Source organism: Amborella trichopoda, chromosome 6 (genome assembly GCF_054954075.1).
Source record: "Amborella trichopoda isolate Santa Cruz 75 chromosome 6, AtrichopodaSantaCruz75HAP2 v2.0, whole genome shotgun sequence".
Taxonomy (NCBI): Eukaryota; Viridiplantae; Streptophyta; class Magnoliopsida; order Amborellales; family Amborellaceae; genus Amborella; species Amborella trichopoda.
In genome coordinates, this window is record NC_142341.1 from 37,642,966 (window position 1) to 37,715,054 (window position 72,089).

Here is a 72,089-nt window from a genome sequence, read left to right on the forward strand (position 1 = left end):
TGAAAGCTAGATCCACATGAGGCGTGTGATGCATAGCTAAAAAAATGCCAGTCATTATGTAAATGACTAAACAAATACCAGCTAACGGACCGAAGCCCCACCAATAACTTAGATTGCTCGACCTTGGATAATCTATCAAATGCTGGTTAAGTGTGGAGGATATGGGTTGTTTCATAAGAGAGAATCGTTGTGTAATAAAAAACAAGCTAAACTAGTTATCATTTTTGTCCATTAAAAAATGACCACCTCCAAGATGATAGGGGTGGCAAGGGGTCGGGTCGAACCCGACCCGAATCAAGCCCAAAATTTAAAATATCTACGTATTTAAATATATTTAAAACTGTTTCATATATTAGGACCCAAAAAATATTACCAAACCGGACCTAGACCTAATCGAACCCGAACCCAAACCCAAATAGTATTTGGGTCTAAGATTTGGACCCGGACCCAACCCGTCGGGTCTAATTTTTGGACGCCACCCCTACAAGATGATCATGCTAATTAAACCAAAAAAAGATGTATATTGGTTTCTTTAGACTCTCTCTCTCTCCTAGTTTCAAAACCTTAACAACAATTTACCTTAAAAGGAAAGGAGGGCAGGCAAGAAGGAGAATTTGGTTGAGTTCTGGTGGCATGGAAGATTGAGGCATGCAGTGTCCCATGGAGAAGTACAGGCGTGTCTTCCATTAATATGGCTCCCTATCAATACTATAGCGCTTCATGAATTTAGTTTTGGACATTTATAGGTCCCTAGTACTTGCCTTTACTTTATTCTACGTATGGGATTGGATGAGAGGTCAACATCCAAAGAGGAAGAAAGTAATGAAAATGGAGGTGAGTGAAACTTGTAGAATTGTGGACTTCTAACTTAGAGGCAATGTCCTTGTTACCTTTCTTATGGACCAAGAACACAAATAGTAGTAAAAGTGAAGCCATGGAAGTAGCTCCTATTAAATTTCTTTTGGAAAGTAGCGCAATTCCTTGTCAACCAATGAATCATTTAGTTTTCAATAAATAGAATCATTCATTGTAATTAAATGACAACTTTGGGCCAAAGAACCCAAAATAACATTACTTAGCCCAACATTAGACTACCAACGTAAATGATACCTACATAACTGGTCAACTGTAATTTTGAGCAAATCTCTACCAAAGTACAGCAAAAAGTTGCCTTCCAATGTAGGACCGTGGTCGATACATGGCAGGACTATTTTGGTTGAAGGGGTTTTTAAGTGTGGAGCGGGTAAAATTTTGGAAATTAACTTTTAGTTCATAAGTTTTTATATTTTACTATGAGGTTCTACTCTTTTTTCTTTTTTTTTATGAGTAATGATCCTATGAGACCCTCCCACACCTACGATTGTAGGACCCTAAAAGATCACCATTAAATTTGACATAGATATCTAGAAAAGTCAAGTCTCACACCTAATTATTTCTAAAGATTTGTACCAAATTTAATAGTGATCCTTTGGAGTCATACACACATGGGTGTGGGAGGGTCTCATAGGATCATTACTCTTTTTTTATATATGTTTTTAAATTTTGCTTGCAGTTTGATGTTCATTACATTGAATTTTTTTTTCAGCTTAGTTTTCTTTTTTCTTTTTTTACATTTATAAGGCAGTAAAATATTCAATATATCGAACCAATCCATTTCTAGGGCAGTCGGAACATCGGATTGAGCTACATTTTTGGCCCACTATTATCTAGGGGGCGGTCTGATATTATAAACATTAGACACCTTTTTCATTGTTTTTTGTGTTTTAGTGATCTGAGCTTTTGAACATTGGTCTGCTATTGAATTACCTTTTTTTTGCCCTAAGCATCATGTTAAAAAGCTTGGACGTCTAACAACCCCATATAAAGTGGTGAGACGAAAACATAGGATGGTCCGACGTCCTTGTTATTGGATGGCCCTAAAATGGGCTTGCTCGATATATTAATCATCAGAACGCCCTACGAATGTTAAAGAAAATAAATGTTGAAAAAAAATTACTCGAAAATCAAATTGGAGGGCAATTGGAACCCTTGGTTTAAAAAACGACTCAACTATAAATATATAGGGAGTGGGACCTTATGATAAAACATGAGAACTTATGGACCAAAGGTAACATCGGTAATTTTACTGTACTCTATACATTAAAAGAAAAAAATTAAAAGCTTGAAAATGCCAGATGTTTGAGGACATGTGGCCTTTTGGGGTAAGTTTTAAGCTGTTTGGATAAGTCCCACCATGGCCATGGGTGTTTTTTCTTTATGAAATTTCTAGAAGGCCTAGGATTTATGAAAACAAAATAAAGCTTGTCATCAAATCTTCATCCAGAAAGCATTTTTGACAACGAAAATCTTCATTATGGTTCTAAAATCAATTTCCAACACCGAAAATAAATTTAAAACTCAAAAAATGGTACAGATCTTGTGAATCTATGAAAGCGAAAATGGACGGTCTAGATAATTTGTTACAATCTACATTATTTAGAGAGTTTGAAATTTTATTTTTTTTCCCAACCGTAATGTTCAAGCTAAGATGATTATTTTAGAAGTTTTTCAATGCTTGATTTATAATTTTTGATGAGTTATGAGATAAGGCTTTACTTGTTTTCATAGGGCCGCAGCCCTGTCAAACTATTTTCCTTTTTTGTTTTTTTGGTTCCATTGGAATTCTGATATTCCTTACATGTGTATCTTCTTTGATTTACGCCGAAAATGGGTTATTGCATTTTTTTTCATATATATATATATATATATATATAGGAAAAGATTGGATTAGCCTACTAGCTTATATGAACATATGAACCCAACAGCCCAGATTTATTGAATCTAGGCCGATCTGATGATCACGGATGTCAGGTAGTGTTTGAATTTTATTTATTTTCTACAAATCCAAATTAATTAAAATTTTAGGTGTGTGTTTTTCTCATCAACGTGCACCTAATTAGAATAGAAAAAATTTATTCGTGAAAAAAACAATAACCAAAATACCCCTCGAATTATTTTGGGGTATTTTAGTGAATTTATTTTCTGTAAAATATGTTTTTGATATTTTTCAAAGATTTACCTATTTGTGATGAACACACGCCTAAGATTTCAAGTTATTTAGATTTGCAAAAAAAAAACTAAAATTCAAACACTATCAGACAACCGTGATCGTTAGATCGGCCCAGATTCAATCTGGAACGTTGGGCTCATATATTCATATGAGCTAGTGAGCTAATCCCATTTTTTATAGATATATATATATATATATATATATATATATATATATATATATATATATATATAACCGGTTATTCTATGGTGAATGAAAACTCATTTTTGACATTTAGAATAGGGTGTGATAGTCAAAATGCTATATATAACCGGTTATTATGTGGTTAATGAAAACTCATTTTTGACATTTAGAATAGGGTGTGATAGTCAAAATGCCGTAAAATGCCTTCATCAGAATTAGTGCGTATAACCATTAAAACGCAAAGTGATTATTTCAAAAGTTTCACTTTTTGAAGCTAAAAACAAAGGATGAAGTTTCTATAATGCCTAGGCTTTATGAAAATAAAATAAACCCTCACCTCAAATCCTAGTCCAGAAAACACTTTCGGCAACGGGAATTTTCACGATAGCTCTAAAATCAATTTCCAACACCGACAATAAAATTTGAAACTCAAAAAATAGTATAGATCTTGTGAATATGTGAACACTTATTTTTAGGGTGAAATGGACGGTCTAGATAATTTGTTACAATATATAGCTTGAAATCCTTTTTTATTTCACAACCATAATGTTCAAGTCGAGACGATCGATGTAAAGGTTTTCCAATGCTTGAATTGCAACTTTCGATGAATTATAAGATGAGGATTTGGTTACTTTGATAGAGTTGCAACCCTATCAAACTATTTTCCAAAAAAAAAAAAGTGTGGTTTGCATAAGGTTCCAACGTTAGACGATCAAATTAAGGTGCAGCTCCAAACTTTGTCACGAGATACAATTTTGCTATTGAAATCTTAGGATGTTGCAAGAATCTAATTTGTTCTCTAATTATAAAATCTTAAACTCCTAAACTGGTTCAAATCAAGCAAAACCAATGAACGAAAATTCGAATGCCTTGCCGCCTAGGAGGTCTAGCCAACAAACTGCCTAGGCATAGCCTAGGCGGTGGGGTCTCAGCGGGCATGCCTAAGGCATGCTAAAGGTGGGTGCCTAAGCGGTCTGAGCACCTACCTTGTGCCATCCCTTTAAAAAATATATTCAAATCCACCCAAATAAAAATAAGGCATGGTATTGCCCTTTTCTCTCTCTCTCTCTCTCTCTCTCTCTCTCTCTCTCTCTCACACACAGGTCCATGTGCTCTCCTCACACATGAGAAGAAGAAGAAGATGGCCTCCAAGTGTTCAATGCGCGGTCTCTCTCTCTCTCTCTCACACACACACACACACACATACATATACACACAAAAATACACATGGACCCTTATGCTCCCTCTTTATATGTAAGAAGAAGACAAAGAAAAAGATTACCTCCAAGTGTTCGATTCAAGGTCCCTCTCTCACACAGACTCTCTCTCTCTCTCTCTCTCTCTCTCTCTCTCTCTCTCTCTCTCTCTCTCTCTCTCGACATATCCTCCAAGTATTCAAGACCTCTCTCTCACAAATACAGATCCAAAAGAAAAAAAAATGATAATCTTTAAGAATTTCATGCGAGACATCACGTACACACATACGTGCCCATGCACATACATACATTAAACACATGCACACACATTTCACAAAACACACATATGCAGAACAACATATGGCCTCCACCCCAACCCCCTTCCTTTTGTGCTGCCCAGGTATCTGGGCACCTGCCTAAGTGGCCCAGATCCCTAGCCGCCTAGGCGGCCGCATCCGCCTTCTTGAACATTGAGTGGATCTATGAACACATGAAAATCTTGAAAATAAATAGTCCAGATTATGTATTACCAAATGTACTATTTTTAGGATTTGAAATCTATTTTTTCCCCTTATCTATACATCTCAATATTGAAATGATCAATTAGATGTTTTTTCAACTTTTTTTAGAAGATTTTAGAGGTGTATCTTAATTTTACATTATAAGGTATCAACCTTATAATTATCGTAGTTGTCCTTTGAATTATTCAATGTTTTTAAAATTAATAAGGGCAATTTTTTCATTATAGTGGGTATTAGTGATAGTTTCAACAAGGGTAATTATCAAGTGAAGTTCTAGTACTTTATTATACAAATGCCCTTGTCTTTTAGTAAATATTTCAAATATATGCTCTTCTCAAAATGACAAATATAACATTTTGTTTAAAAAGAGCAGATTTGTTCTTAGATCAGTCGTAAAGACGGCTTTGATTTAGGAAGTAGGAAATACTAGAATGAAACAGATAAATGAGTCCAAAATCTAATAAAATGGCTGAAAATAAGCGGAAAAGAAGGTGTGAAGACTACCTAGTGGGGCCAGTCGGCTCGGCAAACCCAAGGCTTCGAAGCCTCGTCCGTATCATGACCGCGATTGTACTTTCCAATGTGGATCCCCCGTGTCTCTCTTCAAAGTTGACCAAGCCTTGGCTTGGTTGAATGGGGTTTTCGTGGATCTAAGCATGAAGGTCAAATGGCTAAGGTTTTGCAATAGAATGCTTTTCCTAAGTCTAAGGTTGGTTCACAGGTTTTTCTCTCAGAGTCTCAGGGTCTGTCATATTTCCTAGCATGCATGCTAATAATCTCTAACCCTAAAATGTGGTCCCAGGATTTTTCCGGGACCTCTGAATCTGGGTAACACTAAGAGTGTATCCTGGGAGACATGGGTAGTGTCTCCTGGGTGATACAAGTAGTGTCGCCTCAGACAAATAGGATTTCGGGTCACAAAAACCTTGGACATTAATAACAGTAGTTTTTGTAGTCTTTTTGGACTCATAAAAAGTAAAGTACAATGAAATAAAGGGATGAAATAAAATAAAATAAAAGCCTGCACAGGTTGAAAGTATCCCAGTTTTCTAACAAAATATTTTTTCAATATTTTTAAACATTTTATTTTGATCTGAATTTTCTTGTTCTAGCAGGGACTAGACTGTAGGGTCCCGGGCCTTTTCTGGGACCTCTGAGTCTGGGCAACCAGGTAATGCCTCCTAAGCGACACAGGTGGTGTCTCCCTAGACAAATAAGATTTTAGAGTCACAAAAACCTTGGGCCTTGGTTACAATAAACCTTGGGACATTTTGGGACTAAAAATCAATAAAAAATTAGTGGTAAAAGAGACATATTTCGTGCCCGGTGCAAGCTTGAAATGCCCCACAGTGGGTGCCAAACTATTCACGATGCAGATCGGGACAATCTCAAGATGAAGATCGCTCAGATCTGAACCACAAACTTGTTTTTCTTAAAAGTGATGGGGGTCAATCAAATTCTAATATAAGGCCAGATCTGTTCAATATGAGCATATCTGTTGTTAGATCAGTGGCAGAGCTAGCTTTGATCCTAGAAGCACGAAATACTAGAATAAAACAGATAAATGAGTCCAAAATCTAATAAAATAACTGAAATAAGATGAAGAGGGGGTGAAAAGAATACCTGGCCTGGCCAATCGGCCTGGAAAACCCAAAGCTTCGAGGCCTTGCTCATATCAAGACCGTTGTTGTAATTTCTGTTGTGGATCCCCCGATCTCTCTTCAAAGTTGACCAAACCTTGGCTTAGTTGAATAGGGTTTTCTTTGATCTAAGATTGAAGGTATAATGTTTAAGGTTTTGCAAGAGGTTGTTTTTCCTAGGTCTAGAGTTGGTTAACAGGTTTTGCTCTTAGAGTCTCAGTGTCTCTCAGATTTCCTAGCATACAGGCTAATAATCTCTAATCCTAAAATAGGTCACGAAAATGAGTTTTTAAGTGTTAAAAAGTGATTGGAATGGATAACCACTAATTTCAAAAAGATCTAGCTAGCCAAAATTCCCGTTTTGGGGGTCAAAGGTGTCGCCCGGACCAAAGGTCTCCAAAATCATTGAATCTATTTGGGAATGGGCTGGAAGTTCACCTGGAATCAAAATCCAGGATTTGGGCCAGTCTGAGCTGGGCGACACACGACAGATTCCAGATTGGGGGTATTTCAAATACTTTTAAGATGTCACCTGTCAAAAATCACGTAATTTGAGCATGTCTGGATTGGGCGATACTAGATGTGTTTCCCGTACCAAATCTACCTAGAATCGACATATCCCATATTCGAATGTTCCAAATGCTTTTGAGATATCACTTAACAAAAATCACGTAATTTGGGCCAATCTGGGCTAGGTGATACTAGGTGTGTCTCCCAGACCAAATCTACTCAGAATTGGCAGATTCCAATTTCGAAATATTCCAAATGCTTTTGAGATGTTATCTACCAAAAATCACGTAATTTGGGCCAGCCTGGGCTGGGCGATACTAGGTGTGTCTCCCAGACCTAATCTACCCAAAATCAACAGAATCTAGTTTCTGGATGTTCCAAATGCTTTTAAGATATTACCTGCCAAAAATCATGTAAAAATACACGGTTTTACTATTTTTACTTGATTTATTCCAAAAACAAATGAGTTTGGAGAATTCTGAATCACAGAGCAGGAAGTATGAATAATGGTGGTCTATAGTATAGGGGTTTATTGGGATAGTGTGGTCTTAAGGTTGTCTAGGGTTTAGAAAACCATTGAATATGTCAGTTTTCAAAATGGGGTCTCTCTCTCTGTCTCTAAGATAGATATATATATATATATATATATATATATATATATGTGTGTGTGTGTGTGTGTGTGTGTGTGTGTGTGTGTGTGTGTGTGTGTGTGTGTGTGTGCGTGTGTGTGTGTGTGTGTGTGTGTGTGTGCGGTTTGTATAGAGCCTAGGCTCTAAACAATCAAATTAGAACCTACCTTCAAATAGTATTGAGAAATGTAGTTTCAGTACTAAAAATATATGTGATAGCCTTAAAATATATTTTCATCTTTAATTATAAAGTTTAAAGCTTAAAAAAAAGTGTAGATCGGTAGATATATGAAAACTTGAAAATCTTGAAAATTGACGGTCCAAAAATACACTATTTTCAAAACTTGAAATCCACTTTTTTCTCATGTCCATGCATCTTGATGTTGAGATGATCAATTTGAGTATATTTGGGCATCAAAACAACCTCTTCTAATGAAATTTTTGATGTAGGCACAAATTTGATTGTTTAGAGCCCGGCTATATAGAAACTTTTCCTATATATATATATATATATATATATATAGGAAAATGTTAGGATTAGCCCACTAGCTCATATGAACATATGAGTCCAACGGCTCAGATTGAATTTGGGCCGATCTGACGATCACGAATGTCCGATAGTGTTTGAAAATTTTTTTTATACAAATCCAAATCACTTGAAATTATATAGGAAAAAGTTTATATATAGTCGAAGCTCTAAACAATCTGATTTGAGCCTACTTAAAAAACTTCACTAGAAGAGGTGGTTTTGATGCCCAAATATACTCAAATTGATCATCTCAACATCAAGATGTATGTACATTAAAAAAAATGGATTTCAACTTTTGGAAATAGTGTATTTTGTAACACATTTTTTGGACTGTCAATTTTCAAGGTTTTCAAGTTTTCATAGATTAGTTGATCTACACTATTTTTTAAACTTTAAACTTTATAAATAAAGATAAAATATATTTTAAGGCTATCACAAAAATTTCTAGTATTGAAACCACATTTCTCGGCACTATTTGAAGGTAGGCTCTAATTTGATCGTTTAGAGTCTCGGCTCTATACAAACCTCACCTTATATATATATATATATATATATATATATATATATATATATATATATATATATATATATATATATATATATATATATATATATATATATATATATATATATATATATATATATATATATATATATATATATATATATAATTTAACATCTCATGAAATATTGTATAAGTTACATTTAGAATGGGGTGTGAATCATAAAATATCTTTATTTATTTTATAAAAATAGGATTAAGAGATGGGCAAATAAAGTAATTTTATATGTAACATTGTTTTTTTTTTATAAGAATTCGTATCTTTATTAATCAAAGACTAAAAGGAAATTACAAAATCCAAGACCAAAGTCTCAGTCAAGGTAGAACCACCTTTAGCAAGATAATCGGCCATAACATTGGCCTCACGAAACAAATACATAAAGGAAAAAATAAAAGGCCTGGATAAATCTCAAATCTGCATCAAAGAATACCTCAATTCCCAAGGTGGATTCTGAATCCCATTGCACCAATTGATGATATTCATCGAGTCTCCTTCTACCATACAAAATTGACGCATCCTTCTTTCCATGAAGAGTTTTAAACCATGAAGGGTGCGGTTTGTATAGAGCCTAAGCTCTAAAGAATCAAATTAGAGCCTACCTTCGAATACTGCCGAGAAATGTGGTTTCAATTCTGGAATTCTTTGTGATAGCCTTAAAATATATTTTCATCTTTCTTTGTAAAGTTTAAAGCTTCAAAAATAGTATAGATCAATAGATCTATGAAAACTTGAAAATCTTGAAAATTGACAGTCCAAAAATACGTTACAAAATACACTATTTTAAAAACTTGAAATCTATTTTTTTCTCATGTCCATGTATCTTGATGTCGAGATGATCAATTTGAGGATATTTGGGCATCAAAATAACCTCTTCTAGTGAAATTTTTTAGGTAGGCTCTTATTTGATTGTTTAGAGCCTCGGCTCTATATAAATTTTTCCCTTAGAAAAATCCAAAAAATCCATATATATAGTTATATTATTAACATCACACCCATAAAATTCTATAAGTTACATTTAAAATGGGATGTAAATCGCAAAAATTATCTAAGTTGCTCATTTCTTTATTCTATAACAATAAAATCATAAGGGTATTTTTATCTTTGAAAATGATATTCTTTACATTCTTACTAAAGGATAATAGTAATTATGGAGTGAAACTCAAGGTGCTTTATTACTATAAGTGTCTATCTTTTATTGACTATTTCAAAAATGTCTTCGAGAAGATAAAAATAGCACTCGTCTTTTAGTGAAAATATCAACAACACTCTTTTTAATAACAAAAATACTCTTACTCATTTTATTTCCATAGTATAAATAAGTGAACAACTATAGTAATTTTTACAATTCACAACCATTTCTAAATATAACCTATAAAATTTCACAGAGGGTTAACTACACACAAAAACCACGTATTTGTCCCACTTACACTTACTTTTAAAATTAGAACTTCATTTTCGCATTAGGATTGGGGAGTCACCTAAAAATTATAATTTTATCTTTATTGGTGGAACTATGGTTTGGTGCTTCAGTCGACTGCCTGATGCACAATGTATTTGTTGTTATTGTTGTTGTTTTGGTGGGGAAGTTGCATATATGTTGTACTGTATTTTTGTACCAGTGGCTCCTATGCAATATCTGATGTGTGCTACTTAAACAATGCACGCATTGTTGAAAACCAAACAAGAGTCTTCCTCTCATAACTAAAAAGATTAAAAAATATTTGGTAAGTCAGCTGACTCACCTGTTATGTGATCCCCATCTAAAATTTATCTCATTTTCGATCTAAAATTTTAGAGTTGTTAATATCAATTATAATGATGATCATGAATCCAAATTTTCTTTACTTGGAAAATATAAGTAATGTTTTTCAAATTTCTTTTTCCAGCATCCATTTTAACTTTTACTGCCACATTTTGATGTCCATATTAGAGATGGACGTTTGACGCATAAGGGACCGCACATAATATGTGAGTCGGCTGACTCACCAAATCCACGTCCATAATATTTGACTTTAATTGAAATGAGAGGAATACTTTCTGGTAATACTTGTGTTATGTCTATTAATTGTGAAGTGTGACCTTTTGCATCTCCTCAAAACCCCTTGCAATCTTGCAAATCCATGTGATAATTTGACTCTTAAGGCCATCTAGTCTACCCCCTATTTCCTGGTATTCCTTGCCTTGATGCATCTCAACTGTTGGCCATTTTATGGAAAACTTGGTACTGATGCTGCTGATTTTTGTCCCCTTTAGTGCAGGTTATGCCTTTACGATGTCTCCCACTCCTTATTTTCCTCAATCCAGTGGCAGTTCCCTTCTTTCTGTTTCTAATATCTCCTAAATGGTCTTAGTCTTAACACTTTCATATTGGTGAAGGATTTATGGGGCATTGGCAGTAGTACCCACAAGCCATATGATGAAGTCTCTAACTTCATTATCACCCAAAGGCCGGGGCTCAAATCCCACTTACTTACCATTTTTTTAGAATGGCCTGGGGCTTTGGCGGTAGTATTGCCAAGCCTCATGATGGGATCTCTGGCTCCATTCTCGTCAATGGGTAGAGACCCAAATCCCCACTGACTTGCCCATTTTTTGACTTACCCAAAATTTAAAAAAAAGACTTCGGGGTACACTTTCAATTGCTCCTTAGTGTACTGGAGCTTTCTTCCTATCCTATCAGCTTTACTTGACCCGCACCAGTCCTTAAGCCTCACATTTTCAGACCTATATTGAGATGAGAACTTCCCTTCTTACTTTCTTATTCTCAATTAATATGATCACCACCAATTGGTTAAAAAAGGCCTTTCACCACTCCTTCCATATATCTCCTAACTTGAATTCCTAAATCATCAACATCCCTCAATTCTGTGTCACATAACAAAGTTGTGGACTTCTGATCTTCAGGTCTTCATAGGGTTCACTTATGATGTACTAGTACTTAGTCTCCTACAGTTGTTGAGCGCATGAGAGGGGGAATGATAAACGCTAACCATCCTTTGTTGGGTGGCTGTTGAGGGCCTAGATACATAAAAGAAACCCAAAATGCAAGCATGGATTCCCTATTCATGGAGATAGATTTATCGAAATTCCTCTTATGCTCCCGCCGCTGCTTTTATCTCTTCATCTGTGTTCCTTAGACTTCTTATGGTTGTCAGGGGAAATGTTTAACCTCTTGTTTTTCGTGCTCAACAGTGCATTTGTAATGAGCTTATCGCAGGCCGAAACACAGCTAGACTGAGGAAGACGAAGAAATCTCAGGCTCTTCAAAGCGATGCCGCATCTTGAGTGTCGATAGCATGCTGGTCTTTGTAAATACACCAGTTTGTGGAACTTTTCAAGAGGTCCTCCACTACGATACACTTTTTTTTTTTCCATACCTAAATTGTTGGAGTCTATTAACAGGTTTTCTTCAACGTGCATTCGGAAACTTATTATTTAACATATTTTCTTGGAATAACAGTCAAGAAAGGAAATGAGTTTTCCTTTGGATTTCGGGGAAATGATAGTTTCTTCTGTGTGATCTCGAGTAGTAAAATTAAGAATTCAAAATAATTTAACTGGGGTTGCTTATGCTTCAACTGAAAGTTTAAAAAACTGGCAAATAATGTGATTAACAAAATTTAAGCAAAAAGAATCAAATTTAACGCTATGTTGTACAAGAGTAAAGAGCACTTAAGGGAAAGTATCTTTTAAGAAAAAGAAAAGACAATGGTTGTGTGTAGTATATTAGAATTCAACCTGATTTCCACCCTCCAACCCATTTATTGGTCGGATCCTAGGATATGTAAAACTTGTATTTGATTCATATCTTGAGTACACAAATCCTAGGAGGATGTTGGGAAAATGCTGTTTGGTAAGCATCTATTTGGATATTAAAACTTGGATTTGCTGGTTTCATGTCGAAATAGGTTTATCATTCACTACAAATTGTTTTCATTAGATAATGATATTTGCCCAATAAGGACTTCTTTTTTTCAAATATAGTCCATCCATAATTGATGTACCCCTCCTTCCCTCTTACATTATCGGCCGATTTGATAACTGGAGGTAAGAACCTGAATTGAAAATTGGAAGTTACTGATGAATTATAAATCAGTAGTTCCTGAAGAAGTTTTTGGTTATAACATCCTTGAAAAGTTAAGAAGTTCCTACTTTCCAACTGAGAAGTTAAGAAGTTTCTGGTTTCTGTGTTTGATAACCTCTTGGGAAGTTAAAAAATAACTGCCTATTAGCTTAAGTAATAGGCAAGATGTAAATGTTAAAATTGAGACATAGATATTATTTATTTTTTATTAATTTGTAAAATATTATTTTTTAGAATACAATATCAATTGAAAGTAAAGTACAATATTATTTTTCTGTAATAACTTGAGCACTACTTATATTCACCACTTATGCCCATATCCCAACCTAAAAAATATAGGTTATACACAATTCAAAAATATATGTCATTCAACAATGTAAAAAGTTCATATAAGGATGCAACTTTATAATGTAGAACAGCGGATGCACGTCAAAAATCCATCGAAAAAGGTCGTTTTAATGTTGAAAAACCCTTTGATTGATCATCTCGACTTCGACATGTATGATCATGAAAAATAAAAATATTTTAATTCTCAAAAATAGTGCATTTTACAACATATTATCCACCCCGTCCATTTTCAAGATTTTCATATGTTTATAGATCTACTTGATTTTAACCATTTTGAAATTTAAAATTTTATAATTAGAAATAAAAATAGTTTTTGAGATAATCCTAAGAACATTTTACATCAAAATTATATACTTTATAAAATTTGAAGGTGCACCTTACCGCTACACCTACATATGCATCCGTATGCCAACTGCACCCTTCAAGCAATAGTTTAAACATACATAATTAAAAATACAAGCACTAAGAAATCAACCCATTCAAACACATATGCACAATGTAAACAGTAAAAAATCAGCCCATTCAACAATCACGTGTAATAACTTGAGCACTACTTACCTTCACCACTCATGCATCTATATCCCAAACTAAAAAATATACATCATTCAACAATAAACCAACATTGTTTGTCCCTTAAAACATTCGTGTTCTCTCTCTAAGATTATAATGGCAAACATTGGTCCCTTAATTTTGATCTTAAAACATTCGTGTTCTCTCTCTAAGATTATAATGGCAATCATTGGTCCCATAATTTTGATGGGAACTCATTTGACCGCACGAGGAACCAGGTCTGGACCTAGTAAGGAACCATACCAATGCAACACTGCTTAATTTCTTGGTTCATTGCCTAATTGCTACAGAATGAAGCGAAGTCACAAGTAATGTTGCCAGGCACCGGGCTTCTCTAGGGGTGGGAATGGGTCTATATGTTTCAGGTCGTCCAAATCAATTGGATCCAGACCTGGCCAATTGGGTCGGGTTAGGTCTGGGTCTATAAATTAAGAAAAATAACAACTATTTACATATTTTATACCATATAATTAACATTATGTATATATGTTTTATTTTATATAAGAAAAATAACAACTATTTACATATTTTATACCATATAATTAACATTATGTGTTTTATTTTATGCAAATATAAAGCAGGCTAGCCCCGACAGGACCTAACCTAGCTCAGTAGGATCCAACCGAGACCTAGATGTGAACCCCACCCAAGTAAGGTCAAGGTCAAGTACATGTGAACTTCACCCGGATAAGGTCAAGGTCAAGTAGACCCAAGCTCGGCCCGTCGATTCATTGTTTGGGTACCCAGAACCAGTTAGGTCGATCCATCGAGTCCACAAGTTGACCCAACCAAATTCCTCCCTCTGGGCTTCTCGAACCACAAACATAGCAAAAGGGGAATTATTGCAACATCATTCGTTGAGCCACATCCACAAAAGTCCTGCCTAATGAAGAACCTGTTTTGATGAACCATGAGATCAAACGAGAGGGCTGGCCGTGCAACTAACCCGCCTATTAACAGGAAGCTAATAGCAAGGCCGGCACCTTCTTTAAAAACAGGATTCAATTGAACTGAGCCCACTGCAAGTCAAAACGCTTTTTGAAATTTTGAAAAGTCCGTTGTATAGAGAGCTCAATTTTGTATACAATAAAGAACAGATATACATGTAATGGCTGAATTTCGTATATGATGAAAACAGATATACATGTAATTCTTTTTTACACACTGCAGTAGATACTGAGCAATTGCTTCCACCTCAACTTGCGATTCATAGGCTGACCTGCCACCTTTGCCAAGTAGAGTACAACCTAGGTACAACCATGGTAAACAAATTTCAACCCCATTCCTAAGATTGAACATTGTAGCATAGAATATGAAATATGAACTATACCAAGAAAAAGTGAAATAAGTATTCTATCATGTGGCCTCTCACCACTTCTATCATGAAGTGGAACGGGTAGAATTCCTGATACTACGCGAACCGAAAAAAACAGAGGGGGTAGAATCATGATAATGCAAAAATACACAATTAACCAAGAAAATCCAAGTTGTGAGCGTGCATGGTCAGCTCTTTCTGACTTCTCTCCCGTAACATCGAACATGAAATCCCAAAAATTGATGGTAAGCAAGAAGAACCCAAGATTACACTCGCATAGTTTCAACTCCATCCACCTCACCAGGAACCTCATAGAAGATGAACTGGTTCTGATACTCCACTAGGTACTGGGTCGATCTCTTCACATCAAGGAAAAGTTGGTAAACCCTACTGATATCTTCCAACTCCACGAGCTTTCCCTTACATTTTTGGAAAGCGAGCGCAGCAGCTGTTATCGAGAATTTTTCGAATCTCTTCTTCAGTGTAAGGTTGGGTGGAGATGATTAGGAGTCGATCGAGAAGGTCTATCGGGATTCCATGTGGGGACTTGTAGTTTATGCCTCGAACTCTCGTAATGCCTTGGTCCGTGGCCTTCACCAAGATAGGGGCCATCTCATTCTCTAATACCCGGTTGAGGAACGAGAAACACTCAATGTCAAGCATATGGACTTCATCAATGAAGAGGACCCCTGGCACAATCTCAGCTTTGCGTTCCACTCTCCACTCTGCCACTTTAGTGTCAATCTGTTCCATGACTTCTGCTCGGATCTCACCTGTGTCCCCAGTGAAGAGAGCAAGAAATCCTTGCATCCTGAAAATCAGGCATTCTTTTCAATATACTTGAGGGGGGAAGAGAGGGGAAAGGAATAGAAGGATACTAGGAATTGACCAATAATCTACAAGTAAAATGATATCCAATGACCAATGTTCAATCATGAATAGATATCCAATTAAATAAATTATTAGATACATCTGAAACCATAGCATGTATAGAACAGGTAAATTACAAAATAGTTGAACATACACCGACTTGCCAACCATTTATGGTATAAACATTCCATAGAGAACCTTTCAAACCACACTTGATGAGTCTCAAGTTATATGATAGTCAAGAAACACAAGTAAAACTAAAGACCTGGGGCATCAGCTATGTATAAAATGCGCTACTAGTTACCATGCTTTGAATGTGTGCACATTATTCTTTGAAAGATACTCTTGTTCAGTTTCAGAAGATTACTTGTCACCTTGTTCATCTAACCTGGAATCCAAAGGCCTTCAAGCATTCTTCCCAGGCTTCCACAATGAAGTAAAAAAGAACATCTCACTACAAGGGATGCAAAAGCTACACAAGTATCCTAATGCTTCATTCTAGAAGAAAAAGATAAATGCTTGGGCTCCCTAAGGAAGAATGATCTCTGCAACCTGTCATGTCAGACCAAGTAGAATAGTGAAATCATTTTGGAGGCATTTGCATCAGTTCCGCAACCGAGTGGGTCCCAATTAATCCTGCCTCACAGTGTTTGTAGCTAGGGGTTCACATCCCTTAGATATCTCTTCTTTCAGTGTTTGTAGCTTTTTATTGCTTATAAATGTATAAAATTCTTAATCAGTCAAAAACAAGTTACCCACTTCCAAGACATCTAAAAAAGAGATCCCCAGCAAAATTGCACCAAGTACATTCCACAAAACTAGAGGAGCTAATTGCAGGATAATGACAATATTTACCGAAAAATATGTCCCTCAACCCACAAGAAATTGGAGTACTAATTAAAAGATCGCTATTCACTTGTGATAGCTGGTGCCCATCTAGCAGGCATGAAATTGTCGAAGCTTCTTTCATTTTGGACAAGCAATCAAATAACCAATTTTCCAAAATTCTTTTCATTTGATTTTAGTTGGTGCAACATTTGAGATAACAGTAACATGATATGATGGCAATGAGAAATCATTCCAAACTGGTGACACAAAAATGAAAGACTAGTGATTTTTCATGAAATTTCACACCCATAGGAGAAGTTATTGAAATAAACTCTCAGTGGTACGCAGCCATGCTTCTAAGAATAGAAGGCGACAACTATCTCAAACATCACAGCCATTTCAAACAATGGCAACTAGCCCATTACTGAATTACGGAAAGTCATGCTTTTTTTGTGTAGATTGGAAAAAAAATTTGTTTAATATAGAAAAAAGTACAACATAAGGGAAAATATAAACTACAGAAAGAGATGTCATGGTAGCATCTCCTCAATGATCCAGCAAAAAACCCCATCAAAGTGATACAAATTTTGTTAGTATAGAAAGCAGTCCAGCTAATTGTTTTTATTCTTTTGATTGGTCAGTCATCTCACCGGGAAGCAAGTGAACCAATTTGCACAGAGTAATTCAAATACAGCATCATCCCCCCGCCCCCCCCACACACACAAAAAAGAGGCAAAAACGAACACAGCCCAAAAAAACAACAGTTCACAAGGGGCAGAGCTAGTGTCTCTTGGGCACAGAATAAGGGGCAAGGAAAAATCTTTTCACGGACAAAATACCTTTCCAAGACAATTAGATTTTTCACACAATATTTAACCAATCATGTGAAGAGAAGTAGAATATTTCTTCACAAGAAGGATTCACTGGCATCTATAAAGAACAAAATCCATATTATATATAAGTAAATCTGTAACACGCTACATCCTTTATAGAAATCCTCAAGCCAAAGCATTTTTATTGTTATCTAGTCATGGACAGCACTTCCAAAACATCTTATTCGAACCCGACATGAGCAGTCTAAAAAAAATTCATAAGGAACTAGAATGAACTATGACGTTAAGAAACATAAGGAAATATCTGAAAAAAGAAGAGCAAAGAAAGACAAATACAATAACAAGTCAAAAATTTATAACAAATGACACCATATAGTTTGGCTAACTGCATGTTTATCTTGACCAAAAATTTATAACAAATAACCACCCTGAGAGCTGTCACGGGGCTGGAGGTTTGTGTCAAGGCCCAGGCCTCGGATGTGGGAGTGGCACCTACACGCTCGATTCGGGTCAGGTCTTTGCTTTCGGAGAGCTTCAGCTCAGCCATGGTTTCTCCCTCTGAGTAAATCAGAAGCCCAAGTAGGGAAAACCCTCTCTCTCTAGAAGAGAAGCCCTAGACAGTCTCTCTCTACGTGAGTGGAGCGCGAACCTCTCTATATATCAAAGCAATTTCAATAAATACTTGGAACAAATATATCAAATTTCATGAACCCACATCATAGCTGTATATCAAAGGAATTTTAAAGTCTTGTAGCAAAGCAATTTCAATAAATACTTGGAACAAATGAAACCATTGAGTGAAGAAAATCAAATGCTGGTAATTCATGCATTTCTTCTTTGCATAAAAAGATATAAACAAACTCACATCATAGCTGTGTATTATAGAAAAAATATACAGATTTCATGAACCCACATCATAGCTGTCTATCAAAGCAATTTAAAAAAAAAAAAAAGCAAAGCAGTTTCAATAAATACTTGGAACAAATGAAACCATTGAGTGAAGAACAAATTCAGGAATGAAAACAAGCAAGCTCGTAAGCCATAGTAACTAAACTTCACAGGTTTTCAGAAAACTAAGAAAGAAAGGAGCCCATTAATCTATGTTCTTCAAAGAAATGCACCAACCGTGATTTATAAAAATGAATAAGAAAGAAAAAAATATGACGAAAGTGAACAACAAGAACCTCTAATCACCCAGTACAACCACTTTTCCCCTTTAACACATGAACCAACAAATGAACCACCTATGCATAAACCCAACTGTTGGAAACCACCAACATTTCAGCCAAGCCCCAAAATGACCAATTTTCCCTCTCCTAACTCCCAACATGTACCAAACAGAAAGAGAAAACACAAAAGCATGCACCAAATACGAAATCCCTACTAATGTCAAAAAAAAAAACTAAAGGGAATTCCGAACCCCTGCTGAACACAACACTACCCCACATGTACCAAACAGAAAAGAGAACACAAAAGCATGCACCAAGAATATGAAATCCCTACTCATGTCTCAAACAAAAAAGGGAATTCCAAACCCATGCTGAACACAATACTACCCCACAACATGTACCAAACAGAAAGAGAACACAAAAGCATGCACCAAGAATACGAAATCCCTACTCATGTCAAAAAAAAAAAACAAAAAAGAAAGAATTCCAACCCCTGCTGAACACAATACTGAAAAACAAGTAATCCAACTCAAGAGGCCAAAAACTTCAGTAAGCACATTAATGATGTAGTAGAGAGTAGATAGTATAATAGTGCAATATAGGTCAAAATTATTCTTTTTTAATCGATGATCAGCACAGCCCATGAAACTTCTAGGAGTTTTTTAAGCGAGACAACGCTACCCTTCACGATTCATTCAAACAAATCAAATTCAAGCAAAATTTCAAACACCATTCTCTTACAAAAATCAGGACTAAGACCAATGTCTCCATATTCAAATAAACAGAGCCGTGTGAACAAAAACCCTAGCTGAGTAACCCAAAATGAGAACAAAAACCCTTGCAACTCAGAAAAATCTTAATCAACTCATCAAAGTCTATACTGAGTAACCCAATGAGCCCAATAAACACAAAAAAATAGGAACATGTGCAAAAAATCTGTAAAATCAGAAAAAAAGCCAGAAAGAGAATAAACTGATCATATAGAAAAAAAATTGTGGGATCCATTTTCACCATGTTCGAAACCTACTGAAAAGCTAAAAAAACCATACAGAAAAAAACAGAGAGCAAAAAAAAAAACAGGGGAGAGAGAAAACACTGAGATGTACTTTGTGAGGAGGCTCATAGGCGCAAAGAGAAGGTGCAAGTTGGTCTCTTCTCTGTGGTTCACGCAGTCTGGGGCACGCAAATACCTCGAGAAAGATGAAGAACACAGATCAGAGCTCAATAGGAAGGATCAGAGGTCAAAGAAGAAATCCAAGGAAAAGAGAGAGAAAGATGAAAGAGATGAAGAAAATCAGAGCTCAATAGCATACCTCAAGATGAATAACACAGACCTCCTCTGTCTTCTTGGACCCTCGAGTGGTGGCTCAGCTGCTTCCTCCTCCGTCTTCTTAGACCCTCAAGTGGTGGCTCAGCAGCTGAATAAACCCTAGCGAGGGATGAGTGCGAAGAGAGGGCTACCCTAGCGAGGGATGAGGGTTTGGCTCTGGCTGTGAGCGGCGGTGCCAAGAGAGGGGTGGCTCAGCATGAGCGAAGAACATGAGAAGAAATCCTAGGGCAAAACTTTTATCGGGCGTGAAGTTTTAACCAAACTTTTAATTTCAAGTTCCAACCTTTTGGCCGGAACTTTTTTAACACACAACAATGGGAACATGAACAGTGTAGAGGAGTTCTCAAATTGACTTCCATTTTTTTACCAAACACAAAACATGAACAGTATTAGGTAAGTTCCAAGTTCCAGGAATACACTTCCTGCTATCAAACACGCCCTATAAGATGTTGAATAGAAATTGAAATATCTCTATGATATTTCAATTTAAACACCACCACCAGCACCACCACCCCAAAAAACACCCAAAAAAAAACCAAAACCTTATCTCTCACAACCAGCCTACAGCAGAGTAATACGGAATAATAGTCACATTGATCTTCATTGTGGACATGCTACATATTGATTTTTCCCTTTCTGGTAGGTCAGAAGAACATAGAATGCTACCCGGCTTGAAATACCTTGAGGCCAAAACAATCAGAACCAATCTTGAAAGACCATTGCTTTCATAGTCTTCCTCCCGCACCCCCCAACCCCAATAAACCTTCCAACATAGATTAAGGTCTTAGGGTAAAAGCGAAAAGTCAAATCCATATGTGAATCTATCGAACAGTGCAACTCGAAAAAACAGCGTGAAATCAAAGGTTTGAATCAGATCCATGGATTCCAATCCCTCAAATCTGTTTATTTTGAAATTCTAAAAAAAGAAAAATATCTTGATGGTCTTGCAAATACCCAAAACCCATGTACCATAAACCCCACAATTCACCAAATTGTCAAATCAAGGTAGAGCTCTTCTGCTTCAAAACCATTGGCAACAAGATTCCTGAAAATTTTCAACCGGTCCAACTCAAATCTAAGACCATGTTCAATCACCAGCTATGATATCAAATATTCCTTTATAGATCTCATTAGGGTCCAACCCTAGTTGAAAAAACCCACAACAAACCTGATAATCACCGTAAAACCAAAATTAGTAATCAGTTTCTCTTTGTTCATTTCTGACAAAATTCCTCAAGAATCCTAAACCATTCAAACCCTTACCTAAAACCCATGTTCAAAAACTGAAACAAATTGAAACTCTCTTCTCAAATCAACAAACCCACATACCAATTGTCATCTCAAAATCAGAACATAAAACCAGAAATGGTTTAGGATAATCTGTCTAACTCTTTTTAATTTTATGGCTTAAGGTAACCTCCCTCTTGCTCATCGATTTCATGGCTTGGGATAATCTTCTATCTACCATTTCTCTCTCTTCCTTCCTCATTAGTGTTTTCCACATATTTTAGATTTTCTGACTTGGAAGTCGAAAAAAGAAACCCAATATATGTGAATAATGGAATCAAACCCTATTTATGTTAATAAGGGAAGCCATGGGCCCTGGAATAAGCAAATAACAATAAAAAAAAGAGCCCCCATCCATCATTAGTATGAGCTTTATTCCGAAATAAAGAAAAGATAGAGAAAGAAGAAGATGCTCCATAAAAAAGAGTATGTACAAGTTCACCTCTGAGATCTACTGAAGTTGAGGAAGCCTGAAGAGAACTACACCGCTGTAACAAATGAATCCAAATGCTTAAAATGGTAGCTCTTCTATGCATAAAATACCACCCAATTGGAGTGGAAAATGAAGCCCAAAACGAGATGGAGAAAATGCTGGTACTGCTGGAGCTTCTGGGGAGGGGATGAGAAATCAAGGAGAGAGGTGAGCCCAGTGTTTGCAACAGTGAGGGGGTTAGAGAGGCAGAAGCCAGGAAGTTCAATTAAAAAAAACAAAGAGGAGTAAAGGGCAGCAAACTTTTCAATTAAAAAACCATGGTGGAGCTTATCCTAATGGGCGGAAAACTTCTCAATTCAAAAACCATGATGGAGCTTATCCTTTAGCATATATGTTCATGGAGTATATCCAGGTTACAAAGCATTTTGAGGATGTTCATAACCTGGTTATGAGCTCCAAAGCTCCACCCAAATAGCTTTTAGCCCTTTGTATCCCAGATATGAATTACCAGGTTTTTTATATGACAGGATCCAAACAGTCCATTAACGTTTTCACCTATGCCCCATAAGGGTTTAGGCATTCTATCAAAGCCATTTTGAAAATACCGAACACCACAAACATTTGGTATTTTTTACCACCAGGGCATGTTATTCATTCAGCTAGGTTATATAATCAAGAACCTACTAAACAAGGATGGCACAATGATTGTTGTGCCATTTTGCACTTCATATAAACGTGCTGCAATGGTCTAATAAGGGTGAAGACTTTAAACTTTCTTTTAACCCGTCCCAAGCCCAGGTAAAAGAGGTGGTTGCATTAGGTAGGCAGCCAGTATAAAACTGTCATATCTTATCATGAATCTCGAACCTATGTTATATGGTATGGCCATTGATAGGAGAGAATCGAGGAACAGGATTCATGTAGCTGACCCTAAATCGTTGGGATAAGGCTTGGATAATGATGATATAAAGGTGTTGCAAACAGCATATACTGCCCTTGTGAAGGTGCTGCAAACGGCTTGCCCTTGTGAAGGCACTGCAAACAGCATATATTGCCCTAGTGAAGGCGCTGCAAACAGCATGTATTGCCTTGTTTTCACATTTTTCTTTTTCGTTTACTGATTGTTGATGTTGTAATCACTTGTGTGATGCCTACATAGTTTCTCAACCATCTGGTTATGTATCATAGATTTCTTTAGCATTAGATTCATTAGGAAAATTCATTTGTATAAAATCAGGTCTTTTGCTTTTAAGGGATCTAGGGTCTTCTAGGTACAGTTCCTGCAACGTTAATAATTTGTATCCTAAAAGGATAATCACGAGAAAAGAAACATGGATTGCCCATGTACAAATGCTAAATAAAGGTGCTATGGTGCACCTCAAAAGATCTTAGTTTTTCCATGATACACAAACTCACAAGAGAGCACCATGATGACGATTAAACAACTTGGTGTGCATCTACTTCATGCTCATTTGGCTTGAAACAACAGAATAATAAATAAAGGAAAACTCAAAAGAATGAGTGCTTCAATTAAAATAGAACAATGATAAGCAGCTTGATGCATTGATCCTCATTAACCCAATTTCACATTTCTTTATGGGCTAAAACTATTGACCCAATTAGATATATTCACAGGAAATGATCAACACCTCTATTCATCAATTAATATGCAAACTTTCAAAGCATGTCAAGGCCCATCATTTCCTGCACAATGGAATGATCTCATACACAATGAATAGAGAATGCAAATGGCAATCACACATGAATTATAAGCACATTCACACAGAAAATACAAATACCAACCACATACACATGAATTATGTAAGGTTTAAGAACCCCATACACAAAAGCAACCATTTATTCATGGCCTTTTATAGTGTTGCGAGATTGCCATGACATTGAGCACATATCAGCTACATAATAGGTATCCCACCAAAAAATTAGTGGTTCAGTTATATATCAGCATAAATACAACTCTCACTGGGTCATCTTCTTTGGCCCAAGCAGCAGCTCTATACAATCACCACCCAAAGCTCCCAAAATCCATAATAGAGATAGAACAGTAGCAGAAAAGAGAGTGGCGGTTTACAATTTGATTTTTATTCTCCGGTTTGTTTAATCCCCAGGAATCTATGGACATTGTTGGGGCTTTATTCCACAGTTGAAGGCCTTCATCTACAGCTGAATTTCTGGAACTAAAAATAACTTAAAGATGGCCAAGTTTCATGAATAGAAGCATCTATAATACAGTAACCATAAGGAAATTCACAGTGGAGGGATTTTCAATGATAATTAAACAACAATGATGTGCTTACTGATTCAGCAAGCCACAAGAATGCCAAGAATTGAGCTGAGGTTTAAGGGGGGGGCCTACTTTCTTCCTTCCACGTAGGCCATTATCATGAAAGTTCGATTCTTTTCCAAGACACCCAATTTCTAGCACAGTCTGATAGTTTACTATCCTCCACCAAGATTCTTTGCAGTTTTGAAGAGTTCAGAATAAGAAATTCAATAGCTTCAGTCGATATCTTATGGCATTTTGCAATATCAAGGGTTTTTAGAGATTGGCAACTCTTAAACACAGAGAAAACCACATTATCAGTCAATCCTCGACAGCCGCGTAGCTTTATTTCCACCAAGCTTGGGCAGGAAACGAGCATCGACATCAATTCTTTGTCGACCAAGCCCTCGTTATAAGACAAATCCAATTTTTTTAGCAGTTTAAAATGCTGCCCCAAAGAAGTTAGTACCCCCAATTCTCTCTCTAAGACATCACAGTTTACAAGCACCAACTCCTCAAGCCTAGAACTTAAGGCTGGACCAAGGAGTTTGATTCCACAGCCACTTATCAAGCAGCAACTGTAAAGGCGAAGAATTCTCAATTCTCTGCAATTTTGTGCAATCACAGATAAACCCTCATCATCGAGATCAAGAGGAAGCCTCAAGTCAAGAATTTGCAGAGTTTTACATTGCCTAATGACCTGAAAAAGGCCTTCTCTATCTCCCCCATCATATAAAACCAGAGAAATCAATGACCCACAATTCTCTGCAACATGACGCAGCACTCTACCTGCTATAGTTCTACAAGTTCTCAGCTCAATTTCTCGAAGACCAGGTAAACAGTTAATGAAAGAAGAGGAAGCAGTATCTCCAGTTCCTGCACAGCTACAAAGCTGTAATTTTTGCAATTTCCTGCAACTTCTCCACAACCACCCAAGACCCAAATCTCCAGGGCCGATTCCAGTCAAGCAGAGCTTCTCCAATGGCAGGTTCACCTCTGCAAATTGATTGCCATGATCAAAGCCTGACCCAATTTGAAACCCAGCTCCTTTGCAATCGACATAAGTGACTGAAAGCTCCCTCAATGAACCAAACCCAATAAGCCACCGAAAACACAAAGGCCCAAAACCCAAAATCTTGAGAGAAGAGAGAGAAACACAGCCCGCGGCCAGAACCTCAAGGCTCGAAGGAGAAACAGGGCCAGCGAAGAAGCGGAGTTCCTTAAGGTAGGCACAATTATAGGCGACGGCGTGAAGAGCACAATCAGAAGCAATGGAGTTACAGGTCGATAGATCTTCAGGGACAATTCTCAGAGTGGTGAGGCGCGGGTAGTGAAAGAGAAGGGAAGAGAGAGAAAGTGGGGGATCAGGTAATCTTAAGCCAAGAGTGGTCTTGCTTCTTCGATGAATGGTGAGCCAGCGTTTACAAACCAGGCCGACGCTGTTGAGCTCAGAGAAGCTTTGCAAGCGACGAAGGATTTCTTCCAGGAGTTCGTCGCAGAGACCATTTTCAGAATCCATTGATAAAAAACTTGGTTCTGATAATGGTCGAGTGGGTTGAAATGGATTGCAGAAAGGGCATAGATGAAGTGAGGAAAGAGAGAGAGTGAGACAAACGCTACCCACCAAATGGGAATCCTAGAGAGAGAAAGAGAGCGGCTGGGGAGGCGAATGACCCCACCCACTTTCCTTTCTTTCCATTAACCGCCATTAAAAAGGAGAGAAGAGAGAGAGGAATGCCAATGGCCGGTAGGTGGCGTGAAGTCGAGAGAGAGCGGCGCGCCACTGGGTAGGTGGCGTGAAGTCTAGAGAGAGAGAAAGCGGCGGGCCACCTTTTACGACACTCCGGCTGGGTTACAGCGTGTCTATTTATTTTTCATTTTCATTATATAGGATGAGGTGTCTATAAGGTCTAATTTTATGAAAACAAAATACAGTGTCACCCCAATTCCTCGTCCTTTTGGTGACCAAAAATATCGATGTTTTAAAATCAATTTTCAACACCACAAATAAAATTTAAAATTTAAAAAATAATAAATTTGAAGACCTATAAACATTTATTTTTAAAACAAAATGGATGGTTAAGATAATTTGTTATAAGGTTTTATTAGGGTGCTCACACTTTAGAGCAATTTAGAATGCTATTTTACAAATTATGACTTAAAACCAACCCAACAAAATAGGTGCAATGAAATTGTATTAGGTATTTTCAAAAATATCTTTATGCTTTTTATTTTTAAGTTTTATATTTTCCATACACCTAAAAATTAAAAACATATCTTATGCCACATAAATCTTATATTTTATATCTTCTTATCTCCTAACTAACTTTATCCTCTTTAATCCATCCATTTGACTATAGAGATAAAACATAACGTGGCTCTACTCTTTTTATTGTAAGTGGAGATGGCATATTTTCCCAAATCCTGAATGTGGGTTTGGTTGGGCTGGACGCTCTAGCTAAAGGCGTGCTTGTTGAGGTCATGGCAAATGCTGCCAACAAGAGAGAGAGAGACATATGAAAAAGAGCTGATGTTGGGCTCCATGTTGGTAGAGATTGGGATTTCAATTTTTGGTTCCTTTGGTTAGGGTTTGTCTATATTTATATCTACGTTTAAAGTAGAGAAATTAATGGCAATGGTGGTATATGATTTTATGCACTTCTTTTCTTAGAAATGGAGATCAATGAGAGAAATTAATGTGGTATAGTGATTTTATGCACTTCGTTTTAGAGAGGAGATCAAAGGCAATGGTGGTACAATGATATTGTGCACTTTTTATTAGAGAGAGATCTCTGGCAATGATGATACGGATTCTATGCACCTTTTCTAAATAATTACACATGTTGAGAGAGAGAGGAGATGGAGGTCATGTATCCAATAAACCTATTTTAGGGAGAGAAGTAGCACAGAGAAAAAGGGCTTGGGGTGAGTCATACTGGGGAGAGAAAAAGAGGGAGACGATCGGCACATATATATGAAGAGAGATAGGATGGGTTAAAAAATAATCGTCATTCTTTCTTTAGATTAGAAAAAGTTGGTTAAAGAGAGTATCCGTGGATAAAGGGTTAGAAGATATAAAACATAAGATTTTTATGGTTTAAGATATATTTTTAATTTTTAAGTATATGGAGATATGAAATTTAAAAGTATGGGATATTGATATATATTCTTTAGAATTTATGCGCACTTCATAAATACATCAAATAATCGAATTGATTGCCTCGACCAATGTAGAAAAAATCGAACCAAAACAGCTAATCGGACATAGGGTTAAAAGCGGTTCAACTGGCCTAATCGGTACACCGTCTAGTTCAACCGACTTAACTAAGCAACTCCCCAGTGGTAAGAAAAGTGTTAAAATATATATAAATAAATCTAATAAAATATAAAAAGTATATTTAAAGCATGATTAAGCAAAACACATTCAAATTAAGTTGAAATTTAATGAAAAAATAGATTTTAAAGAATCGATTTGTACCCAGTGATATTTTTGAAATTTTTTGAAAAACATAGAAAAATGTAAAATTAATTATTAATGGCCAAAAGAATTCCTAATCTTTGCCAAAACGATGAAAAACATTAAAAATTGCATTACAAACAAAATCACTTATCTTTTGAGATTTTATATATTTAAAATACCTTGTAATGGTAAAACTGGGGAATTTGAACCGCCTGATTTTTCCTACATTGATTTTGACATTGATATATATATATATATATATATATATATATATATATATATATAAGACTTTTAAGTCCCAAAATAGTACATCTTGCAACATATTCTCTGGACTATCAATTTTTCGACTTGATTTGAATCATTTTTTAAGTTTAAAATCTTATAATTAAAGATAAAAAATACATTTTTGGGCCACCCTAAAAATTTTCGACACAAAAATTACATCTTATGACAAAGTTTGAAGGTGCACCTCATTTTGATTGATTAAGGTTGCAACCCTATACAAACCAAACCCTTCATTATATACTTACTTGTTCATTGGAAAGTAATAAAAAAAAAACAACCTATGAGCGAATTTTTATGTATTAGACCATAAATTCATGAAAAGTTAGGATTGTATGCAATGAGACTATTTACTTTTGATACAAAATAATCACAATTACATACAACCATCCAATGTGAAATTTGATAGTTTGCGTGCATCACAAAGTTTGAAAAAATTTCCTTTGACGTTTTGAGCTTTGTCAATAGAATAATTGCAGCCATCTAATTTTAGGAGCTTAGCTGATTAAAAAACGTTGATGCCACGGTGGTCTTTGATTGAGGCGCGAGAGCGCTTCATCTTTCTCATTGAGTCGAGTGCATCCAATGGTCAAAATTAATTGTGACTACTTTATACTAAAGATAAATGGTCTCATTATATACTTTTCGTTATTATAATATATGGGCAAACTTTCTATGCTTTACCTTGATAAATGGTCTCATTATATACTTTTCGTTATTATAATATATGGGCAAGCTTTCTATGCTTTACCTACAATATAAAACTTAAATATCTCCCCTTATCCAACCGTTCATTCTGAATGGATGGCTAAGACTGCTCCAATCACAATGTCACGTCTCTACACCATTTTATTTTTAATTTTTTTTTTATGAATTATTTTGACACCAAATTTTGGACGTTCAATTCTCTATTAAATTTTCACTAGCGAAAAATACAAAAAAAATATTTTCAATAAAGAAAATGACCAAAATACCCCTAAAAGTTTCAAGGGGTATTTTGATCATTATATTTTTTCAAAAAATTATTTTTAATATTTTTTATAGGTGTGCCCCAATGAGAAGATTGCACGTACCAAATTTTATATTCATACAATTTGTATAAATAAACTAAAAATAAAATACTTTGAGACATCGGATCTAAAATCAAACGGTGAATGGCTCTCTTGATCAAAATTGGATGGCTGAATGGTAGGGGAAGCCTACATCTTCTATGATGTATGGGAAGTACATAAACATTTCCTTTAATATATACCCACAATAGATGAACGTATAGAAATATTTCCTTTTAATATAAACCCACAGGAGATGAACTAATTGACCATATGCTCTTTTGAAACTATTCCAACTCAAACTCACATATTATTGTATTGGCATTTTAAAATTAAATCAAAAGATATGGATCATTAGTTAACCTTTTCAATCTTTTATAGGTAATTTAACAAATTTTCCTAAATCCATTATTGTCCAAATTCCACTGGACATGGTCTCCACGCTACCGTTGACCAGGTGACCACCGCTCCTTCCATTACTCTTTTGAAACTATTCCAACTCAAACTCATATAATATTTTATTGATATTTTAAAACATGTTAACTTTTTCAATATTTTATAGGTAATTTAATAAGTTTTTTTAAATTCATTATTGTCCAAATTCCACTGGACTTGGTCTTCAAGCTGCCACTGACGAGGTGACCAACTACTCCTACCTTTACTTCAATGGACCTTTTTTCTTCCCTTCTCCTTCGTACCTTGCAAATATTATACAACTATCTGCCCTAACTTTCTTCTTTCATTGCTTTTAAGGGGGGCAAAGCCTGTTAGGCTGAATCCTCTGGAATGGCTGGCTTTGGTATCAATTAGGAATGTGTACGCCACTCCACTGATGGAAAGATTCATACTCCCATTAGTAAACGGAGAACCAACCAAAGCCATATTCATCCAAAAATTTTGAATTTTTATTTATTTATATTTTTTACAAATCAAATTCACTTGAGATTTTGAAGATGTTTGCTTCTCAACAAAGCGTACCTAAAAAAATATACAGCATATAACAAATAATTAAAAAAGGATCCGGTTTCTATGCAGCCAAGCCCGCATATGTAGAAATAAAGGCCTCTTATTAAATCTATTTTTGAGATGGAATATGAAAAAATAAATCAAGTTTAAAAACTAAAAATTATAACCCTAATAAAAAAACATTTGGACCGTTAGTTTCCATTGTTTTTAAATGGAACACCTACTTACATCAATCTTTAAGATGGACACCTTACGCCTTCTGGTCCGTATATGTAGAAATGCAATCCAGTATGCAAGTAACAATTTCCATTAAAAAATGGTTAAAATGGGCGATGCAACCAGTTGAGGTAAGATAGACCCGGACAGCAACAAGTTGGTATTGGAAGGAATCACCGATGCTTTAATCTGCACAAGTGCTACTGCACAATTTTAGTGCACACTTGTTTCATCACTCCCAGCATTTATATATTGATAAAGGTTACAATTACTTACAACCATCCGATGTGAAATTTGATAGTTTCGATGTGTCACACAGTTTGAGAAAATTTATTTTGAATTTTGAATTTGGTCAACATAATAAATGCAGCAGCCCAATTTTACATTTAATAGTCAAAATTAATTGTAACCACCTTGTAGCAAAGGTAAATGATGTCACTGTATACTTTCTTTTTATCTATGTGCTCATAGATTCAATTTTCCCCCATTTTATAAAAAATGGTTTGATCGGGGGTTGCAACCCCATCAAAATAAGCAAAGCCTCACCTCCTAACTCATTGAAACTTGCAACTCAAGCACTAGAAGACCCTTTTAACGTCTCAGCTTGAACATTATGATTGTGAAAACAAATTAGAATTTCAAGCTCTAAAAATAGTATATATTGTACAAATTATCTAGACTATCCATTTTGCATCAAAAATAAGTATTCATAAATCCGCAAGATTTGTACAATTTTTTTAGTTTCAAACTTCATCATTAGTGTTTGAAAATGATTTTAGAGCCAACATAAGAGATTTTTGTTGCCGAAGTGCTTTCCGGACGAGGATTTGAGATGAAGCTTTATTTTGGTTTCATAAAGCCTAGGTCTTACATAAAACTTTCATTCATTTTATATTTCACCTCTCTCTAGTCTTATTCTCTCTCAAAAAAAAAAATACTGTGAAAATAATAATTCAACAAAAAAAAAACATCTCTCAAACCCTGCTGTTGTATGAGTCAATGTCAAAAAAACACTAACATATGCGTCAACAGCAGTAATTCAAGGAGGTTAACAATTCTTGCAACTTAACCAAATTGTTACATAGCTCATGCTCTATTATACGTGGATCTGCTTGCATTTGTGCAATTCATGTTAAAACAAACTACATAAGCTTCTCTCACCAGAAACACATGCAACATTGTGTTTCAACCACCAAAACACAGGATCATATTAAGGATGTAAGAGGACAATTAAGCATAATACCCAACAAGGAAGATGGACAAGAAGCAAGTAGAGATAAGTGGCACTATTCCAAGACCATAAATTTTCAACCCAGACCCAGAGATCACCCATATTGACCTCCTCAAAACCCTGTGACCAACCTTTTAGCAAGATAAATGAAGCAGGGGGAAAGCCAATCAACCCAAGTACCACATTGGAGACCATATGTAAGAGTTCCCCCAAGCCTGCACCTCTGTATATTTGCCTCAAAGGATGAACCATAAGACACATTGGAACCAAGAAAATTGCTCCAATCTGAGCAGTAGCGAAGTTTATAATTGACATCAGGCCTAATCCAATAGATGCAGCCCCAATCGTTAAGGCTTTGAGGATAGCCCACCCAGCATCATTAGAATGAAAGTAAGAAGAGAGAGAAATCCAGTAAAAGAAGAAGAAAGAGGGTATAGAAAGCGCAATCCAGATCAAGAAATTGGTCGTGGTGTTCGTGCATGAGGCTTGGTAGATCAGAGAGGGCAGTACTGAAATGATGGTTGCCCATAAGTGAACTGCAAAGACTAGTTTTGCAGCATGAATCCATTTCCATGACCCAACAGAGGGGAACGGGTTCTCTTGCGAAGCTTTGTAGCTTTTTTGCGTGTTGAAGGGGTCTGACTTCTGAACTAAGGCCTCTGAAGCTTTGCCAGAATAGAGTGCAGCAGCAAGTATGGGTAGGGGCATAACAAGCAACCCAAAAGGTATCATATAGACTCCGACCGAGACAAATTTACTCGGGGAGGTTAGAAAGTAGAGGAAAAAGGATTGATGGAACTTCTCAAGGAGGTTATTCACTGACCGGACTATTCCTTCAATCAACCTGCATTGCATTAAAAACATCATGATTCATAAAACTCAATCAGATATAGTCTAAATACTGATCTCGTAAAGTAATAGATTGCATAACCCAGCCATTCACAAGCAGAAGGCAGAAAATTTTGGAACTCCAAAAGCTCAGAACATAATTGTCATAATATAAACAAAAAAGATCTACTACTCAACTAACTTTCAGAAAAGAAGGTATCTCATCAAATTTGGAAACAGAAGATCATCTCATCAACGAATGCTAGGTTTCTTGAACACAAGATTCAAGAAAGGAAAGCATATAGCCATATAAATGGAATGTTACAGACTGATATTTATATAACACAAATACTTGACTACGTGTGTTTACTTTGACACTGTAGCCAGGCAATTAGTCTTTATTTCTCATCTCCAGCATAACAGAAATTGATTTCTCAAAGATTTTAGGACAGAAACTTCCAAACGTAATTTGTGCATAACATTATATATGATTAGATATCAAGACTAACCAGGTGTCCTAGGGATTCAGAGTTGGTGACAATATGAATTTCCAAATGGGAATTGCCCAGAAGCCATCAATTATTTATTTGCTTTTGAGAATAGCTAATCCTAAAGACAGGATTATTCTCTTTATGTTTTCAAGTACTGCTAATCCTATGTAGTTAATTCAAGTGGCCAATCTGGCACTCCTTGGTGGATGACTTTGGACAGTGGGAGAGAAGAATGGGGTCTTTTGCTTGATGTAATTCAAAGCAAATATGGTATGACTATGCTGCATTGGGAAGGGACAATATTAGGCACATGTGCGGAAGTGTTGGTAGCTTGGAAGGTTTATTGTAGCGTCCATGAGGAGTTTGGTATGTACATCAGATTTGTGATGGGGGATTCATGTAGTTAGGGTTTACTTCTTTTCTTTGTAGTTAGGGGTACATCATAGAAAATTGTAGGGTTTCTTGGCTTTAGATTTTGTAGAACTCTACAGGTATCTTGTTTTTTAGTTTTCTTGTTTGTTTTATTCTCTTTATCCCTCTTTTCTACAGCAAGTTATATCTCAGCCTTGAGATTCATACAGGATGATGATATCAAAAACATCTACTAATCTATTATGGGAGTACATGGTTAAAATATTTGAGAGTCCAAAATGCCTTGAAGAGAGTCATGGCAAATTAATATTTTTTTTGGATACTAAACAAAGAACCCTTGTCAACTTTGGTACAGATTGAGTTTCCAAGAATCAAGAATGTGAGGGTTCTCATTAGTCAAACGTACAGATTGAGTTTCTAAGTATCTGGGCCTCCTTTGTCCATGGGCCTTCTCCTCACATTCTCCATCACAAGAGGCTTCCCTAATGCCAATCTGGGGTCATGATATTCACTACACTCTCCATCAAGTTGGAGCATAAATATCATAAGCTTTCCAAATTGTCTTTTAGTCGAACTTGATTAGAAGCCTTGGTAAGTATATCTGCCAATTGATTATCAGAGCGTAAAGATGGAGTGCATTCTACTTTTGGAGTGACTTTTTTCTCTAAGTGTCAGCGACCTCAACATCTTGATTCTTTTATGGTATACAGGGTTTAAAGCCGTATAATTACCACTTGATTATCACAATCTAAAGGAATAGGAGTTGATACATAAACACCCATCTTTAAAGAAGAGAACGAAGCCAAAATAAATCATACGTAGCGCTTGCCATTGCTCAATACTCGGCTTCTACGAAGATCAGACTACAAGATTTTGTTTCTTCCTCTTCTATGTAACTGAATAACCACCCACTGTCATAAGGTAGCCAGTGTCGATCATCAATGAAGAGAACACCAGGGCCAACATGATCTGCATCACAAAAAATATTCTATATCAAGGTATAAAGTAGTCCATCTCCTAAAGCTGATTTTAAACATCGTAAAATGGTATAAACGGCCTTCAAGTAATGGCAGCATGGAGTGTGCATAAACTGACTTGCCAGCTTACTGCACACGTTGTGTATGGTGTATGATAGTCATATAGACAAGTCTACCAACCAATCTCTGATATACACCCAAATTAAATAGAGGCTCTAAGTGGTGATCATACAATTTGTGATTAACCTCCATGGGAGATTTGCTGGTTGGCTCTGAGCAGTCCTGTGTCATTGAGGAGATCACGAGTATACTTCCATTGAGACAAAGATTCCCTATTTAGACCTTGCCACCTCTATTCCAATGAAGTATTTCACCAAGTTCCTTGATGTCAAAACACTCCTCAAGAAATATCTAACTTATAAAATTTGTGATTATTATTTCCTGTGAGCACAATATCATCCACCTACATTGTTAGTATTGTCGTAAACCAAGAATTTCTTTTAACAAATACCAAGTGATCAAAAATGCTTCTAGCATATTGCCATACTGAATTTTCCAACCAAGCCTGAAGTAACTATTTCAGTCTATTAATAGTGTTTCTCAACTTGCAGACCTTCCTTTTCTCCACTCGAGTATAAACCTAGGTGGTAATACTATATACAAGTCTTGCAGATCTCCATGGAGAAAGGCATTTTTCATGAAATAGAGTGGTCATTTTTTGTTAGCTGCAATATATAAAAGTACTCGTACTCAATGTTCAAAAACCAAAGGCGGTCGCCTAGGCGGGGGCCCAAATTCTTGGGCAGCATGCATAATGTTGGGGCTCCAAACACTTGTGGACTGTTGGACCCCCTGCTTTTGTGTATAGAATATCATTTTTTTTTTGGTTTAATAAACATGATTGTATAGTTTTTTTGTATATAATTTTATTGTACTGAACGTAGTATCAAACTTAAAATAATGACTTTGAACTGTGAACAAAATAGCTAAAAGTAACATTAAAAGAATGAAAATCACTGGCCACAACTAGCAAATATGCTTATCCCAAAACTTGTGATATCCATTACATTTCACAACAGACAACTAACAAAAAAAAGTCAACTCGCAAAGGGCATAAGCTAACGAAAGTAGTCTACTAAATAACAAATATGATTAACTCAAGTATGAGTTTGAGTTTCATCAACATCATGTCCACATCCACGGCCAGTATTAAATGCACCTGAATCTGATGATGATGCTAAGCCATCATCATTAAAATTATCCACCTCCTCTTCCTAATGACCTTCTTCCCTTGCCTCCTCTGAGCCAGCCTCCTCCTCTATTGTCATCTTCCTCTTTGCCCTCTCCGTCCCCTTCCCCTTCCCCTTACTCTGGGTTTGAGATCTCGTAGTTCTCATAGGGCTCGATTGCATACCAGCTGCCTCATGTACTTAGGTCCATGTCAAGCTCCCTCCGTCGAATACAGGTCCGTTCTAAGCCTCCTCCTCGACTAATCATTCACTTGATTCATCCAAATCTTTCACGAGTATGGGGTCGAGTATTTGATGCCGCTCTAAATGGCACTCCTTCAGCTTCTAATCATAAAAAATGAAAAGTCCAAATCTGTGACTTTTGGTTGCTTAATGGAACTAACATCGGCCCAAATCGGTGAGCTTTGTTTGCCAAAAGCCATCTTTTGCAACCACTCCAAGCTCCCAAAAGAATCAGGGAGAATATCTTTTAGGTTCATGAGAAATCGAAAAGGTTGAAAAAAAATTTGATCTCTTGATAAATCTCAAAATCTTTGTTTTTAGAGAGTTTTTCACTTTTTCTCTCTCCAGAAATCACCAAAAGGGATTTGTGGGGCATTCTTGCCCCAACATCTTCCACACCCCACCCCCCACAAGGGGTAAATTCCCCCGCTAACAAAAGGCCTCGCTCTCACGTACCTACCACAATTCAAACTACTTCGGCCTCGTCCAAGGTGACACCTAGGCGCCCAGCGCATGCCCTATGTAGGTGCCTTGGGCACGCCCACCTAGAGCCCCCACCTAGGCAGATTGTCAGACAGGCAGCCTAGGCGGCCTAGCAGCTGACCTTTTCATCCTTGCTCGAACTTATTTCAATTATAATACAAGAGCACAAGTCTTATTCTAGTCAACCCCATATAACTATGTAAAACCTATTGGAAATAAATGGAACACTCTTTATTGCATTTGATAAACATAACTATCATTTATCCTTTATTTAGCCCTTGTTTATCTTATATCCCTAAATAAGGGAAGTATTGTTTATTTGTTGTCATTAAGGTGATTACTTAATGTTCTAAGAGGGGTAGAGGTCACAAGTGACCTCTAAGCCACTCACTTTACCTTTCTATCTCTCCATCTCTCACATTTCTCTCTCTCTCCCTCCTTCATCATCATCTTTGTTTTATTTTCTCTATTTCTCTCTAGATCCTACCAAATTGTTTTCTTCTCTACTTTAATATCAACTCGGTAGCACAGCCAGACGATCAGTAAGGAAGGTATTATAGCACATACTGTGTGTGTGCGTACCATCCTTCCAATCTTCCGTTTATTACAGTCGCCTTTCACTGGCCTCCCCCCTCACATAATTATACTCATTTGAGAAAGCGCAATTTGTCCTTCCCTAGCACGTGTACCTTTTGAAGTTTAAAGTAATTATGTAGGCCAAATAAAAACTCAAAAAACCTCCATTGCCTGATCTGCTTTTTAATGTCATCAACAGTGGGATTAATAAGCTGATAGTGGTCTACTTCCTCCCACATATGCCTCAGTTATCATCAATTGTAGAATTAATACACCGATAGTGGTCTAGTTCTTCCCACTTATATCTTAGCATCCCAAAATACTCTTCCACAGTCATTCACTATTTTTGAGATGAAACTGGTGAATCCTAGCTAGATCATCTCGGCACTTGTATGTCTTGGCTGCTACCCATATAGGCTTTGTAGTTCCGAGGAACATCAAATCCCTGTTGATACTTGACTGCAAGGAATGAGAAGCCACGTCATTACAGTCGGATTCTCACTTTCCCATTAAGCAGGATGGATCATCTATGGGAGGCTCTTTCACCTTCCCTATGATGCAACCCAATTTTCTTCGGCTTAACATTTTAGCAGGATGGGACCATTCAAAGTAGTTTGTCCCATTTAACAATTGTAGTGATCATCAATCCTGAGTGGCCAGGTTAAATGTTTCCCAAGGAAATATTGTGCTTAATTTCTGATTTTTTTTCTCTCTTACTCTAAACCCTAAGCCTTTTCTAAGGTATTGATTCCCTAGTTTTCACAGCTTGAAAAAATCCCCTTTTTCTGGTTTGATTGGGCCAGAAGGATAGGAATGTAAATTTTGTGTGGGTTGAGAGAGAGAGAGTAAGGTCTAGGGTTTCCGTTTTTTGTTGAAAAGGATGTTCTCGTTGGTAAAATAGTGAGCTGATCTTGGTGGGAAAATATGGGGTTGGTGATACACCACAGCTTCAAGCCCAGAAGAGAGGAAAATTTTGATTCTAGGGTTGCTAAAAGTAGTGGACATCCTAGGGTTTCAAGCCTTGCTCTTATACCATTTTAAACATGAGGAAGAAGAGAAAAAGAACATTTAAAGTGCAACAATGGGGCAAACATTAGATGTCTATCTCAATGTTCTAAATTATGGGGAAATGTACCCTATATATACAAATATATCAACATGAAGGTTATAATATAGCTCAGCATGCACATAGGTTACAGCTATTAAAGAGTCCAAATATAATAAGATACAATAAAAAGGTCCTTAGTCAACTTTGGCAGATATTGAATTTCCAAGAATGTGACGATTCTCCTTCAGCAACGTTGGTACAGATTGTGTTTCCAAGAATGTGCTAATTCTTGGTCAACGTGCCACATCATCACATGCTCCATCATAAGAGGTTTACTTAATAGCAGCATGGGATCATAATATTCACTACAGGGTCAATCCTCCTAGCTAATGCTGCACCCAAGTGCTAGCTTTTTTTCATCTAGAGCCAAATCCTATTATTTTGCGATTTTGTTTCTGAATTTCCCCAGCAAAATGATACAGTCCTCTTTTTGCATTAACACATTTTTCTAATCATATAAATGTAAGATCTTCATTAAGGAAGATAGAACCACAAATTACCATTCCAATATAGTAAATGACCCAAAAGGAGGCAACAATAAATTGCCTTGCTTTTGAAACAATATCCACCTAATAACAGCTCCAAGCGAAAAATTGCCCTGCTTTTGCAAAATATTGCATGCACGACCATAGGAAAACGCACTTATAATTTGGCACAGCACACTACATTTCACTTTTTATCAAAAAAACTAGAGATATATCTCAAGGTCATATCATAAAGCATGGGTGCATCTGATATATGTCCATTTAATGGGACACATTATGTTGGCATGTAAATATCCACATACCCACAGATGACATAATTCAGGTGGTACCGTACATATCAAATCGGCATGAAGCAGGTAGAGGGTGCCAAAAGATGTGAAGTTATTGAAAGAAATTATTTTGTTGAAAAATAAAATCTGTAGAAATATGGTTTAATCCCCCTGATCTATACTGGATAGAAGTAGTTTTTAAGCTACACTTCAACATAATATTACTTGATGAAATAGTCGACAAGCACCACACTAGTAATCAGTGTCTAGAACTGCTTGAACGTCACATTATTGGACATTAACATTTTGGATGCACATACAAGGCATCAACACATCGGACTCTTACTAGGGTACGGCACTAATAGCTCAAGGAAAGTAGCATTGTATCATAAAGCGGCCCACCTAGGTGGGGCCTGGGCGATGGCGGCTCTTTTGCATGCTGGGTGTTGCGGCTCACCTAGGCAGGGCCTAGGCGATGGCGGCTCTTTTGCGTGCTGGGTGTTGGGTCCCTGGGCACCTGCCCAAGGGAGAAAATGCATTTTCATCCTTGGGGGGGGGTGTGGGTGGGGGGGAATATTTAGGCCCCCATGTGACCTAAACCCTTTTTGTGCCCTTTTGGAGTTAGAAAAACTTTTAAAAAACTGCATTTTTGTATTAACATAGATCAGGTATTTCAAAGTTTTGAAAAATCGATCCAAACATCATCATATTGGATTGAATTCGATTTTGTAGATATTTGAAGCTTATTAGAGGTTTTTTAGGACGCATTTGAGATTGGTAAACATCTTAAAGGTGAAAGATTGAAGATCACGCTAGTGAAAAAACTTTGTATTTGAGATTGCTTTTGTTAATTTGAGATGTCTTCTTCGGGTTCTACTAGAATTGGTGATCAAATATAGCTATAACCCAAATCTTCTACACAAAAATTGTATAAGATGCAATTATTGTGAAAGAGATACAAATAGGGGTATAAACAAGTTCAAGAAACATCATGCCAGTATTAGGGGGGATGCTGCCCCTTGTAAAAAAATTCCTAATGTTGTTAAGGAAGAGATTAAATATTAATATAAATTTTAGTTAAAAAAAGGTGGAAATAGAGGCATGCATGGCAAAGCTGAGGTCTGAGTTTCGTGTTTATAATGATGATGAGAGTGATGAGGGGGATAATGAGGTGGAGCAGCTTGCTAAGTCTCAGTGAAGGAAAGGAAAGGGAGATGTAATAGGATCTGGGGAGCCTAGGAGACCTTGGGTGAGGGGGACTATGGATACTTTTCCTTTACCATGCTTGATCCTAAGGTTGCAATAGAGAAAAACAAGAAGCAAACATCCATTGAGAATAGAATCAAGAAGAAAGAGAGAGAGAACTGCTTAATATATTGCTTGGTGGTTTTATGAAGCTAGCATTCTTTTTAATGCTGCTCATTTAAGCAGCTTCTACAAGTATGTTATACTCGTTGTCGCAAATAATATTGCTCCTAATGTTGCAGCCACTAATTTGTTGCGCATGAACTATCCTCATATCTTTTGGACAACATGCACAACACATTGCATAAACCTCATGGTTGAGGCTATTGGCAGAATGAGCGAGATTGCAAGCATAGTTAGGAAGGTAAGTCAGTTACAGCCTTCATCTATAGCCACACCCACACCCTTAATATAATGTGCAAGTTTAAGAAGGAGATAGTGAGGCAAGGCATCCCGAGTTTTGCCACCTGGTTCCTATTTCTAGATAGTATATATTCGAGGAGAGTCCAGTTAAGGCAGACACTCACCTCTGATAATTGGAGAGCATGCAAGTGGGCCAAGGATCAAAAAGGGAAGAAAGTGATCATTATTATGACATAAGGCTTTTTGGCGAGGGTTCAAGGGCGCCCTTACAGTATTTTTTCCTCTTGTCAAAGCTCTTCACATGGTTGACAATGAGAAGCCCTCCATGGGCTTTCGATATGAGGCAATGGAAAGTTTTGTTTGTTTTATACATTTCATATATAATTGTAATTCATAATCAATTTGCTGCCCATTGGTGGAGCTAGCATGCGTGAAGTGCTCCAAACTTACAAAAGCTCGTCATTCGGATCTTGAGCTTAACCACTATCTCGTCCAGTTGTGAGCGAAATTGGAATACTTTTGAGATCGTATGTTTGTTAGTTGTTACTAACTTATTATGTGACTTATGTGTAATTTAAATGATTTAATTATTTTATTAGATTGCAGTTTATTAATTCGCACTATTCAAAAAGGCAGAGGCGGCCGCCGGCCTCCTAGACGACCACAAGCCTTGTTCAAAAGGGCAGGGGTTGGGGTTGGAGCATATATTCTTTTGTGTGTGTTATGTGAATGCGTGTGAGTATGTGTGGTGTGCGTGTATGTGCGGTGTGCGTGTATGTACATGCGTGTATGTGTGTGTGTGAGACCTCACATGAAATTATTAAAGATCATTCTCTTTTTTTTCTTTTTGATCCATATTTGTGAGTGAGAGGTCTCGAACACTTGGAGGATGTTCTTCTTTTTTTCCTTCTAATATGTAGAGAGAGAAAGAGAGAGAGAGTCTGTGAGAGAGAGGGACCTCGTATCAAACACATGGAAGTCATCTTCTTCTTTTTCTTCTTCGTACATGTAAAGAGAGAGCATTTGGGTCCATGTGTATCTTTGTGTGTATGTGCGTGTGCGTGAGAACACTTGAAGGCTGTCTTCTTCTCATATGTAGAGAGAGTACATGGGCCCAAGACACAGAGAGAGAGAAGGGCAATACACATGCCTGAATTTTTGTTTGGGTGGATTTGATTTATTGTTCTTTTTAATAAAGGGGTGGGACTAGGTGGGCAACTAGACCCGTCTTAGGCATGTCCGCCCAAACCCTAGTCGATCGGTGAGCAAGGTCGCCGTGAGCCAATTTTTTTTTATCACTGCTAATTGTTATTAGCAATTTTTTATCATTATGTCAAGTGTAGTATTAATGAATTTCACTTTATTGTATGCGTTGAGTGTTTAATTTTTTATATACTTCATACAAAAAAAAAAACTGGCTTGAATCAAAGAGACTAAATGACTTAATTTATACGAAGTTCAATCCATTCTAAAGGAAAGATTTGCAAAGCGAGAAGAAGACAATTAGAACAGAACACGAGGAGAATGCCATGGAGTGGTTGGTTGATGATGATGAGGTCAAGGAGCAATGATGGATTGATATGAGATATGGTTATAGAGGCCTCAGGTATAACAGTAGACCCTCCTGCCACTACATCATCTTTACAAAGAACAAAGGGGTGAAGGAAGAGGACGAAGGAGAGGACAATTCAGAAGAAACAGAGGAGGACAAGCATTATGTTGAGTTGGGAGATGATTCCCATGATGATGGGCTCAACTCCAATGCATATGATGCAGGTGACCTATGTTTCCGATGATGAAAGAAGAATTTTGAGTCTTTAAAGGCCCGTTTGGGTACCTGGATTGGACTCTCCAGGATAAGGCAATCTAGGTATTGGGCCCTAATCCCCTGTTTGAGTATGTCATTCATACGTGGATCGGTGAATCCCGGAGAGTGGCTAATCCACATTTTTGGGCCAAAAACAGAGATAACCATAGGTCTCGTTTGGGTACCTGGATTGGACTATCCCCGGGATTGGCTTATACTGGAATTGGCTTCTCCTAGAATTGGTCTGTCGTTGGGATAGGGCTGTCTGCCGTTTGGATAGCACTTGATAAGAAACAAGGACAGTCTTGTCCACTGTTTGGATTACCTCGAAAATGTCAATCCACGGAAATTCAGTTGCAATTTTTGTATTATTACTCTATATTTAATTTTATAGAAATTTCATTCAAATCGATTGAAAAAAGGGTCCTCTCTCTAAAATACCTTTTAAAGACAAATATTTATCAATATATAATATTTTCAGGAAAACCTTAATTGGATTTTGATAAGGGTCCTTTGGGGCGATTTTCGGGCCTAGGTTGATAAGGGTCCTTTAGGGTCGTCAATAAGGATCATTTGGGGCAATTCAGCTCAAAGTTGCATTTTGAATTTTATGTTTCTTTCTTCCATTGTTGCTTTGGATTTGAATGAAACGTCCAGATTTTAATGATCTCTCTCTCTCTCTCTCTCTCTCTCTCAAATCCCTGCATAATAAAAATTGTCCTTATAGCTTTGGAAATCCATGAAAGATGTCTCTCTCAGAACGAGGGATTAAGATTTGCAATAAATTTCGAAGTATTAAAGTCAATGGTAACACAATCACAATGAGAGAATGCCAAAAAAAGGGAAGAGACAAGGGATAGTGAGTGGACAAATTTTAGATGTGAATTCAAGTCAATTGCAACTTACTTTTTTGTATCCAAACAATAAGAAAATCTAGCATAAGCTTTGCAAAGTCCAAGAGCATACAATTCCTTCCAATTAAGTTAAGTACTTGCAATCTACTATGCTCTAATTCAAACCACAACAGAAATCCACTAATACATGACATTTGAAATAATAGGTCCATAAGGTTCATAGGTGGTAGGACCTTGTCGAACTTCCTTGCAAATGCCTCATTACCCTGAATATACTCCTCCCAATCGAGTCCAGATATCTTCCTTGTACCTTCATCGAATTGGAAACCAGGTCGAACAAGGAGTTGTTTAAGATTTATATATAAAAACTTCAACGATCTAACCCTAGATTTGAGTCTGTCTATGGTGAACATAAGCCGGTACGCTTCACGCATAACATAAGTTGTTGCTATCCAGTACTTCTTTTTACGGTTTGTAGCACCCACTTCAACCATAGTTTCGAACATAATTTTGTCATGTTCGAGAGCCCAATTGAGACGCCTGTAAACATTGCCACTTGGTAGAGTAATTGGAATAGACATCTTGGATTTTTAATAGTATTTCATGTCAAATATATTTATGGATTAATAAATGACATGTACAAAACCAAATTCCCAAGAAACATATCAAATGTATGCCTATGTTTATCTCATGCAGCCCCATTGAAGAATAACAATAACAACAATGATAGTACACGTAATAAAATTTCAAAACTAACAATCAATGAAATAAAGTACTACTCCATTCACACCTATTTCATACAATACATTCCAAAGTCCATATCGAGATAAGGAGAGTTAGTTTGCACCAAGATCTAGTTTAGCTTAGAAAAATACAATACGATAGCACGCATATGCATACAAGTATTGCTACAAATGTAATTGTCTTCAATACACTCCCATTGGTAGGAACAACTACAGGTCCCCCATTTGTAAGAACAACTACACATCCATGGCGCCTTTGATAATCTCGAAATCGTTTCACTACCTCCTCTATAGTGTTGTAGGAGCAATGCACAGCGTTTGTGTAACCTAGCACTTGCCTGGAGCATTCTGCCCACGCCATCCAACACACACAACATATACTCTTGGCATTTTCAGCAATATTGAGCAATGTATACACATGGGGAACATTAGAGCCATCAAAAACATATATATACTGATGATCACTCCATAAGTAAACTAATGAGTTACCAAACTAATTGTAGGATCATTATTGTAATAGAGTTCCATACCCATACATAATGCACTTTTCAATACTAAACCAATTAGTTCTATACCATCAAACCATCCAAGAAGAAACACCATAGTTATAACCAATCAAAAACAAAAGAGCATTCGTCATTAATAACACTCATAGTAATATCGAACAAAAAGTATTAACCTTTAAAAACTACAATGATCAACCAAAACTACAAGTTAATAACCCATCAAACAAAAACATATGTAATTCCCCATCACCAAATGTAACTTAAAAACAGTTACTCTATGCCCATCCAACATTGGGCATTTCAACCAAAAGTAGAAGTTATTAACCGATCATTAAGAGAGGTATTGCAGACACAATAATGGAGGAATATAAGAGCATTAGTGCATCTATGGAGAAGGTGATCAACCATGCACACCATACACATCAAGAACATATTCTGCTCTGTCCTCTTCACTCATATTTAAGAATAACACCATCACATCCGCATCTTTGACAATTTCCTTAGTTGTAGCCATTCTAACTATGTGTAAGCCCCCGGATCTTGTCTATGGCCTCACCAACCTGAGCTGTGAGTGGATTGCTTGGTCGTTTATTCATCATCACTCCCAGATTGTCTATCGCCAACCTGAGTTGTGAGTGGATTGCTTGATCGTTTACTCATCATCCATCCCTTAGCATCTGGATAATTCTGTATCGATAAGGTGTGAGATATTAGCAATATTTTAAAAAACGGTCCGCCTGGCGCCTAGGCAGCCCAGACCAAAAATCCGCACTCCTAGACTCAGGCGGCCCTACACGGGCGGATGTACCTAGGCAGGTGCCCAAGGTCGTAAGGCCTTTTTCATGTTTTTAAACCGCCCAAAAGGGCAAAAGGGGTCATTTTGACCCCCGAGGTCGTATAAAAACGTTATGGGGTTTAATTTTAACCCCCAAAGTAAAAAAAGAAAAGAAAAAACCCTCAATTAATGAAAACCCCCAAAGTGAAAAAACTACAGGGCACCCGAGGTTCTGGGCACTAGGAAAGCCGCCTTGGGGCCGCCTAGCGTTTTTTGAAACCTTGGATATTAGTATATGTATTTTGGGCAAGATAAAAAGCAACTAAAATGTTAATAAAAGATTACTCACCTCAACATAGGTATCCCAAACGTCATCATCAACAAGCACATGGTGCATGATACTGTCCCACCCAAAACCACTTTGATTTCCTTAACTATCAAGTAATGAGCCTTCAATTTATTCTTGAATTGGTCCCTTTTAATGTTCATACAAGTTGTCTTTAAGAACTCCCGCTCGACAATGGCCCAGTGTACAAGTTTAAAATCTTTGCTAGTTTTATTGGTCTCCAAAGTCTTTACGGATAAGATATCCATTAATGCTATCTCCATTTTCTTAGATCATATCAACCTTTTGGCCTTCAAAGAGGCCGATTGTGTCTCTACCACATCATTATCCATACCTAGTATAATAAGAACTATCATCAAACTACATACATACTACCAAAACAAGCAATCACAACCTTCATACACAGTCAGTCCCATATATGTTAAAATCCATTTCAATACACAATCTTCAACATACACTTCAACAATATCCATAACATAATAAAACAAATAAAGATGCATACACAAACCAAGTATGTGCCTTCAAGCATAGTTCAACATGGCATTTCATACAATCAAGGGAAAAGCACATAATCTAGGCACCACAGTACCTATATTTTTCCCACATGCTCTTCACAATTTCTTCTCGGAATTCAGAACATTCATCTGTATCGCTTTGACTCCTCCCAAAGCCTTCGAATGTCGGTACATTAACATCCTCCTCACTGTCTTGGGGGACCTCCATCTCATCGTCTGAAGAAGCACCATCAATACTCGTGATAAAGTTGTGCAAGATGAAACAAGCTACGACTATCTTCACTTGTGTCTTCAATGGGTATGTGGTCGCGACTTTCAATATTGGAGATTGATTTTTTAGGACTCCGAAGGCCCATTCTATCTGAATTCCAAGAAGAAATTGTGAAGAGCATGTGGGAAAAATATAAGCACCATAGTGCCTAAATTATGTACTTTTCCCTTGATTGTATAAAATGTTATGTTGAACTATGCTTGAAGGCACATACTTGGTTTGTGTATGCATCTTTATTTGTTTTATTATGTCATGGATACTGCTGAAGTGTATGTTGAAGATTGTGCATTGAAATGGGTTTTAATATATATGGGACTGTGTATGAAGGTTGTGACTGCTCGTTTTGGTAGTATGTATGCTTTTTTATGCTAGCTCTTATTATACTGGGTATGGATATTGATGTAGTGGAGACACAATCGGCCTCTTCGAAGGCCCAAAGGTTGATATGGTCGAAGAAAATGGAGATAGCATTATTGGATATCTTGTTTGAAAAGACTTTGGAGAACAATAAAACTAGCAAAGATATTAAACCGGACATTGGGCCACTGTCGAGCGGGAGTTTTTAAAGACAACGGGTATGGACATTAGAAAAGACCAATTCAAGAATAAATTGAAGACCTAGAAGGCTCATTACTTGATAGTTAGGGAAATCAAAGAAGTTTTGGGTGGGACAGTATCATGCACCATGTGCATATTAATGATGACGTTTGGGATACCTATGTTGAGGTGAGTAAACTTGTATTAACATTTTAGTTGTTTTTTATTTTGCCCAAAAAACATGTAATAATATCTCATATCTTATAAATACAGAATCATCCAGATGCTAACGAGTGGATGATGAATAAACGACCAAGCAATCCACTCACGACTCAGGTCGGCGATAGACAATCTGAGAGTGATGATGAATAATGACCAGGCAATCCACTCACAGCTCAGGTCGGCGAGGCCATAGACAAGATCCAGGGGCTCACACAGACAGTTAGAATGACTGCAACTAAGGAAATTGTCAAAGATGCGGATGTGACGACGTTATCCTTAAATATGAGTGAAGAGAACATAGCAGAATATGTTCTTGATGTGTATGGTGTGCATGGTTGATCACCATCTCCATAGATGCACTAATGCTCTTTAATTCCTCCAGTATTGTGCCGTCAATACCCCCCTTGATGATGGGTTAATAACTTCTACTTTTGGTTGAAATGCCCAATGTTCGATGGGCATAGTGTAACTGCTTTTAAGTTGCACTGGTGATGGGGAATTACATATGTTTTTGTTTGATGGGTTATTAACTTGTAGTTTTGGTTGATCATTGTAGTTTTTGAAGGTAAATCTTTTTTGTTTGATATCACTATGAGTGTTATTAATGAGGAATGCTCTTTTGTTTTTTAATGGTTATAACCATGATGGTTTTTCTTGGACAGTTTGATGGTATAAAACTAATTGGTTTAGTATTGAAAGTGCATTATGTATGGGTATGAAACGTTATTACAATAATGAATCTACAATTAGTTTTGGTAACTAATTAATTTACTTATGGAGTGATCATCAATGTATATGTGTTTTTGATGGCTTTAATGTTCCCCATGTGTATACATTGCTCAATATTGCAGAAAATGCCAAGAGTATATGTTGTGAATGTTGGTCACAATCCTGGGGTCTATATGAAGTGGGCAGGATAGTCCAAGCAAATGCTAAGCTACTCAAAAGCCGTGCATTGCTCCTACCCCACTATAGAGGAGGTTGTGGTATGATTCGAGATTATCAAAGTTGCCATTGACGTGTAGTTGTTCCTACAAATGGGGGACCTGTAATTGTTCCTACCAGTGGGAATGCATTGAGGACAATTACATTCGTAGCAGTGCTTATATGCATATGCGTGTTATCATATTGTATGTTTCATATTGTATGTTTCTACGCTAAACTCGATCTCGGTGCAAACTAACTCTCCTTATCTCGATATGGACTTTTGGAGTGTATTGTATGAAATAGGTGTGAATGGAATAGTACTATATTTCATTGATTGTTACAGGTTTTGAAATTTTATTGCATGTACTATAATTATTGCTATATGTTATTCATCAATGAGGTAGCATGAATTGATAAACATAGGCATACATTTGATATGTTTCTTGGGAATTTGGTTTTGTACATGTCATTCATTACTGCATACATATACTTGACATGAAATACTATTAAAAATCCAAGATGTTTATTCCAATTACTCTACAAAGTGCAAGTGGCGATGTTTACAGGCGTATCAATTGGGCTCCCGAACATGATAAATTCATGTTTGAAACCGTGGTTGAAGTGGGTGCTACGAAACTTAAAAAGGACTAGATAGAAATAGCTTATGTTATGCGTGAAGCATACGGGCATATGTTCACCGCAGACAGACTCAAATATAGGGTTAAATCGTTGAACTTTTTGTATATAAATGTTAAACAGCTCCTTGATCGACCTGGTTTCTAATTTGATGAAGATACAGGGAAGAAATCTAGACCTGGTTGGGAGGAGTATATTCAGGGTAATGAGGCAACTGCAAGGAAGTTCGACAAGGTCCTACCACCTACGCACCTTATGGACCTGGTTTTTGCAAATGTCATGTATTAATGGATTTCTGTTGTGGTTTGAATTAGAGCATATTAGATTACAAGTACTTAACTTTATTGGAAGGAATTGCATGCTCTTGAACTTAGCAAAGCTTGTGCTAGGTTTTCATATTGTTTGGATACAAAAAAGTAAGCAACAATTGACTTGAATTCACATCTAAAATTGTCCACTCACTATCCTTGCTCTTTTCCCTTTTATGGCATTCTCTCATTGTGATTGTGTTACCATTGGCTTTAATACTTAGAAATTTATTGCAAATCTAAATCCCTCATTCTGAGAGAGAGACATCTTCCATGGATTTCCAAAGCTTCAAGGACAAAAAATTTATTGTGCTAGGATTTAAGAGAGAGGGAGAAGAGATATTATTAAAATTCGAACGTTTCATTCAAATCCAAAGCAACAATGGAAGAAAGAAACTTATAATTCCAAATGCAACTTAGAGCTGAATCGCCCCAAATGATTCTTATCAACAACCCTAAAGGACCCTTATCAACCAAGGCCCAAAAATTGCCGCAAAACACCCTTATCACAATGCAATTAAGTTTTTTTCTGAAAATATTATATATTAATAAATATCTATTTTTAAAAGATATTTTAAAGAGAGAATCCTTTTTTCAATAGATTTGAATGAAACTTCTATAAAATTCAATGTAGAGTAATAATACAAAAACTACAACTGAATTTTCGTGGATTGACATCTTTCAAGCAATCCAAACAGTGGACAGGACTATCCATGTTTCTTATCGGGTGATATCCAAATAGCAGACAGCCCTATCCCAGGGACAGACCAATTCCAAGAGAAACCAATTCCAGCATAAGCCAATTCTGGGGATAGTCCAATCCCGATACCCAAATGGGCCCCAAGTTCATATTTCTTTCCTTCTTTTTCTTTATTGTTCCTCCTCGTATGTGTATGGACTATGGAGCATGGTGTGTATAGACTATGGACCATGAGTTATGTCTAGTACTGAATTTGAATGTTGGATTATATTTTGCTATTTCTTTTAATATGCTAGTAACTAATTGTCCAAATCTCAATTATTTTGGACCTCAATATGTATTTATTTAACTGCTTGTATGGAGTATGGACTAATGGTATGAAGTGTATGGAGTATGGACTAATGGTATGAAGTGTATGGACTATGGATGGACTATGTGTCATGCATTCTTAATGTGTGTAGCTATTCTTAATGTGTTATGCCTCAATATGCGTTGCTTACACAAAATTTGAACCTAGAACAATTGGATCAAACACATCTTACCCTTGTTCTTCTACCTGGGCCAGCGAGGCAACCACCTAGGCACCGAGTAACTAGGACCCCCCAGCCACCTAGGCGCTGCCCGGCAATTTTTGGAACATTAGAAAGTAGTGCCTGCATGCCAAATAAGTAGACTCATCCTAGGTGAGAGAAAAATAGAAAAGTCATTTTAACCCCATCCAATACAAATGCAATTTGTGCAGAGATAATATACACGTTGGCCAAACAGGCAGCATAATGTCGCACCACCAAAGAGACTCTGTAGATCACAACTAAAAATCAAGAAAGAGAAAAAACATGAACATTAAACTTGGAGTTTCATAGCAGATCAACGTTAACCATCTCAATGCTAATGTGAGAAACAAAAATTAATGCATTGCAACTTCAACAAAATACATTTACCCAAAAAACAAAACTTCAACAAAATACTGTCACATAACAGGAAAGTTCACGAGCTAAAAGAATACCAGAAACTAACCTGCCAACTCTCACAAGAAAAGAAGAGCGGGCCATCTCACTGTTCAAAGAGACTCTTGGTGATATCTCAAGGGTAATGGCATCGATTTGGTAGTCTCGAAAAGCACCATGGGGACCGGTGGGCACACCAAGGGCCTATAATATGGTACAAATGCACACCCAAAACAACTCAACCTTATATATACAAAAGAATTTCCATTATATCGGAAAGACTGATTCATGGTAGTAAAATCAAGCAACAATTTGAAGAGCTACCTGGTGATATACTGAGCTTGCAAGGACAGCTGTTCCTTCAACATAATCCAGTACAGGGAGTGCAAATCTCCACTTAGGGTTTAAGCTTCCCACAATGTTGCTCACTCCTTCTAGAAATTTGCCAACCATCTTTAGCCATAGAGAATTAAGTAAAGAAGATAACTTTCCCACTTCAACATGCAATCCATGCCTATGAACTGCCAAATAATGCACGATATTAATGAGGTCCAGATTTGGCATCTGGCCATTAGACGACTCCGCATATATATTAACATTATCCGTCCCAGTCCCCTGTGATGTTTCTAAAACCTTAAAGACAATTGCAGCTGCCATAGTGCCAGCACGTTTAAAGTCCTCTGAAATGCCCCTCACAAACTGAATATCCCCATCAACTGGGTGAAAATTTAATTTCTTTCCGATAAATACTGGATCATGGTACTGTTTGAGCCATTCTGCAACTGAAGCATATTCTCCAAATTTTGAATCAGCTGCCAGCCACACAATATCTTTGGCAAGCCATGCAGCTCGGCCAAGGAGGCAGAATATTGAGTAAGCAAGGCCTACTGACAGGGCATCACTTAGTTCCATTTTATCTGAATTGTAAGGTGAAACCAACACAATTGCTTCCTTCCCATCACCATGAGGAGCTCTTATGATGCCAACCGAGTTAACGGCATGTGTAGAAGAATGATTGTTATTATCCTCCATGGGTGCCCCCATAAAGAAGCTCATTGGATGAAATTGTTTTTTTCGAGAGTAGAAACTGTGGTAGTAAACATCAGCACCAGTTTCAGCCATGTGATTGGCTATAATTTCATAGGTTTGCCTGCATTCATGAACCATCAAGATTAATAAAACATCAGTGTGTGTTGATTGTGCACCACCAAGAAAAAGTTACATGTAATATTATAAAAGAATATTTTTATTATTATGAAGGATGAATGTATTCTAGCAAAATCTGTATGGTCAAAAAGCTAACAAATTACAAATGCTTCCAGAAGGCAATATACCATGAAAGGTATGAGAGATTTCACTAAAACTTCCCAACAAATCCAACAAAACAAATATGAGGATGGATCACCGAAGCACCTGAGACAACTAGTGCCAGCTAGGAGTAGAAATAGACTCCTTTCCCTCCAGACCTCAATTCTCGGAAATAAGGGAACCATGAATGACCTTTCACTACTCATGCGTAGCAATTTCATGAAGTAGCAAGGATAATATCAAGTTCCTGAATAAATCCTTCCTGGACCCTTACTGACCAATATGACTTGTATGAATTTTTCTACAGTTTCTACCATTTTATGCTCATAATAGAGATCAAATATAGTTGAAGCCATAAGCATGAACCATATGAAAGATGTTGCACATCTTCACAGAAGGCTAGGGACTAGTCATGACAAGCGCATAAGTTTTCAATCCTTTAGATGCCCAAATATAACAGAGCCAAAGACCAAGATAAAAATACTGCAAAATTCCTACAATACAATAGATGTCATTGCAAATACAGATTCATATCTATTCCTTCTAGATGCTCCAAAAGGAAGCCAGTGGACAACTTTGCAAAAGTTCGCCTGGCCCAGGTATTAATGTTTGAGATCATAAAGTTTCTCAATTGACTTGAGCTTAAAAGACATGTTCTTGAGCATATTACAAATGATAAAGGGACAGTGAAGAACGAGGCCCAAAATCTCCTGTCTACCAATATAGAAATCAAACAGTCGGAGTCTACCATGCCATCTCTTGAGATGATCCATAGCAATGTTTAACCAAGAAGAGCCAATCAACCAAATGATAGCTCAGGTCTCCAAATTGCCATACATCACTTTCATGAAACACTCCTAAGAAGGATTTTATCTACAAACAATCCTAGTTGTCCCACTTCAACAGCCCCCTTTGTCAGGAATGCAACCACAGATAAATACTTCTTTGAAGCAGCTCAATAAATCACCTAATTTCCTTCTCTGTATCCCTCATTTCTTTTACAATGTGGGCACCACACCATTTCCACACCACCACCACACAATCCTTAACCAACACCTCTGCATCCAAACTCCAAAGACGGTCCAGCCAAATGCAGGTAAACTCATGACCTCCCACACCACACTGCCCCACAAAAATAATGTTGTTCCATACCTTATCCTGAATCTGATCTCACGTAAATTATGATCTCATAGAACATATTATTCTCCAAAACCCTGTGGTGCGCCTTTGATATCTTTGGTGCTCTAGCAATCACTTCCTTGGCCATATTACCTTTCTTAGCTCTCTGTGACTCTAACCTTCAAAGCCTCAAGGAAACCCATGGTTAGACTTCTCAACAATCAGATCCAAGAGACTTTTACGGGTTTGGCTGTGCACAAAATTAGACAGCAGAATAATAACGTATTGATACATAAGGTACACCACTTATTGCAAAGACAACAAGCAAAATAGTGCTATGAGTAAAATAATAGCAAGCACAGAAAATAAGACCAATACACTGTATGCATTGTTTTATTGTATTGACATCATTGCAAAGACCTATTTATCAGACAAACGAAGAGATGATACTTCAAACAATTTTTTCGAACATGCTTTGCAAGTGGGCCTTTCACCCTTCAAATAAGTCACGAAAACTTCCAACCGGACCATTTGGTGAGTGTCAATTCAGAATTTGTATCCGTCAGTGCCCTAGGATCAAACATAATGCCATAGTGAAAATCTGCTACCCTATTCAAATATGCAATTTGAATAAGTACTTGTGAATTGCCTCGACACCTTGGCAAGTGTCCTGTAATATCACAAGACTCCACTGAGTCAAGCCTCTTTTTATTGGTTTATCAATAGATTCAACCACGTCGATCCTGTATGACTCAGCTCAGGAACCTACCAAGCCAAGCTGAGTCACTGATCAGAGGTAAAAGGTCAAGTCTTTGGAATTTTTAAAGCCTTGTTGACAAATACAAGTAAAAAGGAAATGTGATGTAGCTGGTCTATCAAAATCAAGAGCAGGTCATGGAATAACTGTAATAATAACATGGCAATAATATTAAGGGACAAGTGAGATAAAAACGGAGTTGTGTGCTGATAATTTGATATAAGAAAAGGACTTACAAGATTAGATACTCAAAAATAATAATTACAAGGTTAGAAAATAAAAGAAAGTGAAAGCTATCTAACAACAAATTCAAAGTGGTCCAAGTGCTTACATTCTATTTTCATCCCGAATAATTTTCCAATCAATAAGCTCTTTTATCAATTCCTTTGCTGTCACTGCCTCTTGACTGGAGAATGTCGGTTTTGCAGAACCTGTAAGCATGATGCTTCCTTTAGGTTTAAAATACTATAAGAAAGTATCACACAAAGAGAGTAGTAAATCGCAATGCACATGAAAGAGCATCTAGAAATCGGTAAATATAAGTAGAAACTGTGCAATTATCAAAAGCCTTGTGCATATTCAAAAGTCTTGCACATATTGAAAGATACAATGTCTCTAGGATCTATACAAAACTTGTTTCAAAGAGTTCCAACAAAACAAATCCCATAACCTTAGGAAAGAAAATTGTGGATGAAGATTTTCAGTACACTTAAGAAAATAAAGAATAGAAAAAGGGCAACTGATATGCTTCAATCGTTTATTTTAGCATCAATTTCAAATCACCCAACTAAGTCATAGACACTTTTTAGGGGTACCATTTCATTCGAAAAAAGAAAATATAAGGACCTTGTACGTTAATGCTAAACATGAACTCGTCCAAGTTGAACTACATGTCAACAACAAATGCCAAATGTAAGACCTACTACTAATTTCAACACGAAAATAAAAGACAATCTAAGAACATGAACCAAATTCTCCTAGAATGCAAACAAGCCATGTTATTTAGCATCAAGGGTTCGCCACAAAACAAAATAGAGGCCCTCAAAAAGGACAATAGTATAGAAGATAATATTCCAAATTATTACCTTCATCTAACCTACACCTTGAGCAATTATGAGAAACCATGTGAATATGCTGTTGTATAATAACAATCAAAGAACAACGATAAATGGACTTTTTTCAAGTAGATAGAGAGGTGGATTTCATATGGAAAAAACTATTACATATTTGATCATTTAATGACATGACAAACCTTAAAAGTAATACAAAAGAAAATAACACCATATTGATTAATGGAATGATAACTCCAAAAAAGCAGTCCAAGCACAACTTAGTTGCCATCTTTTTTCCTTTCTTTTTCTTTTTTTTTTTTTTTTCCCTTTAGTTATACAAGACAGTATTATGAGGCACATGGCTTAATACATGGGCATATGATTGCCACATCATTGGTTTTTGTGAATAGCAAGATCCACCATAGAACACAAGACACTTTGTTCTTCAAGTCAAGAAACCCTTAACTCTTGCTTGATATGGCCATGTATCACTAGGATTGATGCAACAGAATATTTAGCGGGATACTGAAGAGATCATGTTTCTTACAATGAATAGACAAAACCCAATGCATGGCTCGTCAACAAGCCAAATGTAATTAAGGGATAAAAAATGCAGTGGTCATAGAGAGACAAGATAAAGCAACATCCCAGTAAGAGCTACCAGTCCAAAAAAGGAAAAAAGAATCACCAAGAGCTCAAATGAATAGTTAATGGGATTCCCCTTCCCTAAAGTATGCTAAAGATCAATTGTGATGGAAGCTCCAAGGAGCCCTAGACCAGCAAGCTTTGGGGGCATCATTTCTGATGCTAACCCAAAATCATCAAGCCAAGTTTTATAGGTTTTAGTCACACTTTTATACGAAATTCTTTGAGTCCCAGACTATCAAAAGTGATATTTAAAAATCCATTCAGTGGCACAACAGTCAGTGCTATGGAGGGTCCATTAGCTTATCAAAACAGGTTAGAGGTCACTGCGGCGTAAAATGCTACCCATTAAAAATTATATAATTACTCCCATATAATTACTATTTTGTTTTACTATTAATCATAATTATACAAAATTACATTTTATGCCACAGAGTTCAAAATATGAATGCTATTTCACATTCTAAAATCAGCATTTACAGCATTTAACAAGAGATTTATGAATTGGGTAGCTATAATCACAGAAAGATAGTTATGTGATACATGCAAAGTTTTATCGTTTAGTTGCAATTATCAGCATTTTAGGTCAAATTGAAGTGTTAAAACCAAGCGACCCCAAATTTGATAAAATTACTGAGAACGATGATCATACAAATCAAGTCTAAAGAAACACATTAAATATGGGAGTTAAACATATTTGAGCTCACCTTATACCATCCACGACCACAACTAAGCAATCAAAAAAACCAGAGAAATATACAGAAAAATGACTGGCTGTAAACATTTCCATGAACAAAGAAATAAAGATATTTAAGGAAACAAAAAATTTCTATACATGAAAAGCAAAGAGAAAGTAGGTGGAGAAAAAAGAAGAAATGCTCACTAAAGGCACGAAAAAAATCTTACCCGGCATGAGAGCATTCTCAGATAGATAGGTATTCTTTGCGAGGATGGGTAAGAGCAAGAGGGCGACAGAGCCTGCAAAACAACAAAACACGCTGCTTTTCCCACACAAATCTCAGCCAAACCACAAATGATAGAGAGAGAGAAAAAAGGACTCAAATGAAAATTGATGGAGAAAAAGTTCCAATGTTGAAGACAGACCTGACAGCATAGCTGTGAGAAATGAGGAAATCCCCTACAAAAGCGATGAGTCGGGGTTTTCTCTTCTTAGGTGGCGACGACGAGTCCTCGCTATTATTTTCTGCCATTCGAACTCCTGAATAGACCTCCCTGTGACCCTAATGCTTCAAAAAACGCATCCCCATCTCTCTCTCTCTCTCTCTCTCTCTCTCTCTCTAAATGCATCTCATCGCTCTCTGTATCTAAATTCATCCCATCACTCTCTCTCTCTCCCCCCTGTTAACCACACTAGATTCTCTCTGAAGATTCAACACGAAAGGGCGTCTGAAACTTTGGTACCACATTGAAACCCAGGGTTGGCATGGCCCGGCCCGGGCCTAAGAAATTATGCCCCTTGGCCACAAAATGTGGCATGATAGCCCGTCCTGGGCCAAGGCAAGAGTGTCATGCCTGGCACTATTTTGTTTTACTTTTTTACTTTGATCTTATTTAATTTTTACTTTGGTGGGCGCGGCCAGGTCATGTTCCCCTAAGCCCTATTGAAACCCAGATGGGATCATAGTTAGCAAATCGGTGATGTTTTAAAGAATTCGCAGTTTTTATGGAAACAGTTTTAAACGGCGACCTTTTGAAAAGGTCAAAAAATAGAGGATTTTTCATAAAACCTTTAAAATATGCTTTTTTTTATAATATGATTTAAATCAGGTAAAAAAATTGTATCCTTTTCTACTGATATTTTTTTTCCTGTATTGTGTATTGCAGCTATTGCTACTTTCGTGCTTTTGAAAACAAATATTATTTCAAAAAAAAAAATCTAAAATAGAAATTTGTATCCCCACTGTATTCTTCAAAGCCACAGTTGAAGATTGATGGTATGAATTTAAAAAAAAAACCTCAACAAATAGATGCAGATTTCAGCTCTTATTCTAGAAAATCATTGTGTAAATGAAATACTGTTTATAGTAAATCATTCTGTAAAGTAAATCATTGTGTAAAGAAATGATATACATGCATATTTCTGCGATTATTTGTGATAATTGTTTTTATGAAAATATTGTTTATGGCACAAATTAGAGCTCAAAAGATAGTCTTTTACTGATGAATGAGAGGCAGAGAGTATGACTACAAGACCAAATAATCAATATTTTGTTTTTGATTGTGTAAACTATATACTTATAGGAGCAAGCAATTGTACATATAGGATTAGTTCCCCAAACTTAATCCTTCTGCTCTGCTTGCTGTTTCTCCAAGAAAATGAAAAACCCTCTTTAAACTATCATATTTCCCCAAGAAATGAAAAACCCTCTTCAAACTATCCTAAATCAGAGAGAAAAACCCTCTTCAAATTATCTCAAATCAGCATCCCATCTTCTTTTCTCTCTCTAAAAATAAGTTAGGGCCTCTTCCATTAGGATTCTTCATTTTTTCTCTCTTCCATTAGGGTTTGTGAGCCATAAACTCTTTCTTCTTCCTTCTTCTTCTCTCTATAAACCCAAATGGTTATGAGCCCAGCCCTATTTTCCTTTCTTCCTTCTTCCTTCTTCCTTCTTCTCCTCCTCCTCTTTCTCCTTCTCCTTCTCCTTCTTCTTCTTCTTCTTCTTCTCTTCCTTCTTCTTTCTTGTCTCTAAACTATAAACACAAATGTGAAACCCAATTCCTTCTTCCTTCTTGTCTCTAAACTGTAAACACAAATGTAAACCCAAATTTCTACAAGCCTTCTTCTCTCTCTAAACCATAAATACATAAGTGAAACCCAAATTTCTACGAGCCTCTTTTAGATTAAAAAAATTTATAAAACTTTAACTCTAGTTATAGAGTGATCATAGTCACCATACCATAGTTAATTCGTTGTAATGAGAAAATAAATTTATATAGTATATTTGACATTGTACCATAGTTAAAGTAATTTAATGAATTAATTTATATAGTATATTTGTTTTGTATGCCATAAGTATAGGTGTGATGTTTCTTAAAGTATTTAACAGGTAGATTTATATGGTACATTGTTTTTGGTATATACTAGTTAATTATATATTTAATATTGGATGATTAAATGAGATTCACGAAGCATCTAAATTAATTGACTTAATTATATTACTCAAGTAAAGTTTTTATAGGTGAATTAGTAATTGATGGCTTTGATATAATTTTTATTGTTAGAATTTCAAAATTTCTAATATTATAAATTTATCCAATTTTTTGACATCGATTTTTTGAACCTAATCCAATATATTAGCAATATCTTTACATGAAGTATTTTTGCCGATCTATATTTTTTACCCAATTTTCTCATCCGATTTTTTAAAATAAAAATGATTTGTTTCCGATTTTATGGTGAGTTGATTTATTGATAGTCCCCGACTTGCTAACTATGCATTGGCCACAAAATGTGGAATGAGGGCCGGGCTGGCCCAAGGCAAGAGTGTCCGCCCTGGTAATTATTTTTTTTAACTTTGATCTTCTTTAATTTTTACTTGGGGGGCCCGGCCCGGTCTTGTTCCCCGGAGCCCTATTGAAACCCATATGGGATTGACAAAAATCAGCACACTTGGTGAAGGATGAGAGGATCTCAGTATGGATCATGATTGTGCATCGGCTCCCATTGTATGGATGGTTCATGCAGGCTGGATTGCATTTCTACAATATGTGGTCTAGAGGTATAAAGCATCGACAAAGAAGCATAAGATGAGGTTGGATTGCATTTCTACAATATGCGGTCTAGAGGTATAAAGCATCGAAGAAGAAGAAGAAGAAGACCGACGATGGCAGCCGGTCTAGAAGAAAGAGAGAAGAGGGGAAGATGAAGAGGAAGAACAAGGAGGGGAGGGACTGACTGGCAGTGACCGCCGGTCCAGATGAGGGGAGAAGAGAGAGTGAGAGAGAGGGAGCTAAAAGTGACGGGCCGACAGTGGTTGCTGGTCCAGACGAAAGAGAGAGAGGAAGGAGAGTGATGGACCGGCAGTAGCTGCTAGTCCAGACGAGAGAGACTGAGAGAAGACGAAAGTGAGAGAGGAAGAAGAGTGACGGACCGGCAGTGGCTACCGGTCTAGACGAAGGAGAGAGAGGTTGAAAGAGGGAGAGGAAGGAGAGTGACGGCCCGACAATGGCTGCCGATCCAAACAAAGGAGAGAGATGACGAAAGAGGGAGAGGAAGGAGAGTGACACACCGATAGTGGCTATCGGTCCAGATGAGAGAGAGAGAGAGAGAGAGAGAGAGGACGAAAAAGAGAGGGGAAGGGGAGTAACAAACCAGCAGTGCCTACCAATCCAGAAGAAGGGGAGAAGAGGAAGGAGAAGGGAATAAGAGAGAGAGAGGAGTGACGGACCAGCAGTGGCTACCGGACCAGACAAAGGAGAAAGAGGGGGGTAAAAGTGACAGACCAGCTGCTAGTCCATAAGAGAGAAGGAGAGAAGAGGAAGAAGAAGGGAAAGTAAGAAGAAAAAAAAAAGAGAAAGAAAGAGGAGGTCTGTTTACATAGACCGAGCCGCTTCGAGTCCTTTTCTCACGGGGATGGTGCAAACAAGGTAAGGGCTTATAAACTTAGGTTGGGTAGAGAGGGTTAGGAGAGGGACCTATGGTTTGAAGTGGGCTATGGACTAGGGAGGTTACTCGGTGGTTGATTGGTGCTCTAGGGGCAAAGCACAAAAGGGACACAAATATTCTCTCTCCTCTCTCTCAAACGTGAAAAGAAAGCATGCACAAATAAAACAAGCTCAAGAACACTGTCTTTTTTATAACTTGTGAGCTTAGGGTTACAAATGAGTGTAACATGCTTATATATCATCCCCTTGAAACATAGGTGGGTGCTCAAAAGAAGGCAAAATTATTGAAAAATACAAATAAAATGATTTAATTAAATAATCCCGTTTTTTAAAAAAATGACTAAATTTCCCTTAGCCACAAACTTGGAAATGGTAAACCATCCCTCGAAGAGGGGCCTTTTGCCATGGGCATGCTTCGAGCTTCCTTTTGGCGTCTTTCAGGTAATTTTTGATTGAACAAATGCTATTGGGACATTAAGCTCGTTGAGGAGATCATTTTGATACCCATTAACCAGCTTGAGACGAGTTTTTGGCCATGTTTTGGAATTCCAGCCAAAACCCATAAACTTGATTTCTTCTTGCTTGAACCATGCTTGTATTGCCTTGATTTAATTAAATAATCCCGTTTTTTAAAAAAATGACTAAATTTCCCTTAGCCACAAACTTGGAAATAGTAAAACCATCCCTCGAAGAGGGGCCTTTTGCCATGGGCATGCTTCGAGCTTCCTTTTGGCGTCTTTCAGGTACTTTTTGATTGAACAAATGCCATTGGGACATTAAGCTCGTTGAGGAGATCATTTTGATACCCATTAACCAGCTTGAGACGAGTTTTTGGCCATGTTTTGGAATTCCAGCCAAAACCCATAAACTTGATTTCTTCTTGCTTGAACCATGCTCGTATTGCCTTGTTTTTTGTCATTCTTTTCATCATAAATTGTTGTGGAAGTCATTAGGATCATTTTGTGATAAAAACCCCATGATTTGGTATTCATTTGATCACTTTAACAAAATTGAAGGTTGACAGAAAGTGGAATTCTAGTGTCGAAAAATATACCTTCTTTCTAACCTTGATATGATGTTTTCCGGGCTTTCATTCTGAGTCTATGAGTACTCAAAATGAACCCCTTTGAGTCACGGTCGCAATAAACCCGTTCTCAATGTTATTAGTGCCCAAAATCCCATGTTATGGCCCCTTGAATAAGCATGCATGTCGTCGGAAATTGCTGCCTTTCTCCCACCACTTTCTTGCAATTTTCTTTCATTGATTTCTTCGTGTTCGGGTCACGTCACGGTGCGTGCCACGCACCAAAGCGTAGGTCTAAGTGAGGGGAATGATATGCCCAAATTTGGGGGCCATTGGCTTCAAGGTAAGGGAGTTATGGGCATCACAAAATCCAACCCCCCCTTGGGAAGCACAATTACTATAAATAGTAATTGTCCCAACTGTTCATACATGAATAGTAAAACTCCCTGTCTATTGTGGAAAGTACGACCTAAGAAGGTCGAATTGAGCTGAAATTTGATGTGGAAATTTTTTTCATCCTTTCGAGTCCAACGGTAGTGGTCCCACAGTCATTAGAGGTTCCTAGAGTAGGTTTCCCCAAATGTGGTGTACTGTTAGTTGCTAAAAACCTATCATGTTTTGATAGCGGAACCTAGGAGGGTCGGATTACACCAAAATTTGGCATGGTGAATATTCTTAATCTCCAAAGTCCACTAGTAGTGGTCCCATGGTCACTAGAGGCATCCAAAGTAGGTTTCCCCAATTGTGGTTTACCGTCAATCATTAGAAACCTGCCATTTTTGGCAGCAGAACCCCAGAGGGGTCGGATTGAACCAAAATTTGGCATGATGACTATTCTTAACCTCCCAAGTCTATTGGTGGTGGTCCCATAGTCATTGGAAGTCTCCAGAATAGAGTATTGACTATGGTACACTGTGGACACGTTAGGAGCCTGGGCCGAAAACTGATTTCTACCTGCTTTCTCTAATTTGCATCAAAACTAGAAGAAACTTTAGGGGCGGCTTTGCATTGCCATGGTTGGACCATGTGATTAATTTGGGGCTCATCTGGCATCATTACTAGGGCTTTTGAAAAATCGGGCTAATTTGGTCAGGGCTTCTGTAGTCCACAGGCATTTCTGGCATCTGCGAACTTAAGTCGTCTCTGGCTTCTCTTTTATTTGTACTAGGGACACAAGGGCATCAAAAATACCATATGTGGGCTGGTCGCATAGAAACCATGTCCATCAAGTTCAATCTGATGGTTGGGAAACAATCTCTCGGGATCGGAACCTAGCATGAAGCTATATCTCACTTGACAATTGGCATAGATTTAGGTTTGCAATGCTACATCTCAAGTTCAATTCCTAAGTTGCCAATTAAAAGAAAAAAAAATGGTGTGGTTTGTATAAGGTTGTAACTCTCAATGATTAAAGTAAGGCCATCTCCAAACTTTGTCTAAAGATGTAATTTTTGTATCGAAAATTATTAGGATAGCCTTAAAAAGTATGTTTATCTCTAATTATAAAATTTCAAACTCAAAAAATAATTTAGATCAAGCACATCTATAAACATGTTAAAATCTTAAAAAAAGAAAGTCCAGATAATGTGTTACAAGATATACTATTCTTAAGACTTGAACCATATTTTCTATATCCATACATGTCAAGATTGAGATGATCAATTAGAAGATTATGCATCTTCAAAACAACATTTTCCAATAGATTTTTAAGGTTTACCTTTCTTCTACATTTTTAGGTTGAGACCTTATAAAAACTTTTTTCTCAAAAAAATAAAAATAGAAGATGATGGCCCTCTCTTCTATCAAACTGGTTCTTGTTAAGGAAAGTATATATAAATATATTGTAATCAGTATGTGCATAAATGGTAGGCACAATATCATGTATTTTATGGCAAGTCTAGATATAATTATATTTCGAAACCCTAGGTCTCAGTCTCTCTCTCTCCCTCTTGCTTTGAAACTGTTGGTCTCTCTCTCTCTCTAAGGACCTTCACATACTCTCTCTCACCCTCTCTCTTAAAAATAGGGGAGAAACTAACGGGTTTAGGTAAAATACTGTAAATACTAAAACAAAACTTCAAACTAACGGGTCCATGGTCGGGTATGGGGTAGGTCCACTACTACCCAAACTTGGACTCGAAAATTTTTGGGTCCACTTTGTAGGACCTGGACCCTACCATGGCTCCAAATGTTGGACCCATAACCAAATTCGTGTCAGGTATACCCGGCGAGTCCTAGGTCGGGCCTGGGTCCATTTCTACCCCTAATTTTACATCCTCATTCCATATAAAGAGTGAATATTTTATTCTCTCTTTCATATAAAAGAGAAGACGTGAAGAACGAGAGAGGAGGGTGAAAAAAACGAAAAAGCATAAAGTGTATGCTTTTAAAATTAAAAAAGAGAAGAGTTAGAACAATTGTTTTCTCTAAAGTGTATGCCTTAACAAAAGTAAGTGAAGGTGACCAATATTAATTGTAAGGGAGTAAGATCAATATTATTGTGATTTTATGTGAGTCTTTGAGCATTTAACTCAGAGATTTAGGAAGCGTTTCTTGATCTAGTTGTATCCTGGGTATGTTCTCGCAAGTACCATTTGCATCTCGCTTGCTACCGAGTCGGGGGCGTTAAACGTTTTGAAGAAAGTGAGCTCCTCTCGTGCCTCCAGATGTTTCATTTTGTTATTTCTCTTTAACCTCCAAAACCTGATCAAATTCTTATGAGAGTTTAAGTGGTACTAGGAGCATTTTCAGTTGCCAGATATTAGTTAGGACTACGAGTTTTCTGGACACACTTGTACTGAATCCGACCTCAGTGAAGGGGAGGTTCTGCTGATTTTCTTAGGACTAAGGTGTCAGTAAAACTAGTATAAATATGTTCTGGAAAATTATTGATTTTAATAATCCCTCCTATCAGTGTCTTGGATGAGAGCTTGTGTGTTGTAACCCCAAAGATTTTTCCTCAATTAGATCCTTTATTTACTTTGAAATAAAACAGATAGTACATATACTATGCTCTAATATGAAGAAAATTTGCATTTACTCCATTAGGAAAATGACCGACTTAGGATAACTTTTTGGTTTAAATTTTGAATACACGTCAAGTGTATGCTTTTAAAATTAAAAAAGAGAAGAGTTAGAACAATTGTTTTCTCTAAAGTGTATGCCTTAACAAAAGTAAGTGAAGGTGACCAATATTAATTGTAAGGGAGTAAGATCAATATTATTGTGATTTTATGTGAGTCTTTGAGCATTTAACTCAGAGATTTAGGAAGCGTTTCTTGATCTAGTTGTATCCTGGGTATGTTCTCGCAAGTACCATTTGCATCTCGCTTGCTACCGAGTCGGGGGCGTTAAACGTTTTGAAGAAAGTGAGCTCCTCTCGTGCCTCCAGATGTTTCATTTTGTTATTTCTCTTTAACCTCCAAAACCTGATCAAATTCTTATGAGAGTTTAAGTGGTACTAGGAGCATTTTCAGTTGCCAGATATTAGTTAGGACTACGAGTTTTCTGGACACACTTGTACTGAATCCGACCTCAGTGAAGGGGAGGTTCTGCTGATTTTCTTAGGACTAAGGTGTCAGTAAAACTAGTATAAATATGTTCTGGAAAATTATTGATTTTAATAATCCCTCCTATCAGTGTCTTGGATGAGAGCTTGTGTGTTGTAACCCCAAAGATTTTTCCTCAATTAGATCCTTTATTTACTTTGAAATAAAACAGATAGTACATATACTATGCTCTAATATGAAGAAAATTTGCATTTACTCCATTAGGAAAATGACCGACTTAGGATAACTTTTTGGTTTAAATTTTGAATACACGTCAATCACCAAATAAGTGTCTTTAGTAAAAAAATTGAGTACCTAAGCACTTATATTAGACTTCAAAATATCTGGATGGCAATTTTGACAATCCGATTTTCCCGATGGAGTTCTATGGTGCCTACCAAAGCTTTTCTCTGTTATGATTGCTAAATTAAGTAGGTCACATTATAAAAACTTGAATCCTAAAAACACTTTTAACCAGGTTTTATATTTTATTAAGGAGCAACTGTAAATTTCACTACGGCAGTCCGTTCAAAAGAAAAATTATGTAGGGAGTACGGTCTTTTGAAATAATTGAAATTAACAAGTCATTTCATTTGCTAAAATTATCATGTATAATACAAATGACAATGACCATGTAGGTTCACCGTTTGAATGGTAGTATGCTGATAGAGAGGAAACATATACGCATAATTTCATTGGGCACGTATGGTACAAGCAAAAATAATTCTATTAAAGTATTTTCGCATGAAAAAAGCCCTTATGCGATTAGGTGTAGGGTTTCTTTATATTAATAAGTCCTATCACATTTTTAACATCGATTGGCAATCAATTGATGTGAAAAAAACTCATATACATCACTATATGAAGGAGTTTTTTCAAAGTGTCTTCACACATTACAATGGGAGTGCCATTTATTAGATGCTCCTCACATTGTGGAGCAAAAAGGAGCATAAAAGAGAACAATATCTAAGAATTGACCTTAGTTAAGGAAGAGATATGGAAGAAGGTGAGATAGAGGAAGGGGAGGTTGCAAGAGTTGTTGGTGCGGAATATTCAGTCCCTTTCCTTTCTATTAATCGCTCTGAGGTAGGTGCTCTTTTGTCAAGACAAAATTTTGTGTGGCTAGTTCTTTCTCACCTCCTTCAAATGACATTTTTGGCTTAAATAATTGGGTGAAACGTGGATGGGGTTTAGCCTATGTGACAGAGGTGAAAGTTATTGGCAGCAATAAAATAGTTTTCATTCTTTGCTCGAAAGAGGATGCTATAAAAGCCTTACATCGCAGATTCTACAGAGTTAGAGGTAACCTTATGTCTCTGGACTTATGGAAGCCTACGATCCATGAATCTTTTATTCAGAGAAAAGCAATTTGGATCAGATTCTGAGGCATTCCTCTTCATGTATGGAATCTTTGCATCATTCAAAAAGTAGCCAGTCTTTGTGGGGACCATTGTGATATTGACTGGAGCTCTTTACTTGGAGCTGATTATACGTTTGTTAGAGTTAAAATTTGGAGACTCAAGGCCATGATTTACCCAAAAAAATTTGCTTGCTGGTTGATAAGGATTCCTTTGTTATCAATATTTTTGTGGAAAGCTATGATTGTTAAGAATCTTGGGAGTGATAAGGTCAATAAAGAAACATGCTCTTTGGTAGCTTCAAATGAACAGCAGAAGGTTCCTCTTCACAAATCTCAAGATCTGGAGCTCCCCCATGTCGATGCCGGAGTTGTTTTTTCCGATAAGCCTCGTCGGAAATGTCAGAAACGAAAGAAGCGACGTAATGACGCTTTTCCTTAGGATTTTCAAAAATTGAAAATAAAAAAGCGTTCGATCCCTATTGGGAGGTTTCGTAATTTGGCAGCAAGTATATCAAATGAAAATGATCATTTGTTACCTTCGACTTTTCCTATTGCCTTTATCAAAGACTCTTCCATTAGTGAACCTGTGGACCCATCATTTTTAGTAAGACCTCAGGGCCCACCAAACCTTTTGATGTTTGGGAATCTTGGAGTGGTTGATCCCTCTAAGGACCAACTTACTTCCGGTAGACCAGTGGGCCCACCAAATCCTTTGGTTTTTGGAAGGTTTGGCGATGAAGTCGACCCTTCTCATTTGGAGACAAGATCGAGGTCTCATATGACCCCTCTTTGGAAAAGGACACTTTGGGCTAGGTGGTGTTTTTGCCCTTTTCAAGAGATCTCTTTCCCCAGTTTGGATTTGAAATCTCCCATCAAAACTGAGATTTCATATCTTTTGGCTATCTCGCTCTGGTTTAATTCTCTCTCCAAGCTTAGCATCCTTCACAAGAGGGCATCGGTGTGTGCTCTATGTATCCTCTTCTCCCTGAAACATAAGACGTATCCTTTGCCTTTTCATTTAGGTGCTTCGGAAGGCCAGAGTAGTAGAACCAGAGTTCGTGCTGACCCACTAGCCATGGACCCTCTTGCATTAGTGGTGATTGAACCAGACATGGCGGTGGATATCTCGGTACTTCAGCAGGTTGAGGAAGGTAATCCAGATCAACAAAGACCCTCCAGAGTTATTTGAAGATGAGGTTTTCTTTGATCCAGAGCTAGCCGTTGTTGAGGTAAATGATATCCCGCCTATTAACTCCATCCCTTAGCCTGTATTTGCCATTGTACCTGATGTTCCTAAAGAACAAGTTGAGGGTTTGTCTGTTGCTGAGAAAGCCGAACTGTCCAAGGTTAGTAAAATGGTTGAGAACATGGGAATGGATTGTGATGTGCCAATTGGGGTTTTCTTTTATGAGATAAAAGCTAGAAGGAAAGAAAAGACGCCTACCGTTTCAATAGCTAATTATGAGGATGTGGCAAATGGGGTTTATGAGCCTTGTAAAACTCCTCTCAAGCAAGCTACGAGTTTGAAGAAGGGTAAGAAAGCTCAGCTTGTTAAAACTCCTGCCAAAAAAAATGAGAGCTCAAGGAAGGTTCTTCATGCTTTAAGATCTTTAGCACGCCTTGCTTCTATGGGAATCACTAAGGACGTGTTTGATAATAAGAAGACACTTCAGGAAATTGTGAAGTTCTTAGAACTGTTCAACTTCTTGTGTTTGATAAATAAAAGAACTTCATATAAGCAGTTTGCATCTTCCCATCTCCCGTTTAAAAAAGTTTTGACCCAAAGGTTCGGAACTCAAAATTCTGAACTCAAAATAGGAAGTTCGATACTTCCTACTTCGATAACCCTAGCCAGAGAACCCCTTCACCGCTGAGAAGTTTTCCACGTTGAGCACTCTTCTTCACTGAGCACCCCTTCATCGAGCACCCCTCTCTTTGCAACACGCCCCTCTATTCTTCGAGTTTGGCCATTGAGGTATGCTATTGACTCTTCATATTTTCGTAATCTTTCTCTCTCTATCGCTTCTTCAAGTTTAGGGTTGCTTGATCTTTGAACTCTGAACTTTGAGCTCTAATCATTGAGCTCTGATTTTTGTGTTCAGATCTAGGAACTCTGATTTTTGTTTTCTCGTTTGAATCTCAGAGATCTGATCAGAGTACGAAAGTGCATAAAAAAAGTTCATTGAGCTCTGATCACACACATACCTGTTTCTTTTGAATTATCTGAGAATGAGAAATTGAGAACAATTTTTATAGCTCCCTTCTCGTTTCCTTTTTAACAAAAAAAATAAGGCTAAAATGGAAGTGGGTTTTTTTTACAAAATTATAATTTTAACCGGTACCAAAGAGCGTACTCCTGTAAAATTCATCTCTCGAAAACTTGGATTGAGCTTGAATCTCCTAGATCTGAACACGAAAACTATTTCTAGGGCTTATCCCTAACCATTTCTAGGGCTTTCTGAGATTCTCTCTTATCAATTAATTGATTTTTAAGCTTTTATCTGAGCTTAAATATTGGAAATCTCTAGGGTTTTATGGGTATGTTCGAGTCATTACGCGAAATTTAAGCTTGTTTCTCAGCTTCTTTTTTTTTTTCTCTTTTTGGGGTGGAATAGCTCTCCTTGTTGTGATATTAGTTCTTAATTTCATGCACTCATGTTTAATCCATGATTCCAGTGGTTTTACACTGATTCTTCATTACTGCATTATAATTTCTCATACTGAAATTGAGTGTTTTGTTTATCTCAGAAGGAATTTGATCAATTTCAGTCATAGTTTAATATTGAATTCGAGACTTGCTAGAACTATGAAAAAAAATTCTAAATTTCATCTCGAACTCTTTTTAGTCGTTACTCGTGAGACTGTACTCAACATCATCGTGAGAGCCTTTTTCCAATTATTTGGGGTCTGCTTATTCTTTAGACTGTCTTACACATAAAATAAGCATGTGTAATGAGAGTTTATGCATACTGTTACACTGTGATTTTCCAGCAACATAGCTTGTCTTTGCATAACCTGAGTAAGCCCTAAATCTTCTTGATTTTCATAGAAAAATATGTGATCATATGCCTATATGCATCTAATGAAAATTGAGAGAAGTTTATGACAAGATTTGTCATGAGTTAAGGGTAAATCGATTATCATGATAAATGACAATGTGACTGTTTTGTTATGATTTTTCGAGCAACAATGGCTTTGTCACACCCCAAGAAATTACAATATAGATATTCTTGATATGTGACAGTCCAAAACATATATACATCTCTTGATAGAACAAATTTACAATGGCGAGGTCTTACAAGGTAAATAAAGAAAACTAGCACAACAACAATATCTTCCAAGGTTGATATTGACTAGCACTCAAAATGAATCCGCAGTTATCCTGAAAAAATGTTTACCATAGTTTGATGAGTTTGGCTACTCAGTAAGTGATCATCATAATCCTAAAAATAATCATGGTTGGAAGATATCAAAATTTTCCAAAAGGAGATATATTAACAGAAATGCATCAACAGTTTCACTTTCAATAAATGCATAATTAAGTATAATCCGAATAATTGAAATGCATATAACACTTTAACGGTAGTGCATAATTCAAAGGATTTCATAAAATACCCTACAGGCGTCCCAAGTAGGTCACCTATATACCCCATCAGCGTTCTGATGGGTCCACTTAATCCCTATCGGCCTTCCAGATAGGTCCACTTAATTCCTGCAGGTCCACTTATACCTCACCGGCGTATCGGATGAGTCCACTTAATCCCTACCGGCGTCCCGGGTAGGTCCACCTATACCTCACAGGCGAACCGGATGAGTCCACTTGCATACTTAAATTATTTCTAAATCTCTTTAAACATTCGAAAGCAGCAATATCATGTACTCAACGTATCACTGAAATCATTAATATGAATCTCACTGAAACCATTAATAACATTCACTTTCAATAACATTTCAAAAATAACCAATCAAATATTTTGGGCTCAAATTTAGAAAGGTAACAGTTCGTAAAGACATTTTAGCATAATTGCCAATCAAATATGTATAGAAAAACTCTTATAGAAATTCAAGAATACGGAATTATCACAATTTATGGGATGTTAATTTGCAAATAAACATTTCACAACAATGCTATAATCAAATGCAAAAATATAAATTTTCAGATAATAAGGCAGTCATTTGCACATGAAATTTACAATGTCTAAATATTTAAAAACAGTAGAAAGAAATCTCATAATTTTACTAAAAGCAGAAATATCACATTTATTTCTAATAATTTGATAGTATCTAAAATTTTCTAACAATTGACAAGAAAAATAAATAAATTTATTTTTTTAAGATTTACAGCATTTAAAATTTCTAACATAGATAAAATATCATAATGTTTATTAAAAAGATTATTTTTCATGATAATGAGGTCGTGTGCGCATAAAATTCATCACGCCTAAAATTCATGATAATAAGCAGAAATAATTATTTCATTTTATTTTTAAAAAGAATGGATTATATTTTGAGACAATGAGGTCACTTACACATAAAACTTATAAAATAAAGATCCTGGACGGAAATATCACTATTTATTAAAAACAGACTATTTTTCAGAAAGACGATATCACTTACACACAAATATTTGAAAGGGAGCTTCCGATAAAAATTCGGCTCGAGAGAGGAGTTCACTGTGTTTCGACCAGAGAGAAAAATCTCATAAGTTTTCTAAGTCTTCACCTCTCTGAATTTAAATTCTAATAACATATTATTTTATTCTTTTATTACGTTACAGGTATGAGCGTTAGTTTACGCTTTAAACACCTAAAGCTTTTATTACGTTACAGGTGTGAGCGTTAGTTTACGCTTTAAACACCTAAAGCCCACGTCCTTTAGTGGACGTGGCAAGAGCAAGGAAACACAAAGATTTTAAAACAAAAGCTTTTAAAAGTAACGATGGTCCCTAAGGACCATCATGTTCAAACGAATTATCATGTATTAATAGTTTTTTTTTTTTTTTTTGAAAGTTTAGGATTGTTACAGGCTTGCTGTTATATGACGAAATGAATAATAAAACCCTTCAATTTATTGGGGAAAAACTTGTGAATCAATGGGGCATATGTATCTATTATGTGTTAAAAAGGGTTGCATGCTGATTGCTAATGAAAATTTGAAGCTATGAACAAATCTTTAAAGCATGTTATGACTGGGACATGAAAATCCAGGGTCTGCGCATAACTTTGTAATACATGTTTGACCATTCAAATGGTATCAAAATTGCCTTAAATTAGAAAGGTCTTTGAGTCTATTTTAATCTTCATGTTTGGGCCTAGCTGAGATTCTGAATAATTTGAAAGGTGTGCTTCATTTTATGCACCTATGTCATTGTTGACAGATCCTACCAATTTCCAGAAATATCACTCTTGTTGCACTAAAGTTTTGTTTCGACAAATGAAGTCCAAAATACTTGAAATTACATCCATTTGAAATATACACAAGTTCAATATAATTTCATATTTTAAGCTTGTCCAAATTCTGCATAATTGGAGATTTATATTCTAAAACCTGTGGATATGTCACTGTTGACAGATTTCACATAAACTCAAAATTTTTGCATCTGTTGCGACAGGTTTTTAATGAACAAATGGAACCCATTTTCTTCCAAACCATTTCCATCTGAAAATTTTATGAGTTAATTTGAACTCACATGTTTAGCACTTTTGGAAATTCCTTCTTGATTTCTAGTTATGGACAAAATTTCAAAGATATATCATTGTCTTTACTACACAACAGTTTTCAGATGAAGTGTCTCTGTTCTTTTATATTTTGAGGAGCCAAATAAGGTCCAATTACTCTCAAACCACCCTTTTCTGAAAGATAGCTATGTCCAGCATAAAATTAGTTTTGAAACTATCTTTAAATTTCAAACAAATTGAGAGTTATGACCTTGTTTTTGATAGGATGTCACTGCCTGAAATTGCAAGAAATGTCCTTATGTGACACTAATACTGTCTGATTATGTTATCTTGTTCTATTTATGATTATTTTCTAGTTTTATTATTTTCTTTTGTTTTTATTATTTAGGCTTAATATTTCTTGTTTGATTATTTTCTTTTGATTGAGAATAACATGCTCCCATTGGAGCATACCATGCACTTACTCTGTTGGACCAAAGACCTACTTAAGAAGATTTTTTCAATAAGAAATTTTGAAATCTACTTTATAATGATGAAATGAGCACTTCAAAAGAGAGAAAAAAAACAAAAACAAAAGATGAAATCTACTTTATAATGATGAAATGAGTATAAAAAAAAAAAAGTAAAAAGAAAAAATTAAAAAAAAAAGAAAACAAAAAAGAACAAAAGATGTTGCCACATGGTGGTTTCGTTCCTACTCACACCACCCTACTAACACTTCAAAAAAACTAACTCCTAAACTATTTTATGAAGGAAAAAGTTTATATAGAGCCAAGGCTTTAAACAATCAAATTAGAGCCCATCTCAAAAGATGTTACCTTTAAGCTAGATGCTCAG

At 36.7% G+C, this 72,089-nt stretch overlaps 3 protein-coding genes and 1 pseudogene across 6 annotated transcripts in view; all 4 read right to left on the bottom strand.

Annotated features, from left to right (window-relative positions):
- The window catches only part of PLDEPSILON (phospholipase D alpha 4), a 5,393-nt gene extending 4,681 nt beyond the window's left edge, over positions 1-712 (bottom strand). The window contains exon 1 of the mRNA XM_020667664.2: positions 580-712. Coding sequence (XP_020523323.1) covers positions 580-687 — 108 coding nt within the window. The 5' untranslated portion in view covers positions 688-712. The remainder of the gene's footprint in view (positions 1-579) is intronic.
- Positions 713-14,922: 14,210 nt separating this feature from the next.
- On the bottom strand, positions 14,923-25,971 carry LOC18435134 (F-box protein At5g51370). The gene is made up of 2 exons (XM_088870461.1): positions 24,203-25,971; positions 14,923-15,948 (listed from the first exon to the last, which is right to left on the bottom strand). The coding sequence occupies exon 1, from the start codon at positions 25,685-25,687 to the stop codon at positions 24,287-24,289; it is 1,401 nt and encodes a 466-aa protein (XP_088726587.1). The 5' UTR covers positions 25,688-25,971; the 3' UTR covers positions 14,923-15,948; positions 24,203-24,286.
- LOC148781738 (ruvB-like helicase 2 pseudogene) lies at positions 15,404-15,947 on the bottom strand (annotated as a pseudogene).
- Positions 25,972-31,162: 5,191 nt separating the features above from the next.
- LOC18435135 (GPI transamidase component family protein / Gaa1-like family protein) lies at positions 31,163-56,411 on the bottom strand. Of its 4 annotated transcripts, XR_016058254.1 has the most exons (7): positions 56,121-56,411; positions 55,923-56,014; positions 53,651-53,750; positions 50,460-51,285; positions 50,206-50,339; positions 33,882-34,032; positions 31,163-32,216 (listed from the first exon to the last, which is right to left on the bottom strand). XR_016058254.1 is itself a non-coding variant. In XM_006845186.4 (6 exons), exons 1-6 carry the CDS (start codon positions 56,225-56,227, stop codon positions 31,352-31,354), a joined length of 2,124 nt encoding a protein of 707 aa, XP_006845249.2. In that variant the 5' UTR covers positions 56,228-56,411; the 3' UTR covers positions 31,163-31,351. The 4 variants fall into 4 exon arrangements, 3 of the variants coding, with proteins under 3 accessions (XP_006845249.2, XP_088726588.1, XP_088726590.1); XM_006845186.4 differs by lacking the exon at positions 33,882-34,032; XM_088870462.1 differs by lacking the exons at positions 31,163-32,216; positions 33,882-34,032 and adding an exon at positions 42,713-43,242.
- Between the last annotated feature and the right edge of the window lie 15,678 nt (positions 56,412-72,089).

What these genes read in the sequence shown, in the direction of transcription:
- LOC18435135 (XM_006845186.4), bottom strand. Translation starts at nt 56,227, where the DNA reads ATGGCAGAAAATAATAGCGAGGACTCGTCGTCGCCACCTAAGAAGAGA. An exon ending in TCTCACAGCTATGCTGTCAG is followed by an intron (nt 56,015 to 56,120) that starts GTCTGTCTTCAA and finishes TGGGAAAAGCAG; the next exon opens with CGTGTTTTGTTGTTTTGCAG. An exon ending in CAAGCTCAGTATATCACCAG is followed by an intron (nt 50,340 to 50,459) that starts GTAGCTCTTCAA and finishes ACCATATTATAG; the next exon opens with GCCCTTGGTGTGCCCACCGG.
- LOC18435134 (XM_088870461.1), bottom strand. Translation starts at nt 25,687, where the DNA reads ATGGATTCTGAAAATGGTCTCTGCGACGAACTCCTGGAAGAAATCCTT.